This window comes from Oncorhynchus keta, chromosome 19, assembly GCF_023373465.1.
Source record: "Oncorhynchus keta strain PuntledgeMale-10-30-2019 chromosome 19, Oket_V2, whole genome shotgun sequence".
NCBI lineage: Eukaryota > Metazoa > Chordata > Actinopteri > Salmoniformes > Salmonidae > Oncorhynchus > Oncorhynchus keta.
Window position 1 is genome coordinate 21,771,337 of NC_068439.1, and position 72,089 is coordinate 21,843,425.

The 72,089-nt window shown below is 42.8% G+C and overlaps 2 protein-coding genes, 1 long non-coding RNA gene and 1 pseudogene across 7 annotated transcripts; 2 read left to right on the forward strand and 2 right to left on the reverse strand.

Moving 5' to 3' along the window:
• Positions 1–2,162: 2,162 nt before the first annotated feature.
• LOC118397977 (protein HGH1 homolog) lies at positions 2,163–7,899 on the reverse strand. 2 transcript variants are annotated; one of them, XM_052470036.1, is made up of 7 exons: positions 7,847–7,899; positions 6,840–7,472; positions 6,331–6,431; positions 6,046–6,144; positions 4,359–4,450; positions 3,865–3,987; positions 2,163–2,637 (listed from the first exon to the last, which is right to left on the reverse strand). In XM_052470036.1, exons 2-7 carry the CDS (start codon positions 7,451–7,453, stop codon positions 2,452–2,454), a joined length of 1,215 nt encoding a protein of 404 aa, XP_052325996.1. In that variant the 5' UTR covers positions 7,454–7,472; positions 7,847–7,899; the 3' UTR covers positions 2,163–2,451. The 2 variants fall into 2 exon arrangements, with proteins under 2 accessions (XP_052325996.1, XP_052325995.1); XM_052470035.1 differs by lacking the exon at positions 7,847–7,899 and adding an exon at positions 7,561–7,823.
• A 130-nt stretch (positions 7,900–8,029) lies between these two features.
• On the forward strand, positions 8,030–26,046 carry LOC118397651 (ATP-dependent DNA helicase Q4-like; annotated as a pseudogene).
• On the reverse strand, positions 23,781–24,814 carry LOC127909309 (uncharacterized). Its single transcript, XR_008070751.1, has 3 exons — positions 24,746–24,814; positions 24,092–24,692; positions 23,781–23,981 (listed from the first exon to the last, which is right to left on the reverse strand). It is a non-coding gene; the product is annotated as an uncharacterized LOC127909309 (long non-coding RNA).
• Positions 26,047–34,378: 8,332 nt separating the features above from the next.
• Positions 34,379–60,219, forward strand: slc39a4 (solute carrier family 39 member 4). Of its 4 annotated transcripts, none has more exons than XM_035792861.2 (12): positions 34,379–34,710; positions 35,816–36,127; positions 36,536–36,740; positions 37,302–37,543; positions 42,765–42,936; positions 44,013–44,185; positions 45,731–45,898; positions 46,284–46,379; positions 47,049–47,103; positions 51,637–51,789; positions 52,303–52,490; positions 59,321–60,219. In XM_035792861.2, exons 1-12 carry the CDS (start codon positions 34,396–34,398, stop codon positions 59,426–59,428), a joined length of 2,187 nt encoding a protein of 728 aa, XP_035648754.1. In that variant the 5' UTR covers positions 34,379–34,395; the 3' UTR covers positions 59,429–60,219. The 4 variants fall into 4 exon arrangements, with proteins under 4 accessions (XP_035648754.1, XP_035648753.1, XP_035648755.1 ...); XM_035792860.2 differs by lacking the exon at positions 59,321–60,219 and adding an exon at positions 52,737–56,692; XM_035792862.2 differs by lacking the exon at positions 59,321–60,219 and adding an exon at positions 52,737–56,691 and having other exon boundaries at positions 34,686–34,813.
• Positions 60,220–72,089: the final 11,870 nt, after the last annotated feature.

Sequence of the window (72,089 nt, forward strand, 5' to 3'; positions counted from 1 at the left end):
GACAATGATTCCAGATAGCAATATCCATATTTATTTGACGAGATCCATGATTTTGTTTTCCTGTGTTCCCCATACTCCCTTTTCTTACCTAACAGATATATTCTGGAGTCTTGTACATTCTCCTGCAAAATGTCTTGATAAACCTGGGAATTCCTTTTTCCAATGATAGCAAGCTGTCCAGGCCCTGAGGCAGCAAAGCAGCTCCAAACCATGATGCTCCCTCCACCATACTTTACAGTGGGGATGAGGTTTTGATGCTGGTGTGCTGTGCCTTTTCTTCTCCAAGCAGTGTTGTGTTCCTTCCAAACAACTGAACTTTAGTTTCATCTGTCCAGAGAATATTTTGCCAGGAGCGCTGTGGAACATCCAGATGCACTTTTGCAAACTTCAGACGTGCTGCAATGTTTTCTTTTGGACAGCAGTGGCTTCTTCCGTGGTGTCCTCTCATGAACACCATTCTTGTTTAGTGTTGTCAACAGAGATCTTAGCATGTCCCAGAGATTTCTAAGTCTTTAGCTGACACTAAGATTCTTAACCTTATTAATAATTCTGTGATCTTGCAGTCATCTTTGCAGGACAGCCACTCCTAGGGAGAGTAGCAACAGTGCTGAACTTTCTCCATTTATAGACAATTTGTCTTACCTTGGACTGATGAACATCAAGGCTTTTAGAGATACTTTTGTAACCCCTTTTAGCTTTATGCAAGTCAACAATTCTTAATATTGGGTCTAATGAGATCTCTTTTTTTCAAGGCATGGTTCACATCAGGCAATGCTTCTTGTGATTAGCAAACTCACATTTTGTGAGTGTTTTTTATAGGGCAAGGCAGCCCTAACCAACACCTCCAATCTCATCTCAATGATTGTATTCCCGGTTAGCTGACTCCAATTAGCTTTTGGAGAAGTCATTCGCCTCGGGGTTCACATACTTTATCCAAAAATATAACCATGTGTTTTATTAGTTTAAGCAGACTGTGTGCCTGTTGTTGTGACTTAGATGAAGATCAGATCTAATTTTATGACCAGTTTATGCAGAAATCCAAAGGGTTCACATACTTTTCTTGCCACTGTAGTGCACTACTACTGGGGCCCGCCTTGGGTGCATGTTTGGTCAAATAAGCAACTCATCATCATCAAGCTTTGATTATTTGAATCAGCTGTGTAGTGCTAGAGTAAAAACCAAAACGTGCACCCAGGGGGCCCCGGGCAGACTTTTGGAAACCTTTTTCCACAAGACTAAAATGTTATAAAAGTCAGTCTACCTGGCATGTTGAAATACAGAGCTGACTGGATGTGTTATAAAGTCAGTCTACCTGGCATGTTGAATTACAGAGCTGACTGGATGTGTTATAAAGTCAGTCTACCTGGCATGTTGAAATACAGAGCTGACTGGATGTGTTATAAAGTCAGTCTACCTGGCATGTTGAATTACAGAGCCGAGTGGATGTGTTATAGTCAGTCTACCTGGCATGTTGAAATACAGAGCTGACTGGATGTGTTATAAAGTCAGTCTACCTGGCATGTTGAATTACAGAGCTGACTGGATGTGTTATAAAGTCAGTCTACCTGGCATGTTGAAATACAGAGCTGACTGGATGTGTTATAAAGTCAGTCTACCTGGCATGTTGAATTACAGAGCTGACTGGATGTGTTATAAAGTCAGTCTACCTGGCATGTTGAATTACAGATCCGACTGGATGTGTAACAGGCCGCTCCTGCCACTCAGGCCCTGGCACCCTCACCCGTTCATCCTTCAGACACACCAGCCTGCCTGAGAGGCCCCAGCGAACTGTAGTGGCCCCCCACTACCTCACCGGAGACAGCAGCGCCGGCTGCCATCGCCGTGAACCGCCACAGGAGAAGAGAGAGGAGCCGCCCTGCCCCAAGCCCCCCTTGGTGTCCCCCTGTCGGCTCCTGATGAGACCCACCCAATGCCAGAGCACCAACACCAACCGTCTCTTCATGACCCGGCCCCGGCCGCCCTTCACCCCAAAGCCCTTTCACAACCTCCCCAACTTCAGGAAGCCTGGCTCGGCCAACAGGCAGCTGCATAGCCCCTCAGGCAAGCTGACAGCAGCCGCACCCCCAACCACCTTCTGAGGTGTTCTACTCCTCGGTACTAGCCTAGGGGGCTGCTAAGCATGGACTTCTTCCATGTGCTCAATCAAGTGTGACGGAAACATTTTGGGATTCGTACAGAAAACAAAATCAAGGACATACTCCTTTCGTTAAAAATAAAATTACATTATTTTCATCGATTTAAGACTTTGTGGTGCGAAATTACATGGTGTGAAAATACAATTGGTTTCAGATTGCACACAGTCCTTCCGAGTCCTGATTTCATGCCGTTTGTTATCGTGATGTCAATAATTTTCTGTTAAATTTGAGTTAGCAGTTGGTTTCATTGTTCATAAGATGGTTGACCAGTTTAAATGTAGAAAAGACCACCTTGCTACATCATCCTCACTATGCCAGCACACTGCTGGGACTTGTCTGGATTTAACAGATCTTCCTGGTCCTTCTCCAACTGCTCCTGCTCCTTGGCATCCATGTCTTTGAGCTTCACCTCCACGTCCTCAGGAATCTCCACCTCCAACAGGTTCTCCATGTCTGGCTCTGGCTCGTCCCCGATCAGCACCTGGCAGAGACATGTGCATACACACGTGGATAAAAACACACAGAAAAAAAGTGTCTTGACCCCAACTCTCAGTCGAATGCTGCCTTGGCTTTAAGATCTTCCTATCCCGTATTTTGGCTACTACTAGGTGAAAAACATTAGAGACCAAAATATTCCAATGACATCCTCAACATTACCGCAGACTGTAATTGACAACAAATTAGCCCAAGAAATGTCAGAACGGCATCGGGACAAGCTCCAAACAATTGAAGAAAAACTTAGTGGAAATAAAGTTGTTTTTTTAAAGTAATATGATAAAACGTTACAGCCTTGTTATCCACAAGATTCAGCATAAAAAGCCCATTAGTCTTGGATAAATATCACGCTCGGATTTCAACGTTTTATGACAGTGATTAAAACTGGCTGGGTAGCTAAAGACTGAACTTGTGCCTCTGGACCACAGTTCAAAAGGGATCTCCGAGCTGTTATGGAGTGTATCAGGGTTTTATTTTTATGCGAGACCGAGTGACATCTTTTCCACTCGGTCGTTCCCCACTACAAGACTGCCACCGCAGAGCAGGCACTAGGCAGGAACGGAACAGTGGAAGCTTTTTCCAGCCAATCAGAACATCCTGCCTGCGTCCCCAATGGCATCCTATTCCCTATATAGTGTGCTACCTTTGGCCAGGGCCTATAGGACCCCATATAATGTAGGAAATAGGGTGCCATTTGGAACGTGGACTCTGTTTTCTTAAACCTGCCGATGCTGTAAATTTCAGCACTCAGAGTACTGAGATGTCATGAGATTCATTGGCGCCATAGACTGGGTTGTCTTACCAAGCACAATAAGAAGTCATGAAAAGAAAATAGTTGTTCTTCCTGAATGTAACAGTTACCAAGGTGAAATGGAGGGTAAACGCAAGTAAACGCAGTTCACACACTTATTTTTTTCTTTCAACAGTTTACCCACCTTTTGCTGAAAAATGCATTGAAAGTATAGTAAGCGTTACCTTTTTCACTGCGTCCGGATGATCATAGTAATACCCACCTTTTTCTTCTACTACTACATAACTGCCAAGGTGCCATGACGACAGCTGGGACACCCCAGCTCTGGACTGGGTTGTGAATAACATCACCAGCAGCTGACCATGAGGTTCCTCTGTATTGATTTACTATGGTAAACCATAGGTATGTTTTTGTACCTTAGTACAAACATAAAAATGTATGGAAGTTATATTCCAAGTTTACCTGTATGAGCTTCTCACAAGTAGCAGCCACGTGAGGCTCCTTTTCCCAGTTGTGGAACTCCCTCATGATGGCATAGACATTCTTGGCCTTCAGAATCTGCCTGCCTACTTTGGTAGCTGTCAACTGGGTGCAAAAGAGACACACGTAAAGATGAGTATTTCCAGCAAGCAAACAGGTTTTTTTTGCTGTTAAAACCGTTTGGATTATACAGAGAAACAAAGCTTTACTGGTTCAGTGACACAGATGTTTAAGTGTTGGTGGAAGCATGGCATTGACTCGGGGGAGGCAGCGTAGCCTAGTGGTTAGTGTTGGACTAGTAACCGAAAGGTTGCAAGATCGAATCCCCGAGCTGACAAGGTACAAAATCTGTACTTCTGCCCCTGAACAAGGCAGTTAACCCACTGTTCCTAGGCAGTCATTGAAAATAATAATTTGTTCTTAACTGACTTGCCTAGTAAAAAAAAAAAAAAAATGAAACTCCAGGTGACACCAACCAGTATTATGGTCTCAATGAGCATCTTGCGAATGTCGGGATCCTCCTCTCTTTCCTTGTCCTCTGGTAAGTACTGGAGGTCGACAGGTAACCCTTCATTGAATAAGAACAAAGTACCATCAGTACTAGGCTATATTTTCAATGCAGGTATCTTGAAGTGCAGTAGCAATATACGGTGTCTTCTGAAAGTATTCAGACCCCTTTACTTTTTCCACATTTTGTTACATTACAGCCTTATTGTAAATTTGATCAAATAAAAATCCTCAATCTACACACAATAACCCATAATGTCAAAGCGAAAACAAGTTTAGAAATACCTTATTTACATAAGTATTCAGACCCTTTGTTATGAGACTCAAAATTCAGCTTAGGTGCATCCTGTTTCCTTTGATCCTCCTTGAGACGTTTATACAATTTGGAGTCCACCTGTGGTAAATTAAATTTATTGGACATGATTTGGAAAGTAGCACACCTGTTTATATAATGTCCCACAGTTGACACTGACTGTCAGAGCAAAAACCAAGCCATGAGGTCGAAGGAATTGTCCGTAGAGCTCAGAGACAGGATTGTGTCGAGGCACAGATCTGGGGAAGGGTACAAAAAAAAATGTCTGCAGCAATGAAGGTCCCCAAGAACGCAGTTTCTGAATGTCCTTGAGTGGCCCAGCAAGAGCCCGGACTTGAACCCGATCAAACATCTCTGGAGACCTGAAAATAGCTGTGCAGTGACACTCCCCATCCAACCTGACAGAGCTTGAGAGGATCTGCAGAGAAGAATGGGAGAAACACCCCAAATGCAGGTGTGCCAAGCTTGTAGTGTCATACCAAAGACTCAATGCTGTAATCGCTGCCAAAGGTGCTTCAACAAAGTACTGAGTAAAGGGTCTGAATACTTTCAACTGTGATATTTCAGTTTATTTGTAACACATTTGCTGTCATTATGGGGTATTGTGTGTAGATTGATGAGGAACGAAAACAATTTAATCAATTTTAGAATAAGGCTGTAACGTAACAAAATGACGAAAAGTCAAGCAGTCTGAATACTTTCAGAAGGCACTATATCTATGTTTAGCTAGCTAATAAATACCACATACACACACAGTATGTATTATGTTTACACTACTGAGTGTGGGCCTTGTGACGCCCACCATATCTCTAGGAGCTTGGCTCTTCTCCGGCATCACAGGCTGCTTAGGCTACTATAAAGACTGGTTAACATTAGTATGTTCCACAAGAGTGAAACATATAAAATAGTTAGAAATCTGTTTTTGTGTTCACCGCCTTTGAACCGACGCTGAGTACAGCACAACTTCCTTAGAAGGATCTAAAACAGTTTCCATTTGGGGCCCCTCTAATCTGACTTTAGCCTGATGCGAATTGTGTCTACTCATAATGCAAAACAAAATAGGGTGGTGCCCTGAAATTCCACCTGTCATCTGTACAGAACAAACACACTGCCCCCTATGGACGAGAGGGCCACTGCAGCAGACATTGTCATGTCCCAGACACAGTCATTTTACATTTTTAAAAATCTTTCTGTATTTTATTGTTTTTCCAGAGACAACAGGGATATGGGAGATAGAGTAGGGGCCGGTAGATGCCTGGATTTGTAGGGGGGGGGGGTTGTACATGTGCCGACTGCGGGGGGGGTTAAACCGCAATGTCACTCAGACAGGAACAATGATTTACCTTCATTCTCCTCGTCAGACAGTTCCTCGGGCCCAGCGAGAGGCAGCAACAGGAAAGGCAGAATGTCCACCGCATCACTCAGCAACCACTCATGATGAGCTGGGAAGAAAACAAAAGTTAGGAGTATGCAGCTGAGATCTTCCCATTGATTACAAGGTAAAAGCTCTACATAACTAGAGCATTTATCGGGAAATTAATCCTACTCAATTCAACACAAAACAGGCATGAACTATGAAGGTTAAAACGGACTGTCGTACACCTATTAAGATTCTGTGTCTTCCCTACCATGATCAAAGCAACAATTTCTCAGAGTGCCAATGACTCCCCCTCGTCTGATCGTTGAGGCCTGGTATTGGGTGTAGGGAAGGAGCCTCTGAACTACACACCTGTGGAACATTTTAAAACACACACACACACACACACACACACACACACACACACACACACACACACACACACACACACACACACACACACACACACACACACACACACACACACACACACACACAGAGTGAGTGGTCTTCCATAGGCAACATGCTGGATGATCAGCAAAAGGAAGCACTTTTTATGGGGCAGAAAAAGAAAGCACCAGGGCCCATATGCATTAAGCGTCTCAGAAAAAGAGTGTTGCTGATCTACAATCAGTTTATCTTCTAAATCATTATAGACACTGAATACAGGACTGGTTTTACAGCTCTTCAGGCCTTTATAGCATTGGTGTTACTGGATTATGAGAGAAGTCAAAGACAGTCTAGCCCTGTATCTCAAGAGCTAACCACCCAGCCACTGACCTCTCCTTATCCAGGACAAAGTGTCTGGTCTCGGGCAGCTGTGTGAGGTTGGAGAGGAGGGGGCCCAGGTAATGGAGCGATACCTGCTTGTTGTAACCCTCAGTGCAGAAGATGTCCACTATCTGTGCCAAACCTATCTCCTGCTTCTGCATAGCCTTAAACACCTCTTTACACGTCTTCACGTGCCGCGACAGGTTAGTGAGGATCGTACAGATACGGTCCGCAAACATAAATTCTGGGTCCAGGAGGTTTTTAAACAACATAGGGAGGAAGTCAGAGTCTTTGATCAGCGGTTGGTGCATGGTCTCATCAGCCGAGAGATTGATGAGTGAGTGGTAACAGTCTTTGACGATAGCGATGGAGGGGTCGGTAGTGAGGGTCACCAAGGATTTAAGGAAGTCAGGTTTTGTCTGTAGGTAGCGACAGCCGTCCCTGTTGCCAGAGAGGCCCAGGATGTACTCAGTAGCCTGGCCCTTGACGTCTGGCCTGGTGTCCAGTGTGAGGAAGGACAGCAGCTCTTTGGCTTCTACCTCACTCAGCATGTTGGTGGTGAGTAGAAATATTGTAATCCAAATCTTAAGAAATCCCAAAGTTGACACAGGGTTACAGTTCATCACCTGTAAAGATAACTATCTACAAAGAGAGAGAGAGGAAAACGAGAATCAATAATAGCTAACGTTAGCAAGACAATGTACCTAGCTAGAACACAACATAAACATACAAGACAGTTGCGAGGTGCACCCAAAACAAGAACCCCAGCAAGCCGACACAACATAGTCCGTAAGATAAATAGTGTTAAAACTCATGCTGTCATGGCATGATCATCACTGTGAGTCATTTCGATTGTTGTAGCTAGTTAGTCGGTCGAAATTAGGATAACGTAAACTAGGTTCTAACTCATCCACAACCACACGACTTTCTTGAATGTTAAAAATATATAAAACAAAGTATATAAAAAAACGATCGTGTGGTTCTGTAATGTTGATCAAATGTTGAAGCACACTCACATCATCCTCATGCGCCTTTCAATGCTGATAAATACGTACTTCCGTATTTTGAGATTATATTTTACATCTCCAATAGGATTACGGATAACCAACATATACCCGCCCTCAAAAGTAATCCTTCCTTCTGATTGGTTTTTACTTCCTCAGCAGCCTTCCATTGGTAGATAGGTGGACGTCACTTTTACAGGGCGCTAAAATTGTGGAAATAACTCCGTACAATAAATAGTTAGCTATGTCATTTTCCTGGTGTAAGAAGCTGAATTAAACCCTTTAAGGCAGCGTTTAGGATTTAGGTTTAGGCCCGCAGTCAGGTAAGAAACCTCAGACTTATTTAGTTTGAGATGACGGCCTTTTGAGACTTTTTTAACCCACTGTTGTAGCTTTAGCTCAGAGAGCCAGATGGCTAAGGCTAGATGTGTCTGCTCTCTGATTTGACGTTGTTTACATTCTCATATGTGGCTCTTGTCTGAAACCTTAGGTAGCTACTACGTTTATAATGAATGCTAACAATGATTTGGAGTATTACTGTCATGAGAGCCAGCTGTTTGGATACTGCTGAAATCACTGACTTATATATTTATATAGATAACGTTACCGTTCACTTTCACACTTGCACAAACTCTCTGAACTCTAATCTAACATGTCATATTTACAACAAATTGCTACCGGCTATAATATGAATTATTCATCATCTCAGCAAACTGATTCCTACAAGGTCGATAATATCTGTGGAAGTGATGGCTCGATACACTGATGTCAAGATTCTTTTGAAAACCTGGGAGCTGTCATTTGTTCAAGAACATCAAGGAAAGCCCAACAAGGTAGCTAGCTATGTAGCTAGTTATCTATTCAATTTGTGTATCATGCATTACTCGGAGACTACAGTAACTAACATATTGTCTTTCCCACTCTGACTTGTTCTATTATTCAGGGTGATATTGACGGAGCCCCAGAAGAGACTAAAAGTAAGTGCATATCAATAATCAACGGACTCCCTACATTAACAGAACTCGAACACAGGACCAATATATTGCTGTCCTTAGGCTTGTATTCGTTAAGGAACACTGTAGCAAAACGTTTAGCAACAGTTAAACAAAAACAAGTGTTTCTTATTGGACAAATTCAGCTAGGTCTCTGTTTTGGTCTGTTTGCTTCTACTGAATAGGACCCAGGTATCCTCCTATAATTCATGTCAGTTACTGAAATATGTTGCTTTGAATGTTGTGTTTCTGCGTGTGTTTCACAGAGCTCCACAAAGAATATTGAACGCTCAAGCAAGCAAATAAATGGGCACACAGACCCAACACCTACTTCACAGACCCAATCATCTGAAAAGGTAGGTTACATTCGGTTCAGTATAATTATATTGTTATAAATCTCCTTAACTCCAGTTATAATTTATTAACTGTACTTAAAGGTGCAATTTGAGATTGGTACATACATTTTGGGATTTTTCAAATAATGATGTATACCCATTGACTGCTTTGTTGCAGATTTCTCATTTGAATATGTTTTCTCTTTGAAGGACTCAGGTTGCTGGGGCACTCAGCTGAACTGTAAGAGCATGCCGGTGGCTGCCCCCAAACTGACTCTGACAGCCAAGGAAAGGGAGTCCCTCCAAGCCTCGGCCCAGTACTTTGGCATGAAACTCAAGTCAAACCTGGACCTGGTAGCTCTAACAAAGGTACGGTCTGTGTGTGTCCAGTTCCACATGTTGTGTTTTGCAAACTCTGTAGCATAAATGTGATTTGCATAGATGAAGACTTAGTGTAAAATGCAAACATCAATTGCAAGAAATCATGAATCAGATGTGGAGAATTTGGAGCTCTGCCATTTATACATTTTTCCTGCACTATAAACTGTTTGTAGGAGAGACCGGTTTCTCTGAAGAAGTCGTTCACTCCTCGTGGAACACCTCTGAAGTCATGGAAAGATGTCCAGAGCCCATACCCTGCAGCTGGAGCTGCAGACAGCCATACCCTACAGCTGGAGTTGCGGGCAGACAGACATACCCTGGAGCTGCGGGCAGACAGACATACCCTACAGCTGGAGCTGCGGGCAGACAGTCATACCCTACAGCTGGAGCTGCGGGCAGACAGACATACCCTGCAGCTGGAGCTGTGTGCAGACAGACATACCCTGCAGCTGAAGCTGCGGGCAGACAGCCATACCCTAAAGCTGGAGCTGCGGGCAGACAGACATACCCTGTTATCCCCTCTGCCAAAGCCAGCCAACACACGTCAAGACCCCCTGGCCTCTCCAATGCAGACAGGGACAGAACACCCAGAGCAGCTGCCGGAGGAGCCCTTTGAGCCCCTAACAGCCTTCACGCCCTCCAAGCTATGGTCTCCTGCAGCGGGGTATCCTCATCATACAGACAGGCAGGCAGCAGGGCCCAGCAGCTCAGACAGACCTTCACCAAGAGGCTGACCTGTGTATTTGATGAGGTGGGTGACGCAGAGTAGCCTGTTGTGGGTAATTTGTCTCTTGCCGTGGACGCGGCGATGAGTTCGCCGCACGCCAAAAGGGGAGGTGCTGGCAAGGGAGAGATCGCAGGACGTGCCGCCAGTTCCTTTGTCACACCTTCCAGGCAGAACGAAGGGACAACTCTCCTGGGGGAGAGGGCTTCCAAGACTAACATGCCACAGGATCTGCCTTCTCCTGACGAGCACCAGCCCCAGGTTGGTGGTGGCGTAACGTCTGCAACAGACCCAGCCAGTCTGTGGCCCGCTGGACAACGCTCCTCATTAGGGTCTGGCTCTGGAGGAGGAGAGGATGAAGAAACCAGATCAGGTCTCAAAGGACAGGCAGAGGGCGGTACGATAGAAGAGACCGCCGTCGGCGCCACCACTGCCAAGAAATCCCGAGTGAGGGCCAGACAGGGCCGGGGAGGAGGGGATGTGGAGGAGGCAAGAGTGTTAACGCAGCCACCGCAGGCCGAAGGTGATGAGCTCGGATTGGAGAAGAAGGGTACAAAGAAAAGGGGTGGAAAAAGACAAAGGAATGGAGACACAGATGGAGAGGACCCTGCAGGCACAGAGAAAGAGGAGTGGGTGGTGAAAAAAAAGGAGAAGGACAGATAAAGCCCCCCAAGCGAGGAAGAAGGCTAAGACAGGTGATGGAGACGTCAGCGATCAGGAGGATGGTGATGTCACAGAGAAGGAAGTGGTGAAGCAGAAACCAAGGGTTCCACAGGAGAACCTGCTAGGAGAGGTGGATGAGGAAGACATCAAAGCTGCCAGGAACAGAGGGAGCAACACTATGAGACCTAAGTGTGTTATACTCTATATTACCCTTAGACTACTAATATATTTCAACAAATAATATGATTTATATTTACAAATTGACCTATGCACTTGCAAGAGCCCCTTTAAATACATATTCCTCATTGACTGTAATTGTCATATAACTGGACCTTAATTTTACAAATGTAATTGTTTTGTATTAATGTGATTTTTCTGTTGCTCCATTCATCTATCCAGAGCCACCAAGAACTCGGACGGTAACTTTGTGAAGATCAACCTGGAAAAGAAGCCTCACGTCAAAGGATACGTATGTAGGGGCGCTGGCCTACGGAAGCAGGTAAGAAAACTTTAGTAGTAATAGTAGCTTTACAAAAGACATACAGTACAGTTATTGATTCTCTGTTTTGAGTACAGTTGAACAGCATACTAGTTGAACAGCATAATGTCCCTGTCTAGGAAGACAGTATGTATATATGATATCAGCATATAGCAGCATTTGTCCTGTTTTCTCTCTGTTTCAGTTGACCATGGATAAGTTCCAGCTAAAGGGGGAGAGGTTTGGAGGGCCAGACTCAAGGTTTAGAGGGGGCTTCAGCAGAGGAGGGTTCAAACGTCCAGGTGACAGCTGCTTCAAGTGTGGAGGCATAGGACACTGGGCTGTGAACTGCGAGGGCAGAGGTGAGAGGACACAGGACACTGGGCTGTGAACTGCGAGGGCAGAGGTGAGAGGACACAGGACACTGGTCTATGAACTGCAAGGGCAGAGGTGAGAGGTCAGGACACTGGGCTATGAACTGCAAGGGCAGAGGTGAGAGGTCAGGACACTGGGCTATGAACTGCGAGGGCAGAGGTGTGAGGACACAGAACACTGGGCTATGAACTGCAAGGGCAGAGGTGAGAGGTCAGGACACTGGGCTATGAACTGCAAGGGCAGAGGTGAGAGGTCACAGGACATACACTGAAGAATGCTACACACCAACAACTCACTATGAGCCGTGGTAGCAAAATTAGCTTGTTTAGTTGATTGGTTCTTCAGAAACTAGTCTCATTTACCACATCATGCTTATCTTTACTCATCTTTAAGTTGATATATAAAGTACTGTACTAAACGGTTTTCTTTGATGCACCGGAGGTCTGTTGAGCAAGGTCAGGTGCAACATTACAGGACATTCAGATAGAAATGTATTTTGTTCAACAGATCTGATTCTCTGTCCTATACAATAGTAATTTTTGCTCTCTACATGACATTTCTGTCTGCAACATTTGGTAAGTTTCTCCCTATTGAATACATCCCTGTACCCTGTGAATGTTATATATTGACTGTTATATAACCCCTATTTAACCTTTTGTGTGCCCCTCCTGTTTCCAGTTGCAGCTCCAGTAGACAGTGCTGCTGCTGATGAGGCGTCTGCGGTTGAGGAGGAGCCCTTTGAGCTGCCAACCTTGGAGGAGGTTGCCCGGGCAACAGGAACTCTGCGTTCCGAGCCTCTGGGTATGTCATTGTCACCCTGTCTGGTGATGAGATTTACTTTAGTGAAAATGTTGAGGCATATTCTCTCTTCAATCTCAATCAAAATTTTCCCAATGTACATACCAAATGGCACCCTATTCACTATATTGTGCACTACTTTTGACCTTAGCCCTATTGGCCCTGCTCAAAAGTAGGGCTCTGTGAAGGGGATAGGGTGGCCCTGCTCAAAAGTAGGGCTCTGTGAAGGGGATAGGGTGCTATTTGGGACACGCATACTTTGAAGCATTACAATAAGCTAAATAGACACTAACTTTGTAGAAATGTGACTGATTAGAATCCTCCCCATACACTCAGTAACTTTGTTGATCCAGTTGATATAGTTTGTTGATAAGCGAGGTTCTAACAGTGTATCTGTCAGCTGTGAGTATTTCACCCAAGTCTAACTCCCTTCAGTAGCCCAGAGCATCTGTTTCATTAGTAGAAACACAACAAATAAATCAAAACAACACACACTTTGGGTTACAATGGGCTGGTCCTGTGCCTGTGATGTTAAAAGCAGTCTTTTATGGTGAAGGCCTCAGGCCCTGGCACAGTGTCTACCCAGCACAACAGAGTGGAAACCATCCGTCTTTCCACTCTCTGTAATACATCTCCACTCTCCACATGTCTGAACGCAGGCCCCAGACATCCCAACTGGAGATAAAACCACAACTCCAAACTCAAGCGGCTATTTAGTTTAGCTGGATACAGTCTGTACTGTAAGGCATCGGAGCCCGCAAGATGTGTCTAGCATGGACTTAAGGGGGAAAAATGTCACTGGTAAGACCAATCACGGAGGGTCCCCACGGAACGCTCAACACTCATTTTCATAGCACGCGGTGTGTCCCAAATGGCACCCTGTTCCCTATATAGTGCACTACTTGTGACCAGGAAACCCATTGAGCTCTGGTCAGAAGTAGTGCACAATGTAGGGAATAGGGTGCCATTTGGGAAGCACATAGAGTGAAATGCAGCCCCACACACAGACGATGTCCAGCAAACGTTGGAGTGATTGTGCAGGCAGAAACAGAGGCCCCTCTAAACCAAGACGGAACAGGCAGACCTACAGTTTAAAACTAGATGAGCATAACAGCTCCTCCACTGTCTGGCAAAGCAATGATGTCATGCTACTAAACTAACCTGCATGCCAAAAGGTCAAAGAGCTCATGCTTGCCCCCCTGCAATTCTCTCACTCCGGTTACTTCCTCCCAGTTCCCTGCCCATAACAACAACTGATTTAGGCTCAGTTTCTCCCGACTCCAATACAAACCTCAGTCATAACAAACTCGACACCAAAGCTGACCCCTAGACCAGTGGTGGAATTAGGTCATTACAGCTCTGTACGTGAGGTCCCTCTGACGATGGATACGTCCCAAATGACACCCTATTCCCTTTATAGTACAGCCTATTATCTTTATAGTGCACGCTATTCCCTTTACAGTACACCCTATTCCCTTTACAGTGCACCCTATTCCCTTTACAGTGCACCCTATTCTCTTTATAGTACACCCTATTCCCTTTATAGGGCACCCTATTACCTGTGTAGTACACTTTATTCTCTTTATAGTGCACCCTATTCTCTTTATAGTGCACCCTATTCCCTTTACAGTGCACACTATTCTCTTTATAGTGCACCCTATTCTCTTTATAGTGCACCCTATTCCCTTTACAGTGCACACTTTTCTCTTTATAGTGGACCCTATTCTCTTTATAGTGCACACTATTCCCTTTATATTACGCCCTATTCTCTTTATAGTACACCCTATTCCCTGTGTAGTACACTTTATTCTCTTTATAGTACACCCTGTTCCCTGTATAGTACACCCTGTTCCCTGTATAGTACACCCTGTTCCCTGTGTAGTACACCCTGTTCCCTGTGTAGTACCACCTGTTCCCTGTATAGTACACCCTGTTCCCTGTATAGTACACCCTGTTCCCTGTGTAGTACACCCTGTTCCCTGTGTAGTACACCCTGTTCCCTGTGTAGTACACCCTGTTCCCTGTGTAGTACACCCTGTTCCCTGTGTAGTACACCCTGTTCCCTGTATAGTACACCCTGTTCCCTGTATAGTGCACCTTGTTCCCTGTATAGTACACCCTGTTCCCTGTGTAGTACACCCTGTTCCCTGTATAGTACACCCTGTTCCCTGTATAGTACACCCTGTTCTTTTTATAATTGTAAAATAAAGGGAATAGGGTAACATTTGGGCCGTAACCTGTCTGTCTCTGTTACACAGTGGCACCCCCCAGTGTTAAAGAGGAGAATGAGTGTCAGGGAGAGAAGCAGCAGGAGGATGGTAATGAGGTCTTGTTGAATGTGATCAGGCCAGACTACAAACGCCCTCCTTCTCCGCACCCCATGCAGCCCCTCTACCCCCTAGGCGAGGACGGAAAAGTGCAAGGTACCCAGTTTTTTTGTTGTAAATACAATTATTCAATTAATTGTTTCTAGGTCTAGTATCTGTAAAGCACAACTGCTTATGTAAAAAGAGCTTTATAAAATACATTTGATTTAGTTGATTGATTCAGCGAATAAAATAACTAGTACAGTAGGGTTTATATACCTATTTTCTTACTTTATTTCTGCAGTGGTGCGTTCTGAAGTTTCTGAAGCACTCAAAGACTTTGGGTACAAGTCTTTCAGACCAGGGCAGGAACAGGCCATCATGAGAATTCTATCAGGTATGCAGGTAGAGGGTAAAACACAGTGAACAGAATTATACAGTACTTAATTTACTACCTCGGTAAATTGATATTGTCGAGATCGAACAAGTGGTCGCTTCCTCACATACAGATTTGTGTTTGTTACAAGCATGATGCTGACTTTGTGTGTGTGTCCCTCCAGGTCTGTCCACTCTAGTGGTGCTCTCCACAGGCATGGGGAAGTCTCTGTGCTACCAGCTGCATGCCTACCTCTATGCCCAGAGGTCCAACAGTATCACTCTTGTGGTATCACCACTGGTATCTCTTATGGACGATCAGGTAACATATCTGTCCCCTAGTTATACAACACATTATTGATACGGACACTGTCTTGTGAATGTCTCAATAAAGGTCATTGGATGAAATACTGACAGTAAATGATTTTGTCTCCTTAGCTATCTGGACTCCCATCCAAACTGAAAGCAGCTGCTATTCCCTCTAATATGTCTAAAAAAAACAGAGGGAGGCAACCATTGAAAAGGTTCTGACATCCGATTACAATCTGCCGAGTTAAACTACGCTCTATCTAGTCCTAAACATCGACTTCCTCTCTGTTTTTGCATAACATTTATATATTTCAGACTTGAAGTGAATTAAATATGCCACACGCTTTTATCCAAACCGACTTAGTTAATCTTGCTCTACCATACCAACTGAGCTGTTGATCATGTTGATCTGATGTCTTTTTGCTCATGTATAACCTGTCTGTGTGATCTGTCTGTGTGATCTGTCTGTGTCATCTGTCTGTGTCATCTGTCTGTGTCATCTGTCTGTGTCATCTGTCTGTGTCATCTGTCTGTGTCATCTGTCTGTGTGATGCCATGAAGCTGCTACTACAATGGTGTCAGTCATATTTGCATTGATGTTGGTGGTGATTTTCATGACAATAAAGTTTCCTGATTTGATTGTATATGCTTTGGGTATCTCTGTCTGTGTGTTCCCTCCAGGTTAAGACAGGTGAGGTCCATTTCCTGCTCCTGTCCCCTGAGGCGTTGGTAGGTGGAGGTCACTCTGGCTTTGGCTGTCTGCCCTCAGCTGACCAGCTCCCCCGGGTGGCCTTTGCCTGTATTGACGAGGCCCACTGTGTCTCAGAGTGGTCCCACAACTTCAGGCCCTGCTACCTGCGTCTCTGCAAGGTGAGATCTGGTCATTGACCACCCAATATATGATAAACAGCAACTGTCAAGTAAGTGTCAGATCAGAGAAGAGCAGAAGCTCTGTTCTTTCCACTTAGTTTCCATGTCTGCAAATGAACCATTGTAACTCACTCAGGAATCTCTAAATCCACTCTCAACTCACAAAACAAGCAAAACCAAAGATTTTTGGTAGGAGCAAATGATATGTCATCTCTTCTGTCATATATAGAACCGCCAATGGCCTCTTTGTGTATAAAACATGTATTAACTCATTTAAAATGAATATAATAACTCAATGTTTTTTAAGTCCTTTCCTAAATTAGGAGCATGTCTCTTACCATTATAGCTGTACATGGTTACACACATACAGTAAATGCCATTCTTCCCCTCAGTGTTAAAGTGCCCTCTTAGTGTATGTTCAGTCTCCTAGGTGTTGAGGGACCGTCCAGGTCATCTACACACCGCTAGACGATATTAGCCTGCTGAGCTAAAGCCTAGGCATTACTGTAGCTCAAGGAGCTAACGCCAGTCTTCAGGTCTCAGGTAGGTTTTTAACTGAACCACCTCTGTTCCATCTCCTCGGTGTTGAGGGACCCTCTGGGCGTGCGTTGCCTGCTGGGTCTGACTGCCACCGCCACCCTGTCCACAGCCCTGGACATCGCTCAACACCTGGACATCACTGACCAGGACAGTATCGCTGTCTGCTCGGCCTCCGTGCCTGACAACCTGCAGCTGTCTGTCTCCATGGACCGAGACAAGGACTAGGTAGGATAGCAACGTACACACACACACACACACACACACACACACGATTGAGGTTAGGGGTGTGTTGACATGCAAATACTCGTAATCGTATCCATAAATTGACAGTTGATAGGCAGATCAAATGATACTTGTAATTGGAAAAAAATTAAGTGTTTTAATATTCCTAAATAGATGTTGGCAAAATACCTCCCTGTACATTCTCACTGCAAAAAAGCTGCAGTAGCAGCGAGCGGAGGGGTGTGTGTCTGTCCTCAACCTCCAGCGGGCAGCCAAGTTTGCTTTCACTCAGTCAGAATGTATGTTAGTTTCATATTTTTCCCCTAACCTTGCCCCACTTGTTAGATATTATGCTCATTGATATATTGATAGCAAACCGCCCTTACGGTGTGATTTAATCATAGTGGGTGGAAGCAGCAATCTAAATGATCAGACCAGAAACATGATTCTTAATTTTCTAAATCGTTCAGTGGGGTCTTTCTCATGATCATGTGAAATTATGAAGTGAGTGAACGGGGAAATACAGATTCACTCTATCCAATCAGAGCAGCAGGATCAATGTACAGCCCGCCCTTCTCTTTACCGACAGGCAAACTAGCACGCACATGACTGGCTCTATTTTTGTCTTTTGTCTATCCCTTTTTTCTTGATATTAAATTGGTAGTTACAGTCTTGTCCCATCGCTGCAACTCCCGTACGGACTCAGGAGAGACAATGTTCGAGAGCCGCGAATCCTCCGAAACATGACCCTGCCAAGCCACACTGCTTCTTGACACAATGCCCGCTTAACCAGGAAGCCAGCCGCACCAATGTGTTGGAGGAAACGCCGTACAACTGGTGACCGTGTCAGAGTGCATGCGCCCCGGCCCACCACAAGGAGTCTCTAGAGTGCGATGGGACAAGGACTTCCCGGCCAGCCAAACCCTCCCCTAACCCGGATGACGCTGGGCCAATTGTGCACCACCTCATGGGTCTCCTGGTTGTGGCCGGCTGCGACACAGCCTGGGATCGAACCCGGGTGACACCTATTGCACTGCGATGCAGTGCCTTAGACCGCTGCGCCACTCGGGAGGCCCGACTGACTCAAGGACAGAACGTATAGTTTAGAAACTGTGACTGACTGACATGAGAAACATACTTGGATTATGGATAATTACAAAAATACTTGTATCCATAAAATGTCCCATATCTGTTACGATACTCATTTTGTCTGACTACTCTGCACACCCTTAGTTGAGGTGTTTAGTGTAGTGAAACATTCTGAATGTTCAGAACGTAGTAGATAGATCTGACATCATTCACTATTTTACATCAGAAATGTATTGTAGAACAGATACTCAAATTCAATCAATCAAATCTATTTATAAAGCCCTTCTTACATCAGCTGATGTCACAAAGTGCTGTACAAAAACCCATTGACTCAAGCCACTCAAGTGACGCACCCCTCCTAGGGACGGCATGGAAGAGCACCAGTAAGCCAGTGACTCAGCCCCTGTAATATGGTTAGAGGCAGAGAATCCCAGTGGAAAGAGGGGAACCGGCCAGGCAGAGACAGCAAGGGCAGTTCGTTGCTCCAGTGCCTTTCCGTTCACCTTCACACTCCTGGGCCAGACTACACTCAATCATAGGACCTACTGAAGAGATGAGTCTTCAATAAAGACTCAAATATGTGTTTTCTTCCAAAGACTTTGATCATTTGATTGAGTCTGCTTGGATGGAATTTTCAATTTGGGACTATGTCATCGCTCATCCGTTCCTTAGGCCAGGCAAGCCCAATCAAGCAGAGCTAAACTATTTGAAAGAAAACTAATAGGGTGCGTTCGTAAATTCACTGTCTACTCCGATTTCAGAGCACTCTCTTCTGAGTGTTCCAGAGCGCAGAATAACTGATGAATTTACTAACTCTCAACACCCGTTGAATATGGTCGGCAAAAAATATTTCCAGCAGCACAGTTTCAGTCGCCAACACTGCTAAAATGGTCAGAGTGAGGTGAGTTCATTTTTTTTTCTGGAAGTAGCTAGCAAGCTAGCCAACTTTAGCCAGTTAGCTTGGGTGCTTGAGGTCAGAATGCTTGGATCAGCCCTACTCTTCTGCCAGAGCATCCAGTTTTCCCCCTGAGAGTGAAACGCTCTGAATTTATGAACGGACAATCTGACAACGCTCTAAATTTACAAACGCCCAGAGCACACTCTGGCACTCCAGAGGGAATTTACGAACGCCCAGAGCACACTCTGGCACTCCAGAGTGAATTTACGAACACCCAGAGCACACTCTGGCACTCCAGAGGGAATTTACGAACGCCCAGAGCACACTCTGGCACTCCAGAGGGAATTTACGAACGCCCAGAGCACACTCTGGCACTCCAGAGGGAATTTACGAACGCCCAGAGCACACTCTGGCACTCCAGAGTGAATTTACGAACGCCCAGAGCACACTCTGGCACTCCAGAGGAATTCTACGAACGCCCAGAGCACACTCTGGCACTCCAGAGGGAATTTACGAACGCCCAGAGCACACTCTGGCACTCCAGAGGGAATTTACGAACGCCCAGAGCACACTCTGGCACTCCAGAGTGAATTTACGAACGCCCAGAGCACACTCTGGCACTCCAGAGTGAATTTACGAACGCCCAGAGCACACTCTGGCACTCCAGAGTGAATTTACGAACGCCCAGAGCACACTCTGGCACTCCAGAGGGAATTTACGAACGCCCAGAGCACACTCTGGCACTCCAGAGTGAATTTACGAACGCCCAGAGCACACTCTGGCACTCCAGAGGGAATTTACGAACACACCCATAGTATCAGGATCGTTGCACTTGCGCCTAGAAATAGATGAAAAGGTATGAGCACATGGCGAGTTGTGATTTATATCAAAGAATAAATGCTGCTGTAGCTATTTTAAAAGTATTTTTGCCATTTTGTTTCATAACTGGTCGCTAATCACATAAAGAACTATGTGGAGTCCCATATATGTCTTAAGTCTCTCTTTATGTAGTGTTGTGGTGTCTCTCTTGTCGTGATTTGTGTTTAGCCCTATATTTGTGTTTATTTTAATCCCAGCCCCCGTCCCCGCAGGAGGCCTTTTGCCTTTTGGTAGGCCGTCATTGTAAATAATAATTTGTTCTTATCTGTCTTCCCTAGTTAAGGAAGCGAACTCCTGACTTGGAACTCTGTCAGAAACTTGTGCATCTTTCTAGAGTGCTGACTTCACGACCTGAAGATCACTGACATCATGGTTTTCCCGAGCTCCCAATTGTCTTGAAAGCACCAAGACATGCCAGTTCCCCATACCACGGTAACCTCCCACCTTTTTACAGGGGAAGCTGAAAATGTGTCTCACCTAAGTGACTCAAATGTTTGAGAATACATTGTGCTTGATTGAGCATGGAACACTCCAAAAACCTTTTATCCATTAACTTTTTGTCATTTCTTATCATAAAAACACTCTTCCTCAAATACTTTCATTCTGCTCCTAAATGTCTTTGTGTGCTCTTACATTTTTCAACTTAAAAATAATGTCAGCATAGAGCCCTGAGTATTTGAACCCAGGTTTGATGCTGCGTGTGCCTTTCCCCTGTCCAGGCCCTGGTGTCTCTGCTGAAGGGAGAGAGGTTCGGGTCTCTGGAGTCTGTCATCTTCTACTGCACCAGGAGAGATTAGGCGACCCGTATATCTGCCCTGCTCAGGACCTACCTCCAGGGGGTGCTGTTGTCATCTTCCTCCTGACTGGCAACCCTATAGGGAAGAAGAAGAAAGCTTTGGGTACCTATCTATTTGCGTTTGGTTTGATGACAATAGGAGATTAGGAGTTTTGAAGCACTTGTACTATGAGACACTTTGTTGAATACGGGCCCTGACCTCTCTCTGCTGTGTTTTCTCAGCCAGGAAGAAGATCCGTAAGCCTCTGAAGTGGATGGCTGAGTCCTACCACGCCAGCATGTCGTCATCCGAGCGCCGTCGTGTCCAGAACAGCTTCATGTGTGAAGAACTGCGCATGGTGGTTGCCACGGTAGCCTTCAGCATGGGCCTGGACAAGTCGGACGTGCGCGGCATCGTGCACTACGACATGCCCAAGAGTTTTGAGAGCTACGTGCAGGAGATCGGGAGGGCAGGGAGAGACGGAGTACCGGCCCACTGTCATCTCTTCCTGGATCCTGAGGTGAGGTTTCTCAAGATTGTTAATTTTCTCTCTCTAGCTCTCCAGCTCTCTCTCTCTCTCTCTCTCATATTTTTTTTGGTTGGATGTACAATATTTTACACTTTTATTCAACATCACTGTAATCCTACATTCTTGTCTGCTGTGGTTGTAGGGAGGGGAACTGCATGAGTTGCGGAGGCACATCTATGCAGATACGGTGGACTACTACACAGTGAAGAAGCTGGTGCAGAAGGTGTTTCCTCCTGGCAAGTGCATCCAGGTCTACCAGAAGTAGCAGGATCTAGCCAGGGTAATGTTGACATACTTATGTATTCTTTCCCCATTCTCTCCATCTACACTCATTATATGAACCCTAATTAAAGGTCCACTGAAACCTGATTTTATTTATTTTATTTTGCCGCTTGTGTTTTATATATATTTCCACACTATGAGGTTGGAATACGTCTGTGAAATTGTGATGATAATGAAAAAACACCTGCAATTTCAGCCTGTTTTGGTGGGATGGAGTTTTGGCCTGCCTGATGACGTCACCAAATTAGTTAACCGACCAATAAGAGAGTTCCAAACCTCTCTGCCAAGAGCTCATTTTCCATTTTTCCCTACCCACTCAGACTAGCTAAATTCTTCCTTGAGAAATTGCATTCACAGGAAGGTACTTAATTGTTACCCATAAATGATTAGATATTAAAATGAAAAGGGCTGCATTGGATCTTTAAGACATAAAAAAAAGCTAAACTTGATTTAGAATTCATGTCAAAATGTTTATTTTAACAAGTTTTATTGCACCATAGAATTAAATAGAATTCCTTCATTGTAATGTAATTTGTCTCTGTGTAGGACATAAACCAAGCATATCTTTTTGAGGAGTTGTTCTCATTTCTTTCACGCTGTCTTAGGCTCTGGAGGAGGTTGACGACTCCCAGATGATGGAACTGATGGACACCTGTGATGAGACTTCTGCTGCAGCACTGGAACAAACAAAGGAGACTAGTCAAAACACCCCCTTTGAGCAGTTGGAACAGGCCAAAGTCCCTACTGAGGACAAGGATGTACCAACTCTTCAACCATCAGAGGGGAAGCAGAAAGAACCACCAGAGTTGAGTGTTCCACTTCCCCGGAGAGTGGATGGCGAACAGGAAGAGGAGGAGGGGCCAGGGGGAGGTGATGACTGGCCCACGACTAGGGTGTGTCACACCCATGAGAGGGCCATCCCTATGCAGGACACTGTGGAAGCCCTGGACATCACCGAGGAAGGTGAGTACCTCACTATACCTAACACAGGACAGGTGAAATGTCTTGTCTGTTGTTTAATTCAATAAAACACCAATTGTGTCACTCAGATAATTGATTCAAGGATCAGGAAACAGTAAATATGTAATTAGAATGAAATCCCAGTTTAATGTATCTTTTTCTGTCAAGACCAGTGCCCTTCAGACATCAGAGTAACAATGTAACTTGTAAGTCAAAGACTGTCCCCTCTGTCTCTGTGTGTCTGTCAGGTTTGGAGACTCTGCTGTGCTACCTGGAGCTGCACCGTCAGCAGTGGGTCGAGCTGCTCCACCCCACCCTCTCCGTCTGTAAGATGGTCAGCTCTGCAAACTCACCAAGATGTAGGGCAACATCACAACACCCGGCTCATGTTCATTCATTAGGGCACACCGTATATATTTATTTTTAAACTGTGTGCATTTTCAGTTTGCAGAACCTCGACAAGTACTGCAAACTCACTCTGAACACCTAGCCAGTCTGTTACAGTCGACTGTTTACCTGTAAGAAACAAAATCGTGTTGGATAGGTTGTGTTTGTGTTTAGTATGTAGGTGTGTATTATTTGCTCATGTGACGTTTTTGTGGTCAAGTAAAGTCAGGTACGTTTGTCATGTGGTTTGTTATTTTCATGTTCAGGCAATAGATTACTGATGTTCACCAGGTGCTTAAACCGCTTTGCTGTAGATAAGTAATGTTTATGGTGAGGGGTGTTGATGATGGGTGTGTGCCGTCTGATTGGCAGCTGCCCACATGTTGCCGTGGTGTTGGCCCGGAAATGGATGGCAGGGGAGCGAGTGGAGTCTTGTGATTCGCTGGACTTTGACGTGGTGGAGGTGGCAGACACTATGGGCTGGCAGCTGGGTCTGGTGAAGAGGTCTCAGACAACTACAATGGGCCACAAACGTGTGTGTGTGTTTTCTATAGTTGAAAAAATGCAATTTACAGCGGAGCATAGTCAAAAATGTGTATCACACACAATTATGTGCACTGGTTATTACAATGTGTGTTAATAAACCATAGTGAGTCACATTCTGCCTGAATGAGTGTTACGTTTTGATAAAAATCCATTCAAGATAAATAATTATACGTCTATCTCCGTATCATATATATCCTGTCTTGTGGAGTTGTCCAACCTGTCCTTCATAGGGTATATACTGTCTTCCAGGAGTCTTGGTGGAGTTGTCCAACCTGTCCTTCATAGGGTATCCTGTCTTCCAGGAGTCTTGGTGGAGTTGTCCAACCTGTCCTTCATAGGGTATCCTGTCTTCCAGGAGTCTTGGTGGAGTTGTCCAACCTGTCCTTCATAGGGTATATCCTGTCTTCCAGGAGTCTTGGTGGAGTTGTCCAACCTGTCCTTCATAGGGTATATCCTGTCTTCCAGGAGTTTTGGTGGAGTTGTCCAACCTGTCCTTCATAGGGTATATCCTGTCTTCCAGGAGTTTTGGTGGAGTTGTCCAACCTGTCCTTCATAGGGTATCCTGTCTTCCAGGAGTCTTGGTGGAGTTGTCCAACCTGTCCTTCATAGGGTATATCCTGTCTTCCAGGAGTCTTGGTGGAGTTGTCCAACCTGTCCTTCATAGGGAATGTCCTGTCTTCCAGGAGTCTTGGCGGAGTTGTCCAACCTGTCCTTCATAGGGTATATCCTGTCTTCCAGGAGTCTTGGGGGAGTTGTCCAACCTGTCCTTCATAGGGTATATCCTGTCTTCCAGGAGTCTTGGTGGAGTTGTCCAACCTGTCCTTCATAGGGTATATCCTGTCTTCCAGGAGTCTTGGCGGAGTTGTCCAACCTGTCCTTCATAGGGTATATCCTGTCTTCCAGGAGTCTTGGTGGAGTTGTCCAACCTGTCCTTCATAGGGTATATCCTGTCTTCCAGGAGTCTTGGTGGAGTTGTCCAACCTGTCCTTCATAGGGTATCCTGTCTTCCAGGAGTCTTGGTGGAGTTGTCCAACCTGTCCTTCATAGGGTATATCCTGTCTTCCAGGAGTCTTGGTGGAGTTGTCCAACCTGTCCTTCATAGGGTATATCCTGTCTTCCAGGAGTCTTGGTGGAGTTGTCCAACCTGTCCTTCATAGGGTATCCTGTCTTCCAGGAGTCTTGGTGGAGTTGTCCAACCTGTCCTTCATAGGGTATATCCTGTCTTCCAGGAGTCTTGGTGGAGTTGTCCAACCTGTCCTTCATAGGGTATATCCTGTCTTCCGGGAGTCTTGGTGGAGTTGTCCAACCTGTCCTTCATATCCTGTCTTCCAGGTGTCTTGGTGGAGTTGTCCAACCTGTCCTTCATAGGGTATATCCTGTCTTCCAGGAGTCTTGGTGGAGTTGTCCAACCTGTCCTTCATAGGGTATATCCTGTCTTCCAGGAGTCTTGGTGGAGTTGACCAACCTGTCCTTCTATTTTCGTTCCTACGGTGACTTGACCCCGGACGAGATGGACCGAGTGTGTGAGTTCCTGCATGGCAGAGTGGTGGCCCAGGAGAGCACCAAGCTGTATCAACTCAAAGCCTGCACTATATACCACTATTAAGAATTCTAACCAGCACTAGGCTACACAAATATAGCACCAAATTGTATCATAGAGGAGCATCTAAAAGGTACTGAAGAGGCTCCTGGTTACCAGAGTTACATGGCCTGATAGGCCTGTTATTGTAGCTGTTAACCCGATGGTGCTTGGAGTATGTTTAAAGACATTGATATTTCTAGATCAGTTTATGCAACTGTGCATCTTTTGGATGATGTGTTTATTACTATTTTTGCATAGTGTTTTTGATAAGGTCACACTGTATGCCGCTCTGCAGTGTCGCATACAAGAGCTGCACTCTCTGCACGGACGAGCGGCGAAGCCTGAAGCAGCAAGGGCTTCTGGGGGATTACTTTGACAAGAGGAGAGACCTGGACCTGAGCAGGAAGTTCCGGGAAGAGAAGGATGGAGAGGATGAGGAGGTGTTGATGAAATGCAAGGTTTGTTTCTCATAGGATTCCGTGATGTTTTTTACTGGCTGTAAGTGAAGCTAATGCCTTGATCTAATACTAAACTTAAAGAAGTACCCTTACAACTGAAAAATATATGGCACATGGAAACCAAACGAAGGGGGTCTATGGTGATAGGTGGGATGGGCTGAGAGTGGCTGAGGGGTGGGATTAAAGAGCTGAGGTCTATGGGGATAGTTGTGATAGGCTGAGAGTGGCTGAGGGGTGGGATTACAGAGCTGAGGTCTATGGTGATAGTTGTGATGGGCTGAGAGGGACTGAGGGGTGGGATTACAGAGCTGAGGTCTATGGTGATAGTTGTGATGGGCTGAGAGGGACTGAGGGGTGGGATTACAGAGCTGAGGTCTATGGGGATAGTTGTGATAGGCTGAGAGTGGCTGAGTGGTGGGATTACAGAGCTGAGGTCTATGGTGATAGTTGTGATGGGCTGAGGGGTGGGATTACAGAGCTGAGGTCTATGGTGATAGGTGGGATGGGCTGAGAGCGACTGAGGGGTGGGATTACAGAGCTGAGGTCTATGGTGATAGTTGTGATAGGCTGAGAGTGGCTGAGGGGTGGGATTACAGAGCTGAGGTCTATGGTGATAGTTGTGATGGGCTGAGAGGGGCTGAGGGGTGGGATTACAGAGCTGAGGTCTATGGTGATAGGTGGGATGGGCTGAGAGTGGCTGAGGGGTGGGATTAAAGAGCTGAGGTCTATGGGGATAGTTGTGAAAGGCTGAGAGTGGCTGAGGGGTGGGATTACAGAGCTGAGGTCTATTGTGATAGTTGTGATGGGCTGAGAGGGGCTGAGGGGTGGGATTACAGAGCTGAGGTCTATGGTGATATGTGGGATGGGCTGAGAGGGACTGAGGGGTGGGATTACAGAGCTGAGGTCATTGGTGATAGGTGGGATGGGCTGAGAGTGGCTGAGGGGTGGGATTAAAGAGTTTATGTTTGGTCATGTATTATTGTTATGTGATTTCTGTATATAAGTACTGTGTATGTAAAATGTATGTATATGTAGCAGAAAATTCGAAGAGGGGTGTTGGTGGAGGGGCTAATAAAAAAAATGGAAAATAAAAATGTTTTAACCTGATAATAACCTAATAGAGATAAATCTGGGCCATCGCATTTTTAGAGTAACGTAGTTCGTTTAGAACACTTTATATTGTATATCCTCTACTTTAAATGTGTTTATTATATACTTTTCTAAATTCTGTATAATTGTTTTGTTTTTACTGTATCTATACCACAGAAGGCTGATGAGGGGAGGACAGCTCATTTGAATGGAAACCATGTGTTTGATTTACAGTGCATTCAGAAAGTATTCAGACCCCTAGACCCCTAGATATATTACAGCCTTATTGTAAAATGGATGAAATAAGACATTTTCCTCATCAATCTACACACAATAGCCCATAATGACAAAGTCAAACAGGTTTTTAGACATTTTGGCACATTTATCAACATTTAAAAAAACAGAAATACCTTATTTGCATTCAGACCCTTTGTTATGAGACTCGAAATTCAGCTCAGGTGCATCCTGTTTTCATTGATTATCTTTGAGATGTTTCTACAACTGGAATGGAGTCCACATGTGGTAAATTCAATTTATTGGACAAGATTTGGAAAGGCACACACCTGTCTATATAAGGTCTCACAGTGCATGTCAGAGCAAAAACCAAGCCATGAGGTCGAAGGTACTGTCTGTAGAGCTCTGAGACAGGATTGTGTCGAGGCACAGATCTAGGGAAGGATACCGAAAAATGTCTGCAGCATTGAAGGTCCCCAAGAACAGATTGACCTCATTCATAAATGGAAGAAGTTTGGAACCACCAAGACTCTTCCTAGAGCTGGCTGCCCGGGCCAAACTGAGCAATCGGGGGAGGTGATGGTAACTTTGACAGAGCTCCAGAGTTCCTCTGTGGAACTACACCAATCAGGCCTTTATGTTACAGTGGCCAGATGGAAACCACTCCTCACTAAAAGGCACATGACAGCCCGCTTGGAGTTTGCCAAAAGGCACGTAAAGACTCTCAGACCATGAGAAACAAGATTCTCTGGTCTGACGAAACCAAGATTTAACACTTTTTTTGCCTGAATGCCAAGCGTCACGTCTGGAGGAAACCTGGCACCATCCCTACGGTAAATCCCTGCTGTAGGGATTTTTTTCAGCGGCTGGGACTGTGAGACTTGTCAGGATCGAGGGAAAGATGAATGGAGCAAAGTACAGAGAGATCCTTGATGAAAACCTGCTCCAGAGCACTCAGGACCTCAGACTGGGGTGAAGGTTCACCTTCCAACATGAAAACGATCCTAAGCAAAGACAACACAGGTGTGGCTTCGGGACAAGTCTCTGAATGTCCTTGAGTGGCCCAGCCAGAGCCCGGACTTGAAGCTGATCTAACATCTCTAGAGAGACCTGAAAATAGCTGTGCAGCGACGCTCCTCATCCAACCTGACAGAGCTTGAGAGGATCTGTGTAGAAGAATGGGATAAACTCTCCAAATACAGGTGTGCCAAGCTTGTAGCGTCATACACAAGAAGACTCAAGGCTGTAATCGCTGTCAAAGATGCTTCAACAAAGTACTGAGTAAAAGGTCTGAATACTTGTGTAAATGTGATGTTTCTGTTTTTTATTTGTAATACATTTGCTATAAACATTTCTATAAACCTGTTTTTGCTTTGTCATTATGGGGTATTGTGTGTAGATTGATGAAGGGGGGGAAATTATTTAATCCTTTTTAGAATAAGGCTGTAACTTAAGAAAATGTGGAAAAAGTCAAGGGGTCTGAATACTTTCTGAATGTACTGTATATGATACCATTCCACTCATTCTGCTCTAGCCATTACCACGTGCCTGTCCTCCCCAATTAAGGTGCCACCAACATCCTGTGATCTATACTGTATGTAGATTACTTGGTCTAAATTCCGTCTGTGGGGGGGGGGCCTCCTGGGTGGCGCAGTGGTCTAGGGCACTGCATTGCAGTGGGAAATGATGGTGGCCACACAAAATATTGACACTTTGGGCCCAATTTGGACATTTTCACTTTGGGGTGTACTCACTTTTGTTGCCAGTGGTTTAGACATTAATGGCTGTGTGTTGAGTTATTTTGAGGGGACAGCAAATTTACGCTGTTATACAAGCTGTACACTCACTACTTTACATTGTAGCAAAGTGTCATTTCTTCAGTGTTGTCACATGAAAAGATATACTCAAATATTTACAAAAATGTGAGGGGTGTACTCACTTTTGTGATATACTGTATATACCACGAGAACATATGTCCCATCACATGTCAATTATTTTGATACATTTTGATGTGATTTCCATAACATTTCACAGTTTTCTTTCCACAAATGTTTCCTACCATTGAAGCACAATGTTGCATTTTTGCAACGTTTCCAGAAAATTGTACTACACATTTGAGAAGAAAAAACATGATTGTCATAATCAGAGGCCTAATACAAGTATTTCTGAAGGGTAGTAACATTAATTCCTCGCTTGGGTCTCACAGGGTTAAGGAAATGGATGGCTGGAATGAGGAAGTTAAAATATGAACCTACAAATGTGACTCTCCCATTGTATAAACAATGATTTATATATTCAAGATTACTCTTTAGTTAATATGTATTCAAGATTACACTTATTCGATTTTGAAGCGTCTGCGCCAGCAATTTATTTGACTAAGCCGGTCAATGTTGGGGCGGCAGGGTAGCCTTGTGGTTGGAGTGTTGGACTAGTAACCGAAAGGTTGCTAGTTCAAATCCCCGAGCTGACAAGGTACAAATCTGTCGTTCTGCCCCTGAACAGGCAGTTAAACCCCCCCCCCAGGCCGTCATTGAAAATAAGAATTTGTTCTTAACTGACTTGCCTAGTTAAATAAAGTTTTTAAAATGTTTATGTTGATAACCTGTTTTATTATATTTTAACTGAAATATAAACACATTTTTAAGGAACAAGGTCAAATAAAACTGATAATTAACTCAGGGCCTGGGTCACACAGTATTTCCAGTATTGCACCTTTGTTGCTGCAGAATGGTACAGGATAAGTGTGAAACTGTTATGAGATGGAATAATGCCATGTTGGACCAAAACCTTGTCACACTGTGAACTCTTCAACTTAGAGTTGTGAAAATGTATTTTGCGCTCTACAGTTTCTTGAAGCACCCCTGATGTTGCTTCAGTTATGGAGGCTGTGTGTTGGCCTTGTCTGTCTTCTCAGGGTCAGAGTGAAAATGCTGACTGACTCCACAGAGAGCAGTGTCAGTTTACTTTAAGTAGCAGATAGTATGACTTCTCTGTCTAAGTGGTGATGGTGACCACAAAGTGAGGACATTCTGAGTAACGTCTACTTGATGAAATGACTGCAGTGCAGTCTAACTATCAGTTCAGAACAACCTCAGCTCTACATTACTGTAATATAGCTACTGCTGACTTAGGTTTCTGCCAACATGTCTGTAACAGTCTTGAAGGAAGACTTCTGGACAGATAATGTGAACATAACACAATCAATAGACTACATCTGTTTATCAGATGTTGTAGGTAGAGAAAAAAAAGATTTTGTCTTTGTCTTTTATCTGATTATTTGGGGAAAACCGGTGCCTTCAGAAATTATTCACACCCCTTGGCTTCTACCACATTTTGTTGTGTTACAGCCTGAATATAAAATTGATTCAAATATATTTTTTAAATGGTCACTAGCCAACACACAATACCCCATAATGTAAAAGTGAAATTATGTTTTTAGACATTTTTACAAATGAAAGCCGAAATGTCTTGAGTCAATAAGTATTCAACCCCTTTGTTATGGCAAGTCTAAATAAGTTCAGGAGTAAAAATGTGCTTAATAAGTCACATATTAAGTTGCATGGACTCAATCTGTGTGCAATAATAGTGTTTAACATGATTTTTGAATGACTACTTCATCTCTGTACCCCACACATACAATTATCTGTAAGGTCCCTCAGTCGAGAAGTGAATTTCAAACACAGATTCAACCACAAAGAACAGGGAGGTTTTCCAATGCCTCGCAAAGAAGGGCACATATTGGTAGATGGGTAAAAAAAAATCAGACTGACCAACCCGGTTGAGCCTGGTGAAGTTATTAATTACACTTTGGATAGTGTATCAATACACTGTCACTACAAAGATATACAGGTGTCCTTCCTAACTCAGTTGCCAGAGAAGAAGGACACCACTCAGGGATTTCACCATGAGACCAATGGTAACTTTAAAATAGTTACATAGTTTAGTGGCTGTAATAGGAGAAAACTGATGGATCAACAACATTGTAGTTACTCCACAATACTAATCTAATTGACAGTGAAAATAAGGAAGTCTGTACAGAATACAAATATTCTAAAACATGCATCCTGTTTGCAACAAGGCACTAAAGTAAAACTGCAAAAAATGTGGCAAAGGAATTCACTTTTTGTCCTGAATACAATGTGTTATGTTTGGGGCAAATCCAATACAACACATTACTGAGTACCACTCTCCATATTTTTAAGCATAGTAGTGTCTGCATCATGTCATGGGTATGCTTGTAATCATTAAGGACTGGTGGGTTTTACAGGATAAAAATCAAATGAATGGAAAAGGGTTAGGGTTAAAACCTGGTTCAGTCTGCTTTCCAACAGAAATTGGGAGATGAATTCACCTTTTAGCAGGACAATAACCTAAAATACAAGGCCAAATCTACACTGGAGTAGCTTACCAAGAAGACAGTGAATGTTCCTAAGTGGCTGAGTTACAGTTTTGACTTGAATCTATGGCAAGACCTGAAAATGGTTATCAAGCAATGATCAACAACCAATTTGACAGAGCTTGAAGAATTTTGAGAAGAATAATGGGCAAATATTGAACAATCCAGGTATGGAAAGCTCTTAAAGATTTAGCCAGAAGAACTCACAGATGTAATCACTGCCAAAGGTGATTCTACAAAGTATAGACTCAGATGTGGGAATATTTACAGTATGTAAATTTGATATTACGGTATTTAATTTTCAATACATTTGCTAAAATGTCTAAAAGCATGTTTTCACTTTGTTATTATGGGGTATTGTGTGTAGATGAATGAGAAATGAATGATTACATTTTGAATTGTGCAATAAATCAAGGGGTACTATGAATACTTTCTGAAGGCACTGTAGTCTATCAGTGATGACCTTTTGAGATTAAAGTTGTGTAGCTGTAACTCAAGATAAGGTTTATTGTCTCTGTCGACTGTGAACTTCGTCAGGTAGCATGCATTCACTGAATGGGAAGCTAAACTAATTACCTATCCCTGGCAACCTTGTTGTATGGAGAGAGTGGTCTATGAAACCAAACATCAAATATATTAAATTATTATTTTGAATGTAGGCTTATGGGGATTTGTTGTGGCAAAATATGAATCAAATATCATGTTTAATATTAACAATAATGTTAATATTGCCATAATAACATCAACATTGACTATAATGTTAACATTGACCATAATAATGTTAATATTGACCATAATAATCTTAACATTGACCATAAAACATTTAATATTGACCATAAAAATGTTGACATTGAGCATAATAATGTTAATATTGACCATAATAACATCAATATTGACCATGATAATGTTAATATTGACCATAATAACATCAATATCAACCACGATAATGTTAATATTGACCATGATAATGTTAATATTGACCATGATAATGTTAATATTGACCATAATAACATCAATATTGACCATGACAATGTTAATATTGACCATGATAATGTTGTTTTTATAAGATCATTACCACATGATGACTGTTCCTTTGATAATGTAATGTCACACGTTCGTTCAAGGCTATGACACCTCACAAACCCATTATACAGATCCAGAAATCCTGCTAGGCTTTTCAGAACAAAATCTCCCACGACACAGCAGCTTCACGCTCACTGCTCTTCTACTCTGCACATGCCTTTCTTTCATCCAAATATGTTCAAATTAACACAGGTGGCAAACCACTGAAGGTCTACTTTGGGTACCTCATTGGATATTCATACTCACACTTACATCCGAAGACCCTTCAAACAGTTTCTTGTTTGACTTGGAGACAGGGGATCTCCTCCTCATATCCTGTTGACAATGACACAAGGATGTGTTAGACCAGTCTCACCTGGCCCAGTCTCTGTTCTGATGATGCATTGTAGGGTGGTCGCCCCTAGACACTGATCTTGGGTCAGTTTTCAATTTTCCACAATAATGGTTAGGATTGGGGGAGGGAAAGCTGATCACAGATCTGTACCAAGGGGAAACTTCCCCCCCATAGCTTGAGATGCACTTGTGACAACAGGTGTGTAGCAGGTGTTACAGTAATGGCAGTCCACTAACCATTTTGAGGGCCAGGAGTTTATCTTAGTCATGGTAAGGAAAAACTATTGTCCCTAAATACTGGACCCAATTATCCAGCCACACGGTCAATACAAATGATGGATGTCCATGGAAAGTATTTTACTCCAGTCTTTCATTTACATTGTGATGGAAGGATCGTGCTCAGACGACACCTTGCCAAACATACATTTTACTCCTGCTCGTTGTACTTACACAATATGTAACACAACATTGGTCAAGTAGATGAACACCTATATGTCCTCATTGGTAATTCACATGAACACTTTGTGAATTAGTTAACATGGCAACATATGGCTTCTAGATTATACTGAAGGTTGTGTATGCATTGGTACATCTTATCTTCTTGGTTTGCTGTGAGAAAGTTTCTCTTCGTCATTGCCAGGAAAAACTATGGGACTCAATCATCCAGGCACACGGTCAATGCAACATTTTGAATGTTGTCCATGGAAAGTGCTTTTACTCCACAAAATGGGTATACGTAAAGAATGGGGCCTCTGAATTTACTCATCAATACATTTCCTCAACTATGTGTTGGCTCTTTATTTTTTTGAACACAAAAAGTTTTGTAGAAATGACAGTATGTGCATTATTTGTTTTGACAAAAGTTCCACCAGCCACCTTCCACGCTGTCAGTAATACATTGTCTCGTTACATCATGTTGTCAATTTTCCTAATACACAACCTGTTGTCAGTAAAGGGAAGTGTTAAAGGCCCAGGGCAGTAAAACATGAGATTTCCCTGTGTTTTATATATTTCCACACTATGGGGTTGGAATAATACTGGGAAATTGTGAAAATTATGATTATGCCCTTTTAGTTTAAGAGCTGTTTGAAAAGACCACCTGTAATTTCAGCCTGTTTTGGTAGGATGGAGTTTTGGCCTTCCATGGAGACATCACCAGGCAGTAACCTCTCTGCAAATAACAGCAGCGTTTTCCCCTCCCCACTTAGACCATTCAGACAGTCCAAGCAAAATTCTTGCTTGAGAAATTGCCCTTTGCTAAGAAGCTATTTTGGTTTGTTTTTTACTATTTCAAATGTAAATATTCACAGTAAGGTCCTTCATTGTACAATTATTTTATATTTAGATTAACAACAGCTAGGGTGAGGGTGTAATTGTGTCACATGGCACACATATTTTGCCTGTGTTCTTAGCAACATATTGTACTGACATTTAAAAAACGAACTTGCCATTATTTCAGTTTAGGTCAGTTTATGCTGATTCTACAAAATGAAGACAGGTGATTTGGACATGCACCCCTAATTCAGGTGAACTGCAATGGTCACTTATTTATGGACTGGTAGAGAAGCACATCTCGCCTCTGAACCAATCAAAGGCAAGCTTACAGGTCGATGAAATCTCAAACTTCGTAATTATAGAGACCTGTATGATGAACTTAAAAACCGCGTGTGGAATGATCTGCGCCACTCGGGAAACAACTCATCGACTAAACTCACTGTTTTTAGCACTTTATTTTTTATTATTTTTTATAGAGTATATTATCTTTATAGATAGAACAATGGAAACGACATATAAGTATTTCCCCGTTATTCTCCTATGTCTGAGTATTAACCTATTCAGCTATGCGTGGTATTCACCTGTGGATCTATATGACAAAGTGGTGGAGCTCGTGTCGCCAGGAGAGGAATACCTGGATGAAATGTCAGTTCTCTCCTTTTTCAAACTGTTAGAGAAGCGTGTGCAGTGCCCTGGTGTGTCGTGTGAAAAGGTAACTTTTTTCCTACACTCGCTACAGCTTGCGCTTTAGGAAAGGTCGAGGTCCATTCTGCACCTGTTGCTGTGCCGTGCGCTACACTACTGGAGACTAAGCTGTATGTACAGTCACAGTTCTTTGTTAGACCAATAGTTAAATATATCCGTATTTTTTTATCAGCCTCTGACAGAGTTCATTAAAAAATGTATTGATACATATATATTGAGCACTGAGTAATTTTAAAGTTAAAGCTTGCGCCATAATATTAAAAATATATATATATTGTTATTATTACTGTATTATAGATTAAAAACAATAATGATTCGTGTTATTATTACACAGAGAGATATTACACGACGTCAGCATTGCAGATTGTTTTGTACCCGATTTTTGTAACAACATTTATCCCGACCTTTATGTTCTTACTATTGCAATGACATAAAACCAACACTAAAACAGGGTAGTAGATATTATAGAACAATGTCTTAGGTTTAAATGGCGTATGGCTGGGTTAAAAGTATTAGCATAGCCTTCTATATGACTATTACAATGATCATAAACCCAATATAATATTTTATATTAATGCTTTTCTTTTACATCACCAATTCATTTGAATGTCTTGGTTGTATCAACCTTCACTGTGCAGGTTGTTTAAATTGCATCTTAATGATCAGGCATTCTATTTTCCTTACATTTCTGAAATTCTATTTCATATTTCTTTCAGTCAGTCCTACCTGCATCAAGCTCAGCCTCTTCTAAAATACATTTACATCTGACTGAAAATGTGTGGAGACTTTTTCCTGTTCCTCTAGTTTTGCATTTAGCCTCCAGCACATTCACTAGTTGGTTTTGGATGTGCGGTAGATTCGGACTATTATCTACATTATGATACTGTGCAAAGTCACTGTATGTCCTGATTAAAAAAAACAGAGTATAGTCTGCTCTTAAAGATCAGAAAATGTCACCCAAGTCAAACCAACCCAAACTCCTTTCCCTTAACTAGTGGTCATAATGACAAAACAATAAGACCCTACGACCTTATGTTTTCTCTTATAAATTAGACCTATATTTGTCCTTAGTACATAAATAATCTACATGTAACACTGAAGCTTGTTTCTAGTGCCTCTCTGTGCAGTCAGTAGACCAGCTGGTGGGTAACTTTACCAGCACTGGTGGTCTCCTTCACAACGAGGGCTTCTTCAGAGTAGCGGCAGGATGCCACCTCTACCTCAGCTCTCCCACCGAGGCCTGCTCTGCCGTGAGGGCAGGGAGGTGGGGGGATGAGACGGACCACCTCATCCAGGAAATCACAGGCCATGACCACCACAGGCACAGGGATGGGCATGGACACGGAGACATGGAGAGCAGTGGGATAGAGACTCTGCTCCGAAACATGGAGAAGCACTACAAGCCTGATCAGCAGTACGACCAGGTTGGAGCTGATGTGTAATAAGGCCCGAGGAGGTGTGGTATATTGCCAGTATACCACGGCTAAGGGCTGTTAAAGTTTTAACAATGCAGAGTGCCTGGCTACAGCCCTTAGCCATGTTATATTGGCCATATACTGCAAACCCCCAGAGGTGCCTTATTGCTGTTATAAATAGGTTACCAACGTAATTAGAACAGTAAACCAGGAGATTGCGTCATACCTGTGGTATATTGTCTCATATGCCATGAATTTTAGCCAATCGGAATCCAGGGCTGGAACTACCCAGTTTATAATGAAGAATAGCACAATACTGTATATACTGACCTGTTTTCTAAATAGTTAATTTGTCTCAACAAAGTATTTCTATTCAACAGTGTAAGTCTGTCCTGTCTTGTTATCATGGTCATTTAGCACTGTCTCACTGGCCAAGACATCTTAGAGGAGAGCAGCGCGTCAACTAGTGATGGTGACCCTCACAACACAGATGTGTTGTTTGGATACATAGTTTACCATGCTTTACGAGGTGACTGCATGACAGCCAGAGCACTACCTGAAGAAGAGTATTTTTTGGATTTCATACTCAACCGCTTCGGCTCTGACAACATCACTATTCATGGTACCGTACGATAACCCTTTAATGTTGTTATTACTGTCATATTACATCATAACAAGTGACTATTCCTATTAGTATGAATCATTTTGATCTTATTCTTTAGTTTTAGTTTTATTACACTGCCATGTAAAGTCATCCTCCTGCCTGTACTTCAACCTACTCATTCATCCATGTTGTGTCATACATAATTCATCATTTATTTAGCATGTTGCCCTTGAGAGGGCTATGTTATTAACATTACCCCATGAAAACCACTGGTAATGAGAGTGTATATTACTTCTCCCCAGGGGCGCAACTTTCACTGGGGACAGGGGGGACATGTTCCCCCCAGTTTTATCATTGGAATGTGATACAAAACGAGGCAACAGTGTGCTTTAGGACCATGCTGACGACTCCGAGGTGCCGGGTAGGCTCTTGGAGTGTTAATCTGACTGAAGAAAAAAAAGTTATACGAAAAAAAATATGTCCCCCCAACTTCTAAAGCCAAAGTTTCGCCCCTGCTGTTCCCCAATGGCCTGCTATATACATTACCACCAATCATATCATTCTGATTCATCTCTGTAGAGCTGGAAGGTATTATGAAGAGCTTGCAACTGGGTGGAATCCACAAAGAGGAACACGATCATGAACATGGAGATCAAGATGGACACAACAATGACCATGGTCATGATGATCATAGTCACCACAGTACCGCTAGCGGGGGTCGAGGTGCTCAGAGTTGTTGGGGGGGTCGAGGTGGAAGTGCAGCCTTCAGGCAGAGTCACGAGGAGGGGTACCACCAGAGGAACATCAGCAGCTGGGACCTGGTAATTATTATACTGAACCACCCCAGCGCTTGGTGTGTCATTATTTTACTGAACCACCCCAGCGCTTGGTGGGTAATTATTTTACTGAACCACCCCAGCGCTTGGTGGGTAATTATTTTACTGAACCACCTCAGTGCTTGGTGGGTAATTATTTTACTGAACCACCTCAGTGCTTGGTGTGTCATTATTTTACTGAACCACCCCAGCGCTTGGTGGGTAATTATTTTACTGAACCACCTCAGTGCTTGGTGTGTCATTATTTTACTGAACCACCCCAGCGCTTGGTGTGTCATTATTTTACTGAACCACCCCAGCGCTTGGTGGGTAATTATTATACTGAACCACCTCAGTGCTTGGTGTGTCATTATTTTACTGAACCACCTCAGTGCTTGGTGTGTCATTATTTTACTGAACCACCTCAGTGCTTGGTGTGTCATTATTATACTGAATCACCTCAGTGCTTGATGGGTAATTATTATACTGAACCACCCCAGTGCTTGGTGTGTCATTATTCTACTGAACCACCTCAGTGCTTGGTGTGTCATTATTTTACTGAACCACCTCAGTGCTTGGTGTGTCATTATTATACTGAACCACCTCAGTGCTTGGTGTGTCATTATTTTACTGAACCACCTCAGTGCTTGGTGTGTCATTATTTTACTGAACCACCTCAGTGCTTGGTGTGTCATTATTATACTGAACCACCTCAGTGCTTGGTGTGTCATTATTTTACTGAACCACCTCAGTGCTTGGTGTGTCATTATTTTACTGAACCACCTCAGTGCTTGGTGGGTAATTATTATACTGAACCACCTCAGTGCTTGGTGGGTAATTATTATACTGAACCACCTCAGTGCTTGGTGTGTCATTATTATACTGAACCACCTCAGTGCTTGGTGTGTCATTATTTTACTGAACCACCTCAGTGCTTGGTGTGTCACTTATTTTACTATTTCACCCCCTTTGCTATGAAACCCCTAAATAAGATCTGGTGCAACCAATTACCTTCAGAAGTCACATAATTAGTTAAATAAAGTCCACTTTTGTGAAATCTTAGTGTCACATGATCTCAGTATATATACAGCTGTTCTGAAAGGCCCCAGAGTCTACAGCACCACTAAGCAAGGGGAACCATGAAAACCAAGCAGCTCAGGTCAGGGACAAAGTTGTGGAGAAGTACAGAGCAGGTTTGGGTTATAAAAAAATATCTGAAACTTTGAACATCCCATGGAGCACCATTAAATCCATTATTAAAAAATGGAAAGAATATGGCACCACAACAAACCTGCCAATAGAGGGCCGCCCCACCTAAACTCACAGACCAGGCAAGGAGGGCATTAGTCAGAGAGGCAACAAAGAGACCAAAGATAACCCTGAAGGAGCTGCAATGCTCCGCAGCGGAGATTGGAGTATCTGTACATAGGACCACTTTAAGCCGTACACTCCACAGAGCTGGGCTTTACGGAAGAGTGGCCAGAAAAAAGCAATTACTTAAAGAAGAAAATAAGCAAACACATTTGGTGTTCGCCAAAAGGAATGTGGGAGACTCCCCAAACATATGGAAGAAGTTACTCTGGTCAGATGAGTCAAAAATGTTGCTTTTTGGCTGTCAAGGAAAGCGCTATGTCTGGCGCAAACCCAACACCTCTCATCACCCCGAGACTTACATCCCCACAGTGAAGCATGGTGGCAGCAGCATCATGCTGTGGGAATGTTTTTAATCGGCAGGGACTGGGAAACTGGTCAGAATTGAAGGAATGATGGATGGCGCTAAATACAGGGAAATTCTTGAGGGAGACCTGTTTCAGTCTTCCAGAGATTTGAGGTTGGGATGGAGGTTCACCTTCCAGCAGGACAATGACCCTAAGCATAGTGATAAAGCAACACTTGAGTGGTTTAAGGGGAAACATTTAAATGTCTTGGAATGGCCTAGTCAAAGCCCATACCTCAATCCAATTGAAAATCTGTGGTATGACTTAAAGATTGCTGTACACCAGAGGAACCCATCCAACTTGAAGGAGCTGGAGCGGTTTTTACATGAAGAATGGGCAAAAATCCCAGTGGCTAGATGTGCCAAGCTTATAGAGACATACCCCAAGAGACTCGCAACTGTAAATACTGCAAAAGGTGGATCTACAAAGTATTGACTTTGGGAGGGGGAATAGTTTTGCACTCTCAAGTTTTCTCTTTTTTGTCTTATTTCTTGTTTGTTTCACAATAAAACATATTTAGCATCTTCAAAGTGTTGTGTAAATCAAATGATATAACCCCCCCAAAAATCTATTTTAATTCCAAGTTGTAAGGCAGCAAAATAGGAAAAATGCCAAGGGGGGTGAATACTTTCACAAGCCACTGTACATGTGTTTCTTCCCTGTTTCCTCCATGTATACTTGTTTCATCTTTGTTTCCTCCATGTATACTTGTTTAATATTTGTTTCCTCCATGTATACTTGTTTCATCCCTGTTTCCTCCATGTATACTTGTTTCATCTTTGTTTCCTCCATGTATACTTGTTTCATCTTTGTTTCCTCCATGTATACTTGTTTCATCTTTGTTTCCTCCATGTATACTTGTTTCATCTTTGTTTCCTCCATGTATACTTGTTTCATCTTTGTTTCCTCCATGTATACTTGTTTCATCTTTGTTTCCTCCATGTATACTTGTTTCATCTTTGTTTCCTCCCTGTATACTTGTTTCATCTTTGTTTCCTCCCTGTATACTTGTTTCATCTTTGTTTCCTCCATGTATACTTGTTTCATCTTTGTTTCCTCCCTGTATACTTGTTTCATCTTTGTTTCCTCCCTGTATACTTGTTTCATCTTTGTTTCCTCCATGTATACTTGTTTCATCTTTGTTTCCTCCATGTATACTTGTTTCATCTTTGTTTCCTCCATGTATACTTGTTTCATCTTTGTTTCCTCCATGTATACTTGTTTCATCTTTGTTTCCTCCATGTATACTTGTTTCATCTTTGTTTCCTCCATGTATACTTGTTTCATGTTTGTTTCCTCCATGTATACTTGTTTCATCTTTGTTTCCTCCATATAGACATGTTTAAGTGCTGTTTCCTCAATGTAGACATGTTTCAGCGCTGTTTCCTCCATGTATTTGGTATTTTATTAGGATCTCCATTAGCTGTTGTGAAAGCAGCAGCTACTCTTCCTGGGGTCCACACAAAACATGAAACATGACATAATACAGAACAATAATAGACTAGAACAGCTCAAGGACAGAACTACATCCATTTAAAAACGGCAGACATAGCCTACATATCAATACATGCACATAAAATATCTAGGTCAAATAGGGGAGAGGCGTTGTGCCGTGAAGTATTGCTTCATCTGTTTTTTTAAACCAGTAAGCTGTAAGCTTTCTTGACTTTGTTCTGAATTTGAGGACTGTGAACAGACCCCTGGTGGCATGTCCGGTATGTACGTGTGTGTGTCAGAGCTGTACGTTGACTATGCAAAAATGTAGAATTTTCAGCACATTAATGTTTCTTATAAAAGTAAGAAGTGATGCAGTCAGTCTCACCTCTACTTTTAGCCAAGCGAGACTGGAATGCATAGTATTTATATTAGCCCTCTTATTACAGTGAAGAGCAAGATGTGCCGCTCTGTTCTGGGCCAGCTGCAGCTTAACTAGACCTTTCTTTGTGGCACTTGACCACATGACTGGACAATAATCAAGATAAGACAACACTAGAGCCTGCAGGACTTGATTTTTGGAGTGTGGTGTCAAAAAAGCCGAGCGTCTCTTTATTATGGACAGACCTCTCCCCATCTTTACAACCATTGAATCTATATGTTTTGACCATGACAGTTTACAATCTAAGGGAACACCAAGTAATTTAGTCTCCTCAACCTGTTCAACAGCCATACCATTCATTATCAGATTCACCTAGAGGTCTAGAGCTTAGAGACTGATTTGTACCAAATACAATGCTCTTAGTTTACGAGATGTTCAGGACCAGTTTAATACTGGCCACCCATTCCAAAACTGACTGCAACTCCTTGTTAAGAGTTTCAGTGACTTCATTAGTTTCAGTGACTTCATTAGTTTCAGTGACTTCATTAGTTTCAGTGACTTCATTAGTTTCAGTGACTTCATTAGTTTCAGTGACTTCATTAGTTGCAGTGACTTCATTAGTTTCAGTGACTTCATTAGTTGCAGTGACTTCATTAGTTTCAGTGACTTCATTAGTTTCAGTGACTTCATTAGTTTCAGTGACTTCATTAGTTTCAGTGACTTCATTCGTTTCAGTGACTTCATTAGTTGCAGTGACTTCATTAGTTGCAGTGACTTCATTAGTTTCAGTGACTTCATTAGTTTCAGTGACTTCATTAGTTTCAGTGACTTCATTAGTTTCAGTGACTTCATTAGTTTCAGTGACTTCATTAGCGGGGGTTGCTGACACATATAGGGTTGAATAATCAGCATACATGGACACACAGGCTTGGTTTAATGCCAGTGGCAGGTCATTGGTCAAATGGAAAAGAATAGCAGGCCTAGAGACCTGCCTGCTGTATACCATACCATACATGTTTTACATTAGAGAGAGGCTTCTATAAAAACAAACTCTGAGTTCTATTAGAAGAAAAGCTCTGAATCCACGATATGGCAGAGGTTGAAAAGCCATAAAACATACGTTTATTGGCAATAATATCAAAGGCTGCACTGAAATCGAACAGTACAGCTCCCACAATCTTCTTATTATCAATTTATTTCAACCAATCATCAGTCATTTATGTCAGTGGAGTACATGTTGAGTGCCCTTCTCGATAAGCATGCTGAACGTCAATTTATTTACAGAGAACATTTATTGACAGAGAAATAGTATTGCATTTGTTTGCAACAGTTTGCTAAGAGCTGGCAGCAAGCTGATAGTTCTGATTGGGTAGCAGAATGACTTTGGCTTCTCTCCAGGCCTGAGAGCACACACATTCCTGTATGCTTAGATTAAAGATATGACATATAGGAGTGGCTATAGTCAGCTACCCTCCTCAGTAGCTTTCCATCTAAGTTGTCAATGCCAGAAGGTTTGTCATTATTGATCGATAACAAAAAGAAATCCACCTCTCCCGCGCCAACTTTACAAAACTAAAACTTACAATGCTTTTCTTTTATTATTTGTTTTTAATGCATAAATATGAGTTAGACTGTTCGTTGTTGGCATTTCCTGCTTATGTAGATGTGTTTCAGCCCTGTTTTCTCCATATAGACATGTTTCAGCCCAGAGGAACTGGTAAAGATCCATGGGCTGAATGGATCTAGCCTGTCCAGGTATGACGTGGCCCGGCTTAGCCCAGCCCTGGTCCAGCAGATCCTCAGTGGGGCCTGCAACAGCACCTCTCCCCCCACTGGACCATCAGACCAGCTCAGTACCATAGAGAGTGAGTGGACTGCTACAGTCCTTGCTCCATGCTTCTGCCTCTGCATTGCTTGCTCTTTGGGAGTTTAGGATGGATATATGTAAACTTCTGATGTTAAAAGGGATTTATAAAATATATGTGATTGATTGACTACTACAATACACTCTATTCAACACTCACTCCTCTCCTTTTGATACAGAAAGGCCCATTCGTTACTATTAACTTTTTAATGAAAAGGGAATGATAGTGAGACTCTGCACCGATACATGTACTATGTTCATAAATATAAACGCTCCAAAATGTAAACTATACTGAACAAAAATATAAAATCAACATGTAAAGTGTTGGTCCCATGTTCCATGAGCTGAAATAAAAAATCCCAGAAATGTTCCATATACACAAAAAGCTTATTTCTCTCCAATTTTGTGCACATGCTTGTTTACATCCCTGTTAGTGAGCATTTATCCTTTGCCAAGATAATCCATCCACCTGACAGGTCAAGAAGTATCAAGAAGCTGATTAAACAGCATGACTGCAGGAATGTCCACCTGAGCTGTTGCCAGATCATTTAATTTTAATTTCTCTACCTTAAGCCGCCTCCAACGTTGTTTTAGAGAATTTGGCAGTACGTCCAACCGGCCTCACAACCGCAGACCATGTGTAACGCCAAGCCCAGGACCTCCACATCTGCGTTCTTCACCTGTGGGTTCATCTGAGCCACCCAGACAGCTGATGAAACTGAGGAGTATTTTTGTCTGATTGACTGGGCCTGGTTCCCCATTGGGTTAGTGGGTGGGCCTATACCTTCCCAGACCCACCCATGGCTGCGCCTCTGCCCAGTCATGTGACATCCATAGATGAGTGCCTAATGAATTGATTTAAATGGACGGATTTCCTTATATAAACTTTAACTTGAAATTGTTGCATGTTGCATATTTTTGTTCAGTATAGATGGATGTTATCATTAGGTAACATCCACAGTATGTGGAATATATTATCATCTAACAGACCTTTCATGGCTTGACTGACTGATTTGCTTAAGTCCTGTTATTACTGTATACGTTGAACCCAGTAATGTTCATTCTCTCTCTCCACAGAGTATGTGTATGCCACCATCGCCAATCTTCTGATCTGTCTGGCCGCTGTGGTTGGCGTTGTGGTGCTGCTGTGTACTTCCTGTAGTAGTGTCTTCCAGCTCATCATCCAGTTCTGTGTCAGCCTGGCCGTGGGCTCCCTCACTGGGGACGCCCTGTTGCACCTCCTGCCTATGGTGAGCACCACAGTACCATATTCACATTACCGAGCCCAGCTGATTCAAGCTGAGCTGTACTGTGCTGGCCTGGTTACACACCCATCATAGTTGCTGGAACGGTGCCTGGAATGGACAATGTGGGAAAAAACACTGATTTAGACTTTATACTCACTTTATAGCATAACAGGTATATCATCAGGTATCATCTGGTTATTGTTCAGCAGCATTAGCTTTTAGATTGTACCAGCAGCGCATCACACGCAACATCACAATCTAGCCAGCTAGGCCTCTTTCTCCTCAACACTTCCTTGATGTGTTATGATTAAAGGTCCAATGCAGCCGTTTTTATCTCAACATCAAATCATTTCTAGGTAACAATTTAGTACCTTACTGTGATTGTTTTAAATTAAAATGGTACAAAAAATATAAAGAAATAGATTCTAAACAAAGCAATTTCTCAAGCAAGAATTTTTGCTAGGACTGTCTGCGAGTGGTCTGAGTTGGGAGGGTGAAAACTAGCCGTTATTGCCAGAGGTTTGAAACTCTGTTAACTAATTTACTGCATGGTGATGTCACCATGGAAGACCAAAACGCCATCCCACCAAAACAGGCTGAAATTTCAAGGGGTCTTTTCAAACAGCTCTTACACCAAATGGCCGTTGTCATAATTTTCACAATTTCACAGTATTATTCCAACCACATATTGTGGGAAATAAATATAAAACACAGGAAATCCAGTTTTGACTGCACTGGGCCTTTAATGTCTGTGCAACCCAATGATCATTTAGATGTCTGAGGGCCTTTGATTAAACTTAACTCCACAATTTACGATGGAGTTGTGCTGCAACTAGTGTGGGCGGACTGGAGCTACGACGTCACATAAAATGTCAGCACCCAAAGAATAGCTTGCATTTACACATGACATTGTTGCCACTCAACTGCATCGTAAATCGTGGAGTTGAGTTTAGTTGGCTAATTTCCCCCAGGGCAGACAGACTCTTCTAAAGGAGATCCAGAACTTCCTGTTCCTGTAGCTCAATCCTTTTAGATCCATGCCAACATCACAGGACGACGTATTAGCAGGCTGTCACACCCTATCCTCAGCTACAGTGTAAAATAATGTGATTAAGGAACTGAAACGACACCCTCTCATTGGACAAACAGAGAAATGGGCCGATGTTGCTTCGGGGAATCTTCGGTCATTACAAAGCCAATGATGAGAGTAAAATAACACTGTGTCCCTATGGTGCCGAAATTGTTTCTTATCCCCCTCTTCTCTCCTTAACAACTACCTATTGAGAGGACATGATTGGTGAAAGCAATATGGTGGATAGGTACCAGTCTCCACTCTAAACATTCATCTGTCAGAACAGTGGCATGTGAAGGAGGCCATTTCAGAGTAATGGACCCACAGGTTGATTGCATCACCAGTATTTGGTTTTATCCTTCCCTGTGTATTGCCGTCATAAAGGTTACATAACACTGTCATAACACTGTCATTATAATGACATTGGGCTGACTTTGTCTGACCGTGTTGTGACCGTGTTTCCTCTTTTGATTCAGTTCCTAGGCCTCCATGTTCACAGTGAAGGAACAGACCACAGCCACTCAGAGGAGGTTCCAGACTACATCTATAAGATACTGGTGCTGATGGCTGGAATCTACTGCTTCTATCTCATGGAGACTATTTTCTCCATCATCACCACGCACCATGCTCCGCATCACCATGGGGTAAGTAGTGTCTATCCCCTGGGCTGTGTTTAGTAGGGCCCAATGTAGCAAAATGTTTTGCATCAAGAAACAAACATCTGTGACGTTATTGGACAATTTCAGATAGTACCTCCCAATTTCACTATGTTTCGAAATGTTATCTTCTTACTGAACCCCACTGTTCTGTCTGCTTACTGGTTCAGTGGATCCATGGTGAAAAAAACACCCACACGTATATTTGCAATAAACTTTTAATAAAGTGCAATGCTTCGGTCACAGAAATTAGTCAGGTCTTACTGGTTCCAAAATGTGATAATTGTTAGGTAATAACAGTAGATACATGTTCTATGCTGTCTGCAATCAAAAGATATGATATTATGAGCACATTGTCTCATTGTGTTTCCAGGTGGAGTCTGAGCCCCATCACTGTGACCATGGTAAAGTCGTGGAGATGTACCTGCAGGACAAAAAGAACAAGCAGTCTGTATCGCAGACAGACCTGGTAGGTTCTGTACCAGTTATTCACAGACAGACCTGGTAGGTTCTGTACCAGTTATTCACATACACACCTGGTAGGTTCTGTACCAGTTATTCACAGACACACCTGGTAGGTTCTGTACCAGTTATTCACAGACAGACCTGGTAGGTTCTGTACCAGTTATTCACAGACAGACCTGGTAGGTTCTGTACCAGTTATTCACAGACAGACCTGGTAGGTTCTGTACCAGTTATTCACAGACAGACCTGGTAGGTTCTGTACCAGTTATTCACAGACAGACCTGGTAGGTTCTGTACCAGTTATTCACAGACAGACCTGGTAGGTTCTGTACCAGTTATTCACAGACAGACCTGGTAGGTTCTGTACCAGTTATTCACAGAGACCTGGTAGGTTATGTACTAGTTATTCACAGACAGACCTGGTAGGTTGTGTGACAGTTATTCACAGGCAGACTTGGTAGGTTGTAAACCCTCTAACCTCTCTCTTGGAGAACTGAGTCAGATATAGATCCATGACTGAAAAGCCAGTTTCATAGTAAAGCCTATATTTTACCCGGCACAGCATGTAGTCTTACGTCTCTACTATCCGTGTTTCTGAACACCTTGTCCCTCACTAACCCTTTCACTGCTTTAATTCAGGTGTTATTATTCTGTAATATTCTGATCCTGCTAGGTTGATAGCAATGACACAGAGAAAGCCTTTCCAGAACAAAACCAACACTCAAGAGGTAAGAAAGTCTTCTGGGTCTACTTACAACCTTTTCATAAGACATTACATCTAATCAAAGTTTATTGGTCACTTGCACAGGAAAGCCTTTTTCTTTTTATATTAATGTTTGGAAATATATACGCAATAAGAATATACAATATAGACTAAGAAATGTGTTGAAGTAAGTCGTGACATGACTGAGTAGCAAAGATAATAATAATAATAATACAAAAATAGGTCAAGGTTTGACATTCAGGAAGTAGCTACAATGGCAAGCTGTCAAACTGTAAACTTACTGTGCGAGTCAAGTCTCAGGTCTAGTCAATGTTTACACACATTCAGTGTGACGAAGAGTAAGGTGCACAAGAGAGCTGTGTTCTTTTCTAATGAACAGTTAAAAAGGGATATTTGCTAAAGGGATAAAACATTTTAGCTGCAGGTACAACCCAAATGTCCCCGTCATCGTTGTAAATTATAATATAATTTACAATGATACCTTAGAGACTGCTGCCCTACAGTACATAGTAATTGAACACTGGTCACTTGAATCATGTTTACCACTGTACTGTTTTAGCCACTCCATATGTATATACTGTATTCTAGTCAAAACTCATCCTATATAACTACCGTAATTTCTGGACTATAAACCGCTACTTTATTCCCACACTGAACCTCGCGGTTTATACAATGACGCGGCTAATTTATGGATTTTTCCCGCTTTCACAAGATTCATGCCGCCAAAAAACTGAGCACCGTCACATAATGTGACGTAAATCGAGCGCGCTCAAACTTCCCATCATTCTGATTACGGTAGTGATTTTGTCACCCTCATCATGGCAAAGACACGGAGAAATGCATATGATGCAGCTTTCAAGTTGAAGGCGATAGATCTGGCTGTTGGAAAAGGAAATAGAGCTGCTGCACGGGAGCTTGGCCTTAATGAGTCGATTATAAGACTTTGTAAACAGCAGCGTGAGGAACTGACTCAGTGCAAAAAGACAACAAACCTTTCAGGGAGAAGAAAAGCAGATGGCCCAAAGTATTTGCAGCCACTCGACATCAGTGTAAATCGTGCATTTAAGGTGGCGCTCCTTGTTCAGTGGGAGGCTTGGATGACAAGTGGGGAGAAATCCTTCACTAAAACGGGCCGCATGCGAAGAGCAACTTATGTTCAAGTCTGCCAGTGGGTCCTGACAGCGTGGAGCATTGTCAAAAAATCCACTATCATCAACGGGGTTTGAAAGGCTGGACTGCTGCGTGTTGAAGGGGCAGCATGAGCTCAGCGGGGTATTTGCCTCCGGATGAAAGTGACGAGAGCGACAATGAAAACGATCCAACATCGGATGAAGCAATTCTGAGGCTATTCAACTCCGACACCGAAGGAGATGACTTCAGTGGTTTCAGTGCACAGGAGGAGGAAGATAGTGACCAATGACTTTACTGGTAGGCTACTGTTTAATTTTTGTTACAAGCCGTGTTTCGTTAAAGCCTATTTATTTTTGTTTACAAGCCGTGTTTCGTTTAAAGGCTGTGTAAAGTTCATTTGTTTCAATGTACCGGTAGGCACCTGCGGTTTATAGACATGTGCGGCTTATTTATGTACAAAATACATATTTTTTAATAATTCAGTGGGTGCGGTTTATATTCGGGTGCGCTTAATAGTCCAGCAATTACGGTACTGCTGTACACATATCTTCTGTTCATATACTGTCCATACTGTCTATTCACACCATTATTTATATATATATATATATATATATATATATATATATATACACAGTTGAAGTTGGAACTTTACATACACCTTAGCCAAATACATTTCAACTCAGTTTTTCACAATTGCTGACATTTAATCCTAGTAAAAATTCCCTGTCTTAGGTCAGGTAGCATCACCACTTCATTTAAGAATGTGTGAATAATGTCAGAATAATAGTAGAGAGAATAATTTATTTCAGCTTTTATTTCTTTCATCACATTCCCAGTTGGTCAGAAGTTTACATACACTCAATTAGTATTTGGTAGCATTGCCTTTAAATTGTTAACTTTGGTCAAATGTTTCTTGATGCCTTCCGCAAACTTCCCACAATAAGTTGGGTGAATTTTGGCCCATTCCTCCTGACAGAGCTGGTGTAACTGAGTCAGGTTTGTAGGCCTCCTTGCTCACACACGCTTTTTCAGTTCTGCCCACAAACTTTCAATAGGACTGAGGTCAGGGCTTTGTGATGGCCACTCCAATACCTTGACTTTGTTGTCCTTAAGCCATTTTTCCACAACTTTGGAAGTATGCTTGGGGTCATTGTCCATTTGGAAGACCCATTTGCGACCAAGCTTTAACTTCCCAACTGATGTCTTGAGATATCCACATATTTTCCTACCTCATGATGACATCTATTTTGTGAAGTGCACCAGTCCCTCCTGCAGCAAAGCACCCCCACAGCATGATGCTCCCACCCCCGTGCTTCACGGTGTTCTTCGGCTTGCAAGCCTCCCCTTTTTCCTCCAAACATAACGATGGTCATTATGTCCAAACAGTTCAATTTTCGTTTCATCAGACCACAGGACATTTCTCCAAAAAGTACGATCTTTGTCCCTATGTGCAGTTGCCAACCGTAGTCTGGCTTTTTTATGGCGGTTTTGGAGCAGTGGATTCTTCCTTGCTGAGCGGTCTTTCAGGTTATGTCGATATAGGACTGTGGATATAGATACTTTTGTACCTGTTTCCTCCAGCATCTTCACAAGGTCCATTGCTGTTGTTCTGTGATTGATTTGCACTTTTCGCACGTACGCTCATCTCTAGGAGACAGAACGCATCTCCTTCCTGAGCTGTATGACGACTGTGTGGCCCCAATGGTGTTTATACTTGTGTACAATTGTTTGTACAGATGAACGTGGTACCTTCAGGTGTTTGGAAATTGCTCCCAAGGATGAACCAGACTTGTAGAGGTCTACAATTTTTTTAATGGGGTCTTGGCTGATTTCTTTTGATTTTCCCATGATGCCAAGTGAAGAGGCACTGAGTTTGAAGGTAGACCTTGAAATACATCCACAGGTACACCTCCAATTGACTCAAATGATGTCAATTAGCCTATCAGAATCTTCTAAAGCCATGACAGAATTTTCTGGAATTTTCCAAGCTGTTTAAGTCAACTTAGTATATGTAAACGTCTGACCCACTGGAATTGTGATACAGTGAATTATAAGTGAAATAATCTGTCTGTAAACAATTGTTGGAAACATTACTTGTGTCATGCACAGAGTATATGTCCTAACCGACTTGCCAAAACTATAGTTTGTTAACAAGAAATGTGTGGAGTGGTTGAAAAACGAGTTTTAATGACTCCAACCTAAGTGTATGTAAACTTCCGACTTCAACTGTATATACACACTATATATACAAAGTATGTGGACACCCCTTCAAATTAGTGGATTCGTCTATTTCAGCCACACCAGTTGTTGACAGGCGTATAAAATCGAGCACACAGACATGCAATCTCCATAGACAAACATTGGCGGTAGAATGGCCTTACTGAAGAGCTCAGCGACTTGCAACTTGGCCCCGCCGAAGGATGCCACCTTTCCAACAAGTCAGTTTGTCAGATTTCTGCCCTGCTAGAGCTGCCACTGTCAACTGTAAGTGCTGTTATTGTGAAGTGAAAACATCTCGGAGCAACAATGGCTCAGCCGTAAAGTGGTAGGCCACACAAGCTCCCGCCGTGTGCTGAAGCGTGTAGCACGTAAATATCGTCTGTCCTTGGTTCCAACACTCACTACCGAGTTCCAAACAGCTTTTGGAAGCAACATCAGCACAAGAGAACTATACGTCGGGAGCTTCATGAAATGGGTTTCCATGGCCGAGCAGCCCAATACAAGCCTAAGATCATCATGCCAAGTGTCGGCTGGAGCGGTGTAAAGCTCTCCACCATTGAACTCTGGAGCAGTGGAAACGCATTCTCTGGAGTGATGAATCACGCTTCAATATCTGGTAGTCCGATGGACGAATCAGGGTTTGGTGGATGCCAGGAGAACGCTAACTGCCCCAATGCAATATGCCAACTGTAATGTTTGGTGGAGGAGGAATAATGGTCTGGGACTGTTTTTCATGGTTCGGACTAGGCCCCTTAGTTCCAATGAAGGGAAATCTGTGTGGAAGAACTTGACTGCGCAGAGCCCTGACCTCAACCCCATTGAACACATTTGGGATGAACTGGAATGCTGTCTGTGAGCCAGGCTTCATCGCCCAACATCAGTGATTGTCTTCACTAATGCTCTTGTTGCTGAATGGAAGCAAGTCCCCACAGCTATGTTCTAATATCTAGTGGAAATCCTTCCCAGAAGAGTGGGGACCAACTCTATATTAATGCCCATGATTTTGAAATTAGATATTCGACGAGCAGGTATCCACATACAGTACTTTTGGTCATGTAGTCATACAGTATATTCTGTATTTACAAATATATATATACAATTATTAACAATAGCTGCATTTTGAATGGACTTATTTAGACAACTGAGCCTCTCTCTGAGTTTCCCTTCTGTCTCTCCCCTCCACTAGAACAGCGTCTGCTACCCTACATGGTTACCATAGGGGACGGGATACATAACTTTGCCGATGGCCTGGCTATCGGAGCAGCCTTTTCTGTTTCCTGGAAGTCAGGTCTTGCCACGTCTCTGGCTGTGTTCTGTCATGAGCTGCCTCACGAACTGGGTGAGTGGAGCACCGACTGATTCCTCTAGTTGGCCATGTTGAAAAAGGCTCTTGAGAATAAGGTCCAGCCATATATATATATATATATATATATATATATATATATATATATTTATATATATATATTTATATATATATTTATATATATATTTATATTTATATATATATATATATATATATACATACAGTATATACAGTATATATAATATATTGTAATACTTTATTGTTTGAAATGAACGATAATCTTCTGAAATCAAACAAATCGAACTCGATATATATATTTAGTTAGATTTGTTTGATTTCAGAAGATTATCTTTAATTTCAAACAATAAATTATTAGAATAGATTAATAGCAATAGATTAAAGGTAGATGATTAGCAGATACACAGTTTAGCCATTTGGCTCTGGTTCTAATTCACACAATCTTTCCAATGACATCAAGCTAAGACTGACATTTGATCACCAGTGTCATCCCTTTATACCCCTCCTTTCTCCTTTCTCTACATCACCCAGGTGACTTCGCTATCCTGCTGCACAGCGGGGTGTCAGTGAAGAAGGCCTTGATGCTGAACGTGGCCAGTGCCCTCACATCCTTCATCGGTCTCTACATCGCCCTCACCATCTCTACTGACCTGGCCACCAAGCAGTGGATCGCTGCCATCACCTCTGGTCTCTTCCTTTACGTGGGTCTGGCTGATATGGTTAGTATGCTAGTTTTACCACATTCTCAAACAGGATAGGAGGAATAGCTTCTTGGTGGTTCTTTTCAAATGAGAATCTGTCGCATGAATAGTTAAATTGCTTTGACATGGGCCTTTAGCATCTCCTGGCCATGTGACCTGACCAGGAAGAACTCCGACCCCGAGTTATGACACAGTTGCTCCTATTCCTTTCAGAAATGCCTAATTTCCTCTATAAATATTATTGTCTTAATCCTCATCCCCCAGCTCCCCACCATGGTCCATGTGGACAACCGTAGGCCCTGGCTCATGTTCCTGCTGCAGAACGTAGGACTGCTGTCTGGCTGGGGCATCCTGCTCCTCCTCTCTCTATATGAGGATACAATTGGCTTCTAGAGCCTCCCATTCCTTACACTGTACAGTACAATACAATTACAAATGACACTATGTAGGCTATGCTGTATTTCATCTGTTTTACTGTATCTGTAACACGCTTGGTATTTCTATATGATACAACGTTTCCTGACATTACTTTTCTCGATGTTATACACAGTATGAGCATACAGGCTAGTTCTGGTGTATCTTATGCATCTAACACATAGAAGTATAATCTGTTGGTCTTCTGTGTGGACACATCCTGCCGTAGGTGCTAATGCTACTATTTGAAGGGATATCATCTGAATGTGATTAGTTCAAACTGTAAATTATACAACCTATATTTATAATGGGACTCACAGGTCCTCAGGCTACTTCCTCTCTAATTGTCACACCTTTTGTATTAACCTCATGTACAGTGTCTTCAGAAAGTATTCACACCCCTTGACTTTTTCCACGTTTTGTTGAGTTAACGCCTGAATTGAAAATGGATTCAAATGAGATCTTGTGTCACAGGCTTATAAAAGAATACCCCATCATGTCAAAGGGGAATTATGTTTTTAGAAATGTTTACAAATTAATTAAAAATTAAAAGCTGAAATTTCTTGAGTCAATAAGTATTCAACCCCTTTGTTATGTCAAACCTAAATAAGTTCAGGAGTAAAACTGTGCTTAACAAGTCACATAATAAGTTGCATGGACTCACTGTGTGCAGTAATAGTGTTTAACATCATTTTTTGAATGACTACCTCATCTCTGTACCCCACACATACAATGAATTATCTGTAAGGTCCCTCAGTAGAGCAATTAATTTCAACCACAAAGAACAGGGATGTTTTCCAATGCCTCGCAAAGAAGGGCACCTATTGATAGATGGGTAAAAATGAAAAAAGCAGACATTGAATATTTTTTTGAGCATGGTGAAGTTATTAATTACACTTTGGATGATGTATCAATACACCCAGTCACTACAAAGATACAGGCGTCCTTCCTAACTCAGTTGCCGGAGAGGAAGGACACCGCTCAGGGATTTCACCGTGATGCCAATGGTAACTTTAAAACAGTTACCATGGCTGTGACAGGAGAAAACTGATGGATCAACAACATTGTAGTTACTCCACAATAGTAACCTAATTGACAGAGTTAAAATAAGGAAGCCTGTACAGAATACAAATATTCTAAAACATGCATCCTGTTTGCAACAAGGCACTAAAGTAAAACTGCAAAAAATGTGGCAAAGTGAGGAACTTTATGGCCTGAAGACAAAGTGTTATTTTTGGGGAAAATCCAACAAAACAAATCACGGAGTAACACTGCATATTTTGAAGCATGGTGGTAGCTGCATCATGTTATAGGTATGCTTGTCATCGGTAGAGGACTAGGGAGTGTTTTATGATAAAAAAAGAAACAGAATGGAGCTAAGCATAGGCAAAATCCTAGAAGAAAACCAGGTTCAGTCTGACAAAGTCACCTTTCAGCAGGACAATAACCTTAAACACAAGGCCAAATCTACACTGGATGTGCTTACTAAGATGATAATATATAATATAATAATAATATAATAATAATAATAATATATGCCCATTTAGCTGACGCTTTTATCCAAAGCGACTTACAGTCATGTGTGCATACATTCTACGTATGGGTGGTCCCGGGAATCGAACCCACTACCCTGGCGTTACAAGCGCCATGCTCTACCAACTGAGCCACAGAAGGACCACGATGACATTGAAAGTTCCTGAGTGGCCTAGTTACATCAAATCAAATATTACTGTGAAATGCTGAATACAACAGGTGTAGACTTTACCGTGAAATGCTTACTTACAAGCCCTTAACCAACAATGCAGTTCAAGAGAGTTAAGATAATATTTACTAAATAAACTAAGGTAAAAAAATTAAGTGACAGAAGAAAATTACATAACAATAACGAGGCTATATACAGGGGATACCGATACCGAGTCAATATGTGGGGGTACAGGTTAGTCGAGGTATTTTGTATAGTGACTATGCATAGATAATAAACAGCGAGTAGCAGCAGTGTAAGAAGAGAGGGGTCCTGGATATAGGTCTTGGATGGTCCTGGATAGTAGGAAGCTTGGCCCCAGTGATGTACTGAGCCGTACACACTACCCTCTGTAGCGTCTTGTGGTCAGATGCCGAGCAGTTGCCATACCAGGCGGTGATGCAACTGGTCAGGATGTTCTCGATGGTGCAGCTGTAGAACCTTTTGAGGTTCTGGGGATCCATGCTAAATCTTTTCAGTCTCCTGAGGGGGAAAAGGTGTTGTCGTGCCCTCTTCACAACTGTCTTGGTGTGTTTGGACCATGATAGTTCGTTGGTGGACACCAAGGAACTTGAAACTCTCGACTCGTTCCACAGGGGGCCTGTTCGGACCTTCTTTTCCTATGTTCCACGATCAGCTCCTTTGTCTTGCTCACATTGAGGGAGAGGTTGTTGTCCTGGCACCACACTGCCGTGTCTCTGACCTCCTTTCTATAGGCTGTCTCATCGTTGTCGGTGATCAGGCTGTTGTGTCGTCAGCAAACTTAATGATGGTGTTGTAGTCGTGCTTGGCCACGCAGTCGTGGGTGAACAGGGAGTACAGGAGGGGACTGAGCACTCACCCCTGAGGGGCCCCAGTGTTGGGGGTCAGTGCGGCAGATGTGTTTTTACCTACCCTTACCACCTGGGGGTGGCCCGTCAGGAAGTCCAGGATCCAGTTGCAGAGGGAGGTGTTTAGTCCCAGGGTCCTTAGCTTAGTGAGGATCTTTGTGGGTACTATGGTGTTGAATGCTGAACTGTAGTCAATGAACAGCATTCTCACATAGGTGATCCTTTTGTCCAGGTGGGAAAGTGCAGTGTGGAGTGCGATTGAGATTGCGTTATCTGTTGGGGCGGTATACGAATTGGAGTGGGTCTAGGGTTTCCGACATGATGGTGTTGATGTGAGCCATGACCAGCCTTTCAAACATCTATAGCAAGACTTAAAAATGGTTGTGTAGCAATGATCAACAACCAACTTGACAGAGCTGGAAGAATTTAAAATAATAATAATAATCATAAAAATATTTTAGAATTCAGATGTGCAAAACTCTTAGACTTACCCAGTAAGACTCACACCTGTAGTTGCTGCCAAAGGGGATTCTAACATGTATTGACTCAGGGGTGTGAATACTTGTGTACTGTACATGAGATATTTCTGTATTTTGTTTTTAATAAATGTACAAACATTTCTAAAAAACATGCCTCCACTTTGTCATTAGGAGGTATTGTGTGTAGATGTGGTGAGAAAAAGAAATACATGTAAAATCCTTTACGAATTCAGGCTGTAACACAACAACACGCGGAATAAGTCAAAAGGTATGAATACTTTCTGATGCTACTGTACGTGGCAGCGTGCACTGTAGGTAGATGCTGTTTGAATTTGTGATCTTCTGAAGTGTGAAGTTGATGCAAGTGTACACAGTGTGTATGAATGTGAGAATGTGACAGGCTTATGGTGAGTTGAAGATAAGATTTCAATGTTAAGTTTATAGTCAATTGAGGCTTTTTTTTAAAGACTTGATTGAGGAAAAATTATGAAGTAGCTTATAGGTGGTGTATGTGTTCAAATGGACCACTGGAGGGAGCTCTGAGACTCATAATATTATCTATTTCCTGTTGCCTTGAAATTCATCCCAGACACATGGCCACATTAGAGGAGAGATACTGTATGTCACCATAGGACGTCTTTCCACAGCAATGATAGATAAGTCGCATTACCTTCAAATTACAAGGTTCTATCTGCAAAAAGATGACTCTAAGATAATTGGCTTTAAAGTACCAACCCCCCCCCCATTGGCTTGAATGGTGTGAGCAATTAAAACATATATTTTATTATTTTTAACTTGACATGAATTGGTGTATTTAAAGTAGTATATTGGTAGAGAACATTTTACAGAACAGGGCTACGACAATTACTACATTTTGACAAAATGCAGATAGAACCTTAATAATTAAAAGCTTTCACAAATGTCAAACATGATTCTCAGAATATAGTCTTGTAAATAATGAGGTCCTTCATATTTTCTAAGATGGGTGAAGTTTTTTTTCAGTGAAGTTATTTTTTGACAAAAAAGATTTATGCCTTCCTTGTCAGTTCAATTAACAGTAACATTAATTGAACAGGTTGTTAGAATATTGATGATTTACCACCTATAATTTGCCTGTTTTGCAACTGCTGATGACATAGGCAAAGAAATACTGCAGAGCATTTCAAACGGTCAGGCTATTCATAAACTCCTCCGTGTCAAATATTCTCCATGTCCAACCTTATGAAAGCAGCATCATAATATGACAATGATGTGACAATTCTGTAGAAAACAAGGTTGATACAATTGTCATCTTTACAACTACAAATAGCTAGAAATAGACAATGTACCCATTCAGAATCAAACTGGAGATACCTTATAATCCCTGCTATTGTGGTGCTAAACTGCATGGAGAACCTTCAGAATCACAGAAGCCCCGAGCTAGATTGTAAACACAGAGCTTGCGTCCCAAATGGCCCGTAGGGCTCGGCTCAAAAAATAGTGCACTATATACTATAATAGGGTGCCATTTGAGACACACGCATGGAGCCTATCAGGAATCTGATTCGTTACTTATCGTCCTCCTGCGGGGGTGAAGCTTCTGTGTGAGCCAATAGGATGGCAGCGTAATCTTAGCTATGTTAAGAACCATTGTGGTAAGCCTGCCAGTCTTCTTTAGAAAGCATGGATTAATTTATTCATAGACACAGAGGCATGCTTAGCTCTGCAGGATAGAATGCATGTGTCATTGTTTGTTGTAGGAAAAGCGGAAAAGATCCAATAACTTTGGTTTAGGTGCCAGATACGGAGGAATATGGTAGAGGCATCGGACAAAACGTGTGACATGCCAGGAGGGTCCTCAGATACAAAGATAAAGAAGCTGAACTATCATGTGAAGAATCTATTTATACATTATGCAAATATTTTGTTATTCATACTTTTAGCAGAACTTAAGGTCTTGGATGTTGTAATGTTTTGATGTCAACAGGTAAAGAGCTAATTGATGTTGCTCGAAAACAGTTTTCTTTTTTAGATTTTTCATTTGCACTGTACCTTGGTGAGTTACATGGAGATTGCCTTTGCAAGATCCCTATCATTTTGTAATCATCATAAAATTGTAACATTTAATGTGTTTGACATGTGTTGACATGGAACACTAGTGTCATTCACTGTTGAAGTAGGAGAGTGACATAAATGGCTTTCTAATCTAATCCATGGCCTGTTCTCCCCTCATTCCCATTCAGCTCTAGCTGTCTGTGTGGTTAATGATATTCCCATTAGGTGCCCTGTGGGACCCTATAGTGGGTTGAGGAGGGCTGGGGAGGGCTGCTCCTGCTGCTCCCACATGGGGACACCCTTTGTGTCTGGATAGACGACACACACTGAGGATGTTAACACCATCCTCTGCCTAACACACTCCCCAATACACACACACACACACACACACACACACACACACACACACACACACACACACACACACACACACACACACACACACACACACACACACACACACACACACACACACACATAAATCCTTCAGTGTCTCAGTTTCACTCCTTTTTCATTCTTTCTTACCAATTTACTGACAAACAAGCACATATGCTGTCATGTGCCACACACACACACACACACACACACACACACACACACACACACACACACACACACACACACACACACACACACACACACACACACACACACACGCACACCATTACTGTGACAGCAATCACAAATGAAGCGTTAAATGAAGAAACAGATCGCCGTGTTCTCAGGGGAGTGGGGCTCCACTCCCTATTCAAAGGGAATGTGTGGCTGAGACCAAAGAGTCATTAGTTTCACACAGACAGACAGATCAACAGACAGACAGACCCTCCTATTCGCCTCACCACTTCACTAGCCAATTAAAGGTTAGCCCTCCACAAAAGAGCATCCATCGGGGGAGAGAGACGCAGCCCCAGTAACACCGGCCTTGATAGGACACCACTGATCTATGGTTACATCCCAAATGGCACCCTATTCCCTATGAAGTGCACTATTTTTGACCAGGACCTTACGGGGCTCTGGTCAGAACTAATACACTATAAAGGGAATATAATTCCATTTGAGACGCCGCCTATCTGTCCTCTCTGGATGGCCAAAACAACCCAGAGAAAAAGGCTTCACTCCACAGCCCCCTGCCTGGTCCAGACCCCTGCAGCTTGTTTGGTTTCTCCAGCTAAATGCTTCCTGTGTGTAGCGTTTTTTTTCAGCCTCTCGTGGATATTTGAGATTGAGAAGAGCCCTGCAGTAACTGTACTACTGCAGCTCTCAGACTGCTCCTGCCCAGTAATTTTTTGTGTGAGTGTCAGAGGCTCTTTGTCAACATTCCGGTCTTGTTTATTTCTTTATCTTTTTAAGGCTAGAGCGGAGCACCTTGTGAGAGAAGGAGCAAGAGAGAGATGGAGACGGAGCAAGATGGAACAAGATGGTGCCGACAGACATGGTCGCCCTGTTCCTAGCGCCTAACAAACTTTGCCATATATATTTTTTGTGTTATTTCTTACATTATTTGCTCAGAACATTTCTTCCTCAGAACATTTCTTGCAATATTAGCTAGTCCGGAAATACATTTAGGATATTAGATCAGCAGTCACTCACCAGAATTTCAAAAAAATAATACTTTCCTGAATTGGTTCCTTTGTTCTTATCCCTGAGGCATTTCCACTCATCCCAAGGGCTGCTCCAAGATGCTGCCAACGGAGAAGAGGATTATCGAGTGGACTTGTAGCATCCACCGCTTCCGAGTATCCCTGGACAATAAAGTATACGAGCTCAGGGTGAGGATTTCTTTCCAGAGAGACATCAGGGACTGTAACATACTCTGTTTCACAGAATCATGGCTCTCTCCGGATATACTGTCCCTGTCCATACAACCAGCGGGGTTCTCCTTACATCGCACAGACAGGAAGAAATACATCTCTGGGAAAAAGAAAGGCAGAGGTTTATGCTTCACCATGAACTGGGGGCGGCAGGTAGCCTAGTGGTTAGAGCGTTGGACTATTAACCGAAAACCGCTGCAAGATCAAATCCCCAAACTGACAAGGTAAAAATCTGTCGTTCTGCCCCTGAACAAGGCAGTTAACCCACTGTTTCTAGGCCGTCATTGAAAATAATAATTTGTTCTTAACTGACATGCCTAGTTTAATAAAGGTAAAACAACATTTTTAAAACTACTCATGGTGTGATTGTGGTAATGTACAAGAACTCAAGTCCTTTTGTTCTCCCAATTTGGAATACCTCACTATCAAATGCCGACCGCATTACCTCCCGAGAGAATTCTCTTTGGACATTGTCACGGCCGTGTATAGTCCCCCTCAAGCCAACACTGCGACTGCTCTGGACTTTGTGCAAACTGGAAACCGCACATGCTGAGATCACGTTTATTGTAGCTCAAGACTTTAATACCCATCTGGACAAGAGGAATACCTATGTAGGAGTGCTGTTCATCGACTACAGCTCAGCCTTCAATACCATAGTGCCCTCCAAGCTCATCATTAAGCTCGGGGCCCTGGGTCTGAACCCCGCATTGTGCAACTGGGTCCTGGACTTCCTGACAGGCCGTCCCCAGATGGTGAGGGTAGGCAAAAACTGCTCTTCAACATGGGGGCCCCACAAGGGTGCATGGTGATGTGTTGATAAAACTTTGGTAGAGTTTTCTTCAGATTTGCTTTATCAATGTCAATAAAATGACATCCACTGGGCAGCAGTGGAGAGCGTGAAAAGCGTTAAGTTCCTCAGTGTGCATATCACTGATAACCTGAAATGATACGTCCACACAGACAGTGCGGTGAAGAAGGTGCAACAACACCTCTTCAACCTCAGGAGACTGAAGAAATTCGGCTTGGCCCCTAAGACACTCACAAACTTCTACAGATGCACCGTTGAGAGCATCCTGGTGGTCTGTATCACCGCCTGGTATGGCAACTACAACGTCCGCAACTGCAGTGCTCTCCAGAGGGTGGTGCGGTCAGCCCAATACATCACAAGGGGCACACTGCCTTCCCTCCAGGACATCTACAGCACACAGGAAGGCCAAGAAGATCATTAAGGACCTCCGTCACCCGAGCCAGGGCCTGTTCACCCTGCTGCCATCTAGAAGGCGGAGACAGTACAGGTGCATCAAAGCTGGGACTGAGAGACTGAAAAAGAGCTTCTATGTCTTGACCATCAGACTGTTAAACAGTCAGTCACCAGACTCACCACCAACCCGCGTCCACCCAATACCCTGCCCTGAACTTTAGTCACTGTTGCTAGCCGGCTACCTCCGGGTACTCAACCCTGCACCTTAGAGACTGTTGCCGTATAGTCATGGTCACTAATAATGTTTACATGCTGTTTTACCCACTTCATATGTATATACTGTATTCTAGTCAAGGCCTATTCTATATAAGTACTGCTGTACATACCTTGTCTATTCATTTACTGCCCGAATTGTCTATACACAGCATCATATACATATATATTTACACCGAGTTTATATATTTACACTGAGCAGGCAGGCGGTGGCTGGCCATTAGGAGTCAGTCTGAGTCATTTTAGCTGTTAAACGACTAGTCACACACTCAAATTAATCTCCTGGGTCAGAAAACTTCCTCCACAGCAGCTCCCCCATAATTTTACTAATCCAGCTAGGATTATCGGTACTGCCTGGGGGACGGGGGAAATAAACTATCCTGCTCTGTGTGTGTGCGTCCATGTTGTGTATGTCTATGTGCGTGCTTGTGCCTGTGTGTGTGCGTGTGTGTGCATGTGCCCAGCTCTGAGGCCTAGTGACAGCTATGGGAAAGCAGGACAGGACAGCCCCAGGGCAAGAGTCTGGATGAGGGGGATTTACTCTCTCACAGTCTCACATTCTGAGATTACAATGTGTCAATCTGTGATTGGCAGTTAGGGTTGGGAGACTTGTCTCAGGGCCTTGCTCGCCCCCTGTCCTGTCACTCTGAATTGGCCAATTAGTTCACCTCTGTCTGATGCTAAATGACCGAAAAGTTTGGTTCTTTGATGATCAAGTTCAAGTGTAAACAGAGTCTAGTAATGACAGTATTCCAGTTGTGGGGGATGTGTGATGTAGACTTCTCTTAGATGTGACGCTTCATGCTTGCCCAGCTAAGCAAAACCCGCACTCTCCATCCAATTTATTTCTCACTTGAATGGACTTCAAAACCCATGTTCCTGTTCCCTGTTCCACAACATTGTCTCATATTATAAACCACGCTGCTGGGAAGTATAAGCATATCTAAATCATCAATCTAATCCCCATACAGCCAAAACACACGGGCTCCCCATTCCTCAATGTAGCCTGTCTCCTTAGCACAAGATTTATGCCTAGTAGCGTTACGATGATAAGTTTTATAGCTGGAGCAGGTATTGTTGTCCTCATCAGTTGAGTGGATGATGAATATGTGGCGGTGAGAGATAGTGCTATGATTCTGGGTAGAGACAGTGTGTGTGTTCATGTGTGTGTGTGCGCGCACGTGTGTGCTTGTCCGTTTGCGTGTGCGTGTGTAGCGTGATGCTGGGTAGAAGACTGTGTGTGTGTGTTGCTGAGGCTGATGTTGCTAACACAAGAAGATGAATGCCCTGCCTGGTGAACAGTGGGCCTGAACAGTGCCGAAGCCGTTTACTCCTTAAGGCTGTGTCGTCCTCGCTCTGATCACTAACACTGGCAGCAACGCAACAGTATTCTCCATTGACTCTGTGTCAAGAGTCAAGGACCTTTTAGGTTTGGTAGTAAATGATGATCTGAGAAGTTGACTTGGTGGTCTTGCTTCAGTAGTTTACAGTGTTTATAATGCAGTGATTCACATAGCCTCATTGTGATACGGATGGTGGTAGTCTACCATATGTAAAGTATAGTCCCCTCTGGATCATTCTGTCAATAGCCTCCACAGAGTGTACAGAGTGGATGGGAAGAGCTGTTTCACACTCAAGGTTAAATTAGCCGTTGTTGAACATGGTCTTCAAAGTGAAGGTAAGACATTTGATTAAATATATCCTTTCGTTTACCATCTGATTCCAAAGTTTTTATCTCAGTATAAGACGTTATAGTGATACAGTGTATGGCAGCTCTGGCCCTGGCACGTTGCCATGGTGACAGTGGGCGGGCGGGATTCCGCTGCTGTGTTCCTTCGTTTGGTTTCCCCTGGGGCCAGCCGTGGGACCCTGGACATCTGCCCCGCCCCCCCTCATTCCTCCCCTGGTCGGCGTGGTGTTCCTAATCCCTGAGCTGAGACTAAACCACACACATGCACACAAACATACACACTGCCGTCACCACCCAATGCTGCCCCTAAACCCCACACTGTCCTAGCTGCACACTGACCTGCTTTCCCTCAATCACTCCCTCCTTCTTTCCCTCCATTACTCCCTCCCTCCCTCCTTCTTTCCCTCCATCAATCCCTCCCTCCCTCCTTCTTTCCCTCCATCACTCCCTCCCTCCCTCCCTCCTTCTTTCCCTCCATCACTCCCTCCCTCCCTCCCTCCTTCTTTCCCTCCATCACTCCCTCCCTCCCTCCTTCTTTCCCTCCATCACTCCATCACTCCCTCCCTCCCTCCTTCTTTCCCTCCATCACTCCCTCCCTCCTTCTTTCCCTCATCACTCCCTCCCTCCCTCCTTCTTTCCCTCATCACTCCCTCTCTCCCTCCTTCTTTCCCTCCATCACTCCCTCCCTCCCTCCTTCTTTCCCTCCATCACTCCCTCTCTCCCTCCTTCTTTCCCTCCATCACTCCCCTCCCTCCCTCCTTCTTTCCCTCCATCACTCCCTCCCTCCTTCTTTCCCTCATCCCTCCCTCCCTCCTTCTTTCCCTCCATCACTCCCTCCCTCCCTCCTTCTTTCCCTCCATCACTCCCTCTCTCCCTCCTTCTTTCCCTCCATCACTCCCTCCCTCCCTCCTTCTTTCCCTCCATCACTCCCTCCCTCCCTCCTTCTTTCCCTCATCACTCCCTCCCTCCCTCCTTCTTTCCCTCCATCACTCCCTCTCTCCCTCCTTCTTTCCCTCCATCACTCCCTCTCTCCCTCCTTCTTTCCCTCCATCACTCCCTCTCTCACTCCTTCTTTCCCTCCATCACTCTCTCTCCCTTTCTCCAGTCGCTTTCTGTTTTGTCAGCTTTCAGAAGAACCTGTAGCCCCACTCAACACACACACACACACACACACACACACACACACACACACACACACACACACACACACACACACACACACACACACACACACACACACACACACACACACACACACACACACACACACACACACACACACACACTTACTCAATCACATACCAACTAAAGCCCATCTTCCATTTGAAATACATGGATGCTTAAGACTGGACAGATTAAAAGTGTGTTTTGGTGTCCTCAGATTTCAAAGTGAGTATGGTTAAGGAAAATGTCTCATTGGTGGCATTAGTGGCAGATCCTTTATCCAACTGGGAGAGTTTTCAGATGATACTGCCACCCTGGATGCATCTGCACTGGACGACCCTCCATGTATTCACTTCTTACTCCGTTATATTTCCTCTGCTGATGTTTCCATTACGAAAATAACGTGTGACGGCTAATCCATTTAGCCGTTTAAAAAGTGTTTTTCCTCTTTCTATTTTTCAAGAGCATGGCCAAGTAGAAAAGCAGTGTCCTTGTCTCCAAGCGCTAGTTGGGCTGATTGAAGCTGGGACTCCCGCTGTGCTTTCACATGAAGTTGCTACCTCCGGAAATAAATAAAAAACACTGGTAATCTCTGAAGACCGTTCTCAACACACTTCCTAAAGATGGGTATTCAGGAGAACTTTTCTCAGATCAGATCCTCCTGTAGCCCTATCCCTCCGCCCCCCAATGCTGTTCTCCACTTCTCTTTGTTATTTGGGAGCCGGCTCAGCTGTTCAGCTGTTGGCTGCGAAGGCCTCTGTGAGTGTCTTTGAAGGAGTGAGAGGGCCGATAAGCCTAGAAAAGCTGTAAAGAGTGATTAAGATAATTAACAGCAGCTCTGTCTCACATGTCAGAACAGAAGGGAGAGGTGGCCGTGAGTTAAGATGGAGGGATGGGGGGGGCATGGACTGTCCTCACCAGCTGGGAGGAACATCAACCTCTCTCTCCCTTCGTCTTCCTCCATCAAACACCTTTTCACTCCTCTGTAATCATTCTCTCTCTCCCTCTAATACGTCTGTCTCTACCCCCTCCCTCCCTCCCTCCCTCCCTCCCTCCCTCCCTCCCTCCCTCCCTCCCTCCCTCCCTCCCTCCCTCCCTCCCTCCCTCCCTCCCTCCCTCCCTCTCTCTCTCTCTCTCTCTCTCTCTCTCTCTCTCTCTCTCTCTCTCTCTCTCTCTCTCTCTCTCTCTCTCTCTCTCTCTCTCTCTGTCTCTCTCTCTTTCTCTCTGTGCCTCTCTCTCTCTTCCTAACACAGATAATGTTACTGATATGACTACTGTGAGACGTTCGCCGCCCAGCCACAACTAAGTGCCCTATGATTTAGAGGGCCATGCCCAGTTTCCTCGCTGCATGTCACTCACCCACCAACATTGTTCTGATACCTAACCACCTCAGCTGTCTCTCACCTCCCATTAATGGTCACATGTGGCCAGCCTTATCAGGCAGATGGGAGGTGATGGACATGGGCTGATGAGATGAGGGATGGAGGGTTTGTGGGGAGAGGGATGGAGAGTTGGAAAGGTGGAGTAGTATATGAGTGAAGGAGACCTATATACTAGGTGTGTCAGAGGAAGGCCCAAAAAATGGTCAAAGACTCCAATCACCCAGGTCATAGACTGTTCTCTCTCTCCTACCGAAAAGGAAGCAGAATCAGAACGTTAAGTCTAGGACCAAACGGCTCCTTAACAGCCTCTACCCCAGCTTCTAAGCCATAAGACTGCAGAACAATTAATCAAATGGCCACCTTAACTATTTACATTGCCCCCACCCCCCTTAGTTTTTACACTGCTGCTACTCGCTGTTTATTATCTATGCATAGTCACTTAACAAATTACCGGTACCCCCTGTATATAGCCATACAGCCTCATTATTGTTATGTTATTTTCTTGTGTTACTTTTTGAATTTATAGATTTTTTCTTGTTGTTAATTTAGTAAATATTTTCTTAGCTCTATTTCTTGAACTGCATTGTTGGTTAAGGACTTGTAAGTACACATTTCATGGTAAGGTCTACTACACCTGCTGTATTCGGCACGTGACAAATCAAATTTCATTTGATGTGTGTTGGTAGACCATCGCCCTGCCAAGCTGTTTGTCCCCTGGCCTTGTATGCTAAACAGGAACCTCCCATGAGGTCCATTGATATGTGAAGGATCACCACAATTGCATTGGATATTATCCACTAATTACACACTGCAGTTCAAAAGTTTGGGGTCACTTAGAAATGTCCTTGTTTTTGAAAGAAAATAGTTGTTTTGTCCATTAAAATAACAACAAATTGATCAGAAAATACAGTGTAGACATTGTTAATGTTGTAAATGACTATTGTAGCTGGAAATGGTAGATTTTTTAAATAGAATATCTACATAGGCGTACAGAGGCCCATTATCAGCAACCATCACTCCTGTGTTCCAATGGCACGTTGTGTTAGCTAATCCAAGTATATCATTTTAAAAGACTAATTGATCATTAGAAAACCCTTTTGCAATTATGTTAGCACAGCTGAAAACTGTTGTTCTGATTAAAGAAGCAATAAAACTGACCTTCTTTTAAACTAGTTGAGTATCTGGAGCATCAGCATTTGTGGGTTTGATTACAGGCTCAAAATGTCCAGAAACAAACAACTTTCCTCTGAAACTCGTCTTGTTCTGAGAAATGAAGGCTATTCCATGCGAGAAATTGCCAAGAAACTGAAGATCTCGTACAACGCTGTGTACTTCTCCCTTCACAGAACAGCGCAAACTGGCTCTAACCAGAATAGAAAGAGTAGTGGGAGGCCTGAGCAACTGAGCAAGAGAACAATTACATTCGTGTCTAGTTTGAGAAACGGTGTCCACAACTGGCAACTTCATGAAATAGTACCCTCAAAACACCAGTTTCAACGTGAACAGTGAAGAGGCGACCCCGGGATGCTGGCCTTCGAGGCAGAGTTGCAATGAAAAAGCCATATCTAAGACTGGCCAATAAAAAGAAAAGATTAAGTTGGGCAAAAGAACACAGACACTGGACAGAGGAAGATTGGAATAAAGTGTTATGGACATACTAATCTAAGTTTGAGGTGTTTGGATCACAAAGTAGAACATTTGTGAGACGCAGAAAAAAATGAAAAGATGCTGAAGGGGTGCTTGACACCATCTGTGAAGCATGGTGGAGGCAATGTGATGGTCTGGGGGTGCTTTAGTGGTGGTAAAGTGGGAGAATTTTACAGGGTAAAATGGATCTTGAAGAAGGAAGATTATCACTCTAATTTGCAACGCCATGCCATACCCTGTGGACAGCGCTTAATTGGAGCCAATTTCCTCCTACAACAGGACAACGACCCAAAGCACAGCTCCAAACTATACAAGAACTACTTAGGGAAGAAGCAGTCAGCTGGTATTATGTCTATAATGGAGTGGCCAGCACAGTCACTGGATCTCAACCCTACTGAGCTGTTGTGGGAGCAGCTTGACCGTATGGTACGTGCCCTGCAAGCCAATCCAACTTGTGGGAGGTGCTTCAAGAAGCATGTGGTGAAATCTCTTCAGATTACCTCAACAAATTGACAACTAGAATGTCAAAGGTCTGAAAGGATGTAATTGCTGCAAATGGAGGATTCTTTGACGAAAGCAAAGTTTAAAGGACAAAATTATTATTTCAATTAAAAATCATTCTTTATAACCTTGTCAATGTCTTGACTATATTTCCTATTCATTTTGCAACTCATTTCATGTATGTTTTCATGGAAAACAAGGAAAGTGACCACAGACATTTGAACAGTAGTGTACGGTGCCTTGCAAAAGTATTCATTCCCCTTGGCGTTTTTCCTATTTTGTTGCGTTACAACCTGTAATTTAAATGGATTTTTATTTGGATTTCATGTAATGGACATAATAAATAGTCCCAATTGGTGAAGTGAATTGAAGTGAATTAAAAAAACAAAAAATAAAAAAACATGTTTTTAAGTGGTGCATGCATATGTATTCACCCCCTTTGCTATGATGCCCCTATATAAGATCTGGTGCAACCAATTACCTTCAGAAGTCACATAATCAGTTACAGTGGGGCAAAAAAGTATTTAGTCAGCCACCAATTGTGCAAGTTCTCCCACTTAAAAAGATGAGAGAGGCCTGTAATTTTCATCATAGGTACACTTCAACTATGACAGACAAAATGAGAAACAAAAATCCAGAAAATCACATTGTAGGATTTTTCAATTATGCAAATTATGGTGGAAAATAAGTATTTGGTCAATAACAAAAGTTTATCTCAATACTTTGTTATATACCCTTTGTTGGCAATGACAGAGGTCAAACATTTTCTGTAAGTCTTCACAAGGTTTTCACACACTGTTGCTGGTATTTTGGCCCATTCCTCCATGCAGATCTCCTCTAGAGCAGTGATGTTTTGGGGCTGTTGCTGGGCAACACGGACTTTCAACTCCCTCCAAAGATTTTCTATGGGGTTGAGTTCTGGAGACTGGCTAGGCCACTCCAGGACCTTGAAATGCTTCTTACGAAGCCACTCCTTCGTTGCCCGGACGGTGTGTTTGGGATCATTGTCATGCTGAAAGACCCAGCCACGTTTAATTTTCAATGCCCTTGCTGATGGAAGGAGGTTTTCACTCAAAATCTCACAATACATGGTCCCATTCATTCTTTCCTTTACACGGATCAGTCGTCCTGGTCCCTTTGCAGAAAAACAGCCCCAAAGTATTATTTTCTCAACCATCTACACGCAATACCCCATAATGTCAAAGTGATACATTTTTTTGTTGTTGAAATGTTATCAAATATATACTTTACATAAGTATTCAATACATGTTAGAATCACCTTTGGGAGTGATTACAGTTGTGAGTCTTTCTGGGTAAGTCTCTAAGAGCTTTGCACACCTGGATAATACAATATTTGCCCATTTATTATTTTCAAAACTCTTCAAACTCTGTCAAATTGGTTGTTGATCATCATGTAGACAACCATTTAAAGTCTTGCCATATATTTTAAAGTAGAAATAAAGCAAAATTGTAACTCGGCCACTCAGGAACATTCACTGTCTTCTTGATAAGGATGGTTGGTTAGTATTGTGGAGTTACGATAATGTTGTTGATCCATCCCCAGTTTTCTTCTATCACAGCCATTAAACTTTGTAACTGTTTTAAAGTCACCATTCGTCTCATGGTGAAATCCATGAGTGGGTTCCTTCCTCTCTGGCAACTGAGTTAGGAAGGACGCCTGTATCTTTGTAGTGGCTGGGTGTATTGATACACCATCCAAAGTGTAATTAAAAACTTCACCAGGCTCAAAGGGATATTCAATGTTTGCTTCTTCTTCTTTTTTTACCCATCAGCCAATAGATGCCCTTCTTTGCGAGGCATTGGAAAGCCTCCTGGGCTTTGTGTTTGAATCTGTGTTTGAAATTCACTTCTCGACTGAGGGTCAATCTTTTCCTTTGCCTGCTGAAAGGAAATACTATTTCCTAATGTGTCAACAACAACAAAAATATTCATCCAGGTTCAAATTTGACTCCCGTTGTTCAGAGAAGGTGAGGACCACCTCTGTGTTGAATACAATGAGGTCAAAGTGACTGCTAGAGCTCTTCAGATGCGCTGAGTAGAGTGCTGGAGAAGTAGGTGCCATTGTGTCCTACATGCTTCAGGGCTAGGTCAGAGAGCTAATTAAACCTGTTATGATAGGTAATATGCACCGCTTCACAAATATTACATAGGAGGGGAAAAAGAGAGGGGGAAGGAAAGGTGAGGGTGTTTTTCAGCCAGCTCCTTATCTGTTAAATATGTATTGGACGTTAATTGGGATTCACTGGCCGTTAATAGAGCTTTGATTAACAAGAAATCAGCCCTCATTTCTATATGTAATTAAACGCTACTTGAACCACTTAATCGCAAGTGTCCTCAAATAGTTTTCTGGTGGCAGTGGGGTAAGTCTAAAACCCATGCTCCTAAGGGACAGGGCAGTTCAGTGTGGTAAGCGGTTGAGCTTGCGTCAGATTCCACAGATGACTGGGTACATGTTCATCCACAGTAATTGTCCCTTGGTTCATCCGGAAAAGTCAATTTGGAAAACTGCTTTTGTTTTCATCCAAGGTGAACTTGGCTTCCAAGTAGGAATGTCCTTGGTTATGGGAGCTAAATTACAGAGTGAAGAATGCTGTGTATGCTTTCTTTGTAGAGACGCAGTGTGAAGCAGCTTTATGGAGATGAAGGGCCAGAGATAAAACCTCTGTTGTCTGGGATAGAAGCAGTAAAATAATAGAATAATCATGTGTGATAACATATTCATTAAGGCGTAATAACATAACCATTCATGTGTAATAACATATTCATTAAGGAGTACTAACATAACTATTCATGTGTAATAACATATTCATTAAGGAGTACTAACATAACTATTCATGTGTAATAACATATTCATTAAGGCGTAATAACATAACTATTCATGTGTAATAACATATTCATTAAGGCGTAATAACATAACTATTCATGTGTAATAACATATTCATTAAGGAGTACTAACATAACCATTCATGTGTAATAACATATTCATTAAGGAGTACTAACAACCATTCATGTGTAATAAAATATTAAGGAGTACTAACATAACCATTCATGTGTAATAACATATTCATTAAGGAGTACTAACATAACTATTCATGTTTAATAACCTATTAATTAATGTGTTATAACATAACCTTAATGTGTAATAACATATTCAGTAAGAAGTAATAACATAACATTAACATATTCATTAAGGCATAATAACATATGTATTAATGTTTAACATATTCATTAATGTGTAATAACATAACCAGTCATGTTTAATAACCCATCATTAATATTTAATAACATATTCATTAAGGTGTAATAACATAACCATTCATGTGTAATAACATTCATTAAGGAGTACTAACAACCATTCATGTTTAATAACCTATTCATTAAGGTGTAATAACAGAACAAATCATGTTTAATAACCCATTCATTAATGTTTAATAACATATTCATCAAGGTGTAATAACGTAACCATTAATGTGTAATAACATAAATTATGGCGTAAAAACACAATCATGAATGTGCAATAACATATTCACTAAGGTGTAATGTTTTTAAAAATGTGTTTTATTTATTTATTTTTTACCTTTATTTAACTATGCAAGTCAGTTAAGAACAAATTCTTATTTACAATAACAGCCTACCTGGGCCAAACCCGGACGACGCTGGGCCAATTGTATGCCGCCCTATGGGACTCCCAATCACGGCCAGATATGATGCAGCCTGGATAACATAACAAGTCATGTTTAATAACATATTTATTAAAGACATAATAACAGAACCGTTCATGTTTAATAACATGTTCATTGAGGTTTAAGAACATAAACATTCATGTTTAATAACATATTGATTAAGGTGTAATAACGTAACCATTAATATGTATCTGAAGAGGTGGTCTATGTCTTTGAATGTGTTTATAGTGTGAGATATTACATGTGCTGGTAAAGTACTAGATATGCAATCAAAACCATAAGCCGTAAACAGTAATAATTCTGCTCTATAAAATAGTTCAGGGCCACACTTACACATCCACTGGCTGCTTTCCTTGGTTGGAGAGGACAAGAAGAAAACATCTATAATTACCCCAGTGCCATATGGTCAGCGTGTGTGGAAATATTTACTCCTATTTTCCTTTTTTTTCCTGTTAAGAGAATGTCTTTGTTACTGGATGCCAGCATGTGCTGTCAGGCCTCGTCAGTGCACTCGTCAGTGCTTCCTTCTTCAGACCACCATCCAGCTCCTATCTTTTAATTGGCGTCTGTGCTGCGGTCATTACTGCAATTAGCGTCTGTGTGTGTGTCTGCCTCAGGTACCTGGAGGAGCACACATACACACACACACAGGCAAGCATGTAGACAAGCATGCACCCACACACACACACACACACACACACACACACACACACACACACACGCACACACACACACACACACACACA

Excerpts from the sequence above, each read along its gene's own strand:
- LOC118397977 (XM_052470036.1), bottom strand. The coding sequence starts at position 7,453 with ATGAACTGTAACCCTGTGTCAACTTTGGGATTTCTTAAGATTTGGATT. Across the intron at positions 6,432-6,839 it reads TTTGTCCTGGATAAGGAGAG|GTGTGTAGTTCAGAGGCTCC; the intron begins GTCAGTGGCTGG and ends AATGTTCCACAG. Across the intron at positions 3,988-4,358 it reads TCATTGAGACCATAATACTG|TTGACAGCTACCAAAGTAGG; the intron begins GTTGGTGTCACC and ends TTTTGCACCCAG.
- slc39a4 (XM_035792860.2), top strand. The coding sequence starts at position 34,396 with ATGATCTGCGCCACTCGGGAAACAACTCATCGACTAAACTCACTGTTT. Across the intron at positions 46,380-47,048 it reads CTGTATCGCAGACAGACCTG|GTTGATAGCAATGACACAGA; the intron begins GTAGGTTCTGTA and ends TGATCCTGCTAG. Across the intron at positions 51,790-52,302 it reads TGAGCTGCCTCACGAACTGG|GTGACTTCGCTATCCTGCTG; the intron begins GTGAGTGGAGCA and ends TACATCACCCAG.